This window comes from Pristiophorus japonicus, chromosome 2, assembly GCF_044704955.1.
Source record: "Pristiophorus japonicus isolate sPriJap1 chromosome 2, sPriJap1.hap1, whole genome shotgun sequence".
In the NCBI taxonomy this organism is placed as follows: domain Eukaryota; kingdom Metazoa; phylum Chordata; class Chondrichthyes; family Pristiophoridae; genus Pristiophorus; species Pristiophorus japonicus.
In genome coordinates, this window is record NC_091978.1 from 371064232 (window position 1) to 371135877 (window position 71646).

At 51.1% G+C, this 71646-nt stretch overlaps 1 protein-coding gene across 2 annotated transcripts; it reads left to right on the forward strand.

Moving 5' to 3' along the window:
• Positions 1-16999: 16999 nt before the first annotated feature.
• On the forward strand, positions 17000-45024 carry LOC139250738 (prostate androgen-regulated mucin-like protein 1 homolog). Of its 2 annotated transcripts, XM_070873109.1 has the most exons (4): positions 17000-17820; positions 35669-36889; positions 42797-42875; positions 44816-45024. In XM_070873109.1, exons 1-4 carry the CDS (start codon positions 17778-17780, stop codon positions 44898-44900), a joined length of 1428 nt encoding a protein of 475 aa, XP_070729210.1. In that variant the 5' UTR covers positions 17000-17777; the 3' UTR covers positions 44901-45024. The 2 variants fall into 2 exon arrangements, with proteins under 2 accessions (XP_070729210.1, XP_070729213.1); XM_070873112.1 differs by lacking the exon at positions 42797-42875.
• Positions 45025-71646: the final 26622 nt, after the last annotated feature.

Genomic DNA, 71646 nt, shown 5'->3' on the forward strand with positions numbered 1-71646 from the left:
ATATCTCCTTATGTGGCTCAGTGTCAAATTGTGTCTGATAATCGCTCCTGTGAAGCACCGCGGGGCGTTTTGCTACATTAAAGGCGCTATATAAAGAGTGCTGACACTGAAGGTCTGATCCTGACGAAGATTAATTTGGTAACCAGGCTGTGTGTTGCTATGACAATGGTCATGAAACGCTAACTTTTCCTCTGGACTTTCAACTTTGACAATATGGTCCTGTTTTGTAAGAACTGATAAGATTTTGTATCTTAACTATTGGAACAGATGAGTAACAACATCTTGGGGAGGCTGGGAGGCTGGGGGGTGGGGCTGGGGGGGTGGGGGGTGGGGCTGGGGGGGTAGGGGGTGGGGCTGGGGGGTGGGGGTGGGGCTGGGGGGTGGGGGTGGGGCTGGGGGGGTGGGGGGTGGGGCTGGGGGGTGGGGGGTGGGGCTGGGGGGGTTGGGGGTGGGGCTGGGGGGGTAGGGGGTGGGGCTGGGGGGTGGGGGTGGGGCTGGGGGGGTGGGGGGTGGGGCTGGGGGGTGGGGGGTGGGGCTGGGGGGGTGGGGGGTGGGGCTGGGGGGTTGGGGTCTCCTCCAGGTGTTGGGTCCCTTTATTTGCTCACACAAAGATCCTAAACCGTGTTGTGGGTGTGGGATCCGCCCGTCGATGTACCGGCCTTTACCAATATGGCATCCCGGCGTACATACGGCTCGCAACGCGCGCGCGCTTCCTGCCCGCCATATTGCAGACTTAGGCAGCCGTTTAGCGCCTGAAAAACGGGTGTTGGGAGTCCGAGTTTCTCAGCCACTGTCTCAGGCATCGTGTTGTGAGAACAAAATGCTCTAAAGGGCTGCATTTTTGGCTTGTTGCCGCCCCTGTTAGCACCCAGAGGGCGGCAATGGCGGTGGTAAGCTGTTCCGGGCGGGTAGCCAGTTTCCAGCGCCCTGCCGGGGGTTTTTTGGGGCCAGTTTCGGCTGAGTGCGCGGAACATTACCACCCGGGAGAGACGAGCCGGTGTGCAATGCGCCCCGGTTGGGACAATATTTGTCTCCTGCCTGATCCGTAACGCCCCGTAGCGCCCCGTAGCGCCCCGCAGCGCCCTGCAGCGCCCCCTGCTGGGACCGCCTGTGAAAGCGGGCGGCCCGAGCTGTAGCGGCCACAGTGAGGTCAGTAACGTCCACCTCCGGTCAGCGTGATTGGTTTTTATTGCGATTTATGTTGTGGTGGCGTGAGATATTTATCGGGAATGTTTTTGGCGTTTCCCCCCCGCCCCCAGGTCTCTCTCAGACCGCTCCGAGGCCGGCTGTTTAGCTCGGGGATTGTCCCATGCTCAGCCGGCCTAGCGCCCTGAGAGAGGTGTGTAACGCCTCCCCTAGCGCCCCGACCCACACTCAGGGCCCAGCCGACCAATTTTGCCGAATGAGGCGCAAACTGTTCCCCGGGCGCAAACTTTACCGCCCCGCCATTACCGACCCGAAACGAGCAAAGCCGAAAATCCCGCCCCGTGACTTGAGCCCATTATTAACATCCCACATCCCGAATGAAACTCACCTAACTCATTGCTGGCAGTATTGCAGACGGCTGTGGAGATTCACCAGCCAGTCTCCTGCAGCTCTCAGCGAAGTGCTAGCAGAGATTGCAGGGGAATTATCCTGACTGTTTGACCAACGTTAACAGACATGCTTGGCGGAGTTTAGGGAGATATTATCCGCTCTGGCCCCGGCCAGATTAATGACATCTTTCAGTATTTCCAGACTTGCTGGGGCTACAACATTTAAAGAAAGGATATTGTCTCTTACGATTCGATTATGATGACACAACACTCTCACTATATCTCACTGCATGACCCTCTGGAGAGAATTGCCTTCTCCCTTCATACACTCAAACTAATTACTGCCTGTTCATCAAAACCTGCTGCTAATTACACAAACTGGGGTTGTATTCCCTGGGATTTAGAAGGTTAAGGGGTGATCTGATCGAAGTTTTCGGGATATTAAGGGGAACAGAGAGGGTCGATAGAGAGAGACTATTCCTGCTGGTTGGGGAGTCTGGGACTAGGGACAGAGTCTAAACATTAGAGCCAGACCTTTCAAGAGTGAAGTTAGTAAACACTTTTACACACAGAGGGTGGGAGAGGTTTGGAACTTTCTTCTGCAAACGGCAATTGATGCTGGGTCAGTTGTTCATTTTAAAATTAGAGATTGAGGTTATTTTTTAATATTTATTCACACGATGTGGGTGTCGCTGGCAAGGCCGGCATTTATTGCCCATCCCTAATTGCCCCTTGAGAAGGTGGTGGTGAGCCGCCTTCTTGGATATAACTGAGTGTCAAGCTGGGCCATTTCAGAGGGCAGTTAAGAGTAAACCACATTGCTGTGAGTCTGGAGTCACGTATCAGCCCAGACTGGGTAAGGATGGCAGATTTCCTTCCCTAAAGGGGCATCAGTGACCCAGATGGGTTTTTACGACAATCCGGTAGTTACATGGTCACCATTACTGACACTGGCTTTTTATTCCAGATTTATTTAATTTACTGAATTTAAATTCCCCAGCTGCCGTGGGGGGGTTTGAACTCGGGGTCTGTGGATCATTAGTCCGGGCTCGAGATTACTGGTCCAGTCACATAACCACTGTGTTACCGTACCCTGTCCAAAGGCACTGAGGGTTATGGAACCAAGGGGTAGATGGAGTTAAGATACAGATCAGCCACAATCTCACTGAATAATGGAACGGGCTCGAGGGGCCGAATGGCCTCCTCCTGTTCCTGTGTTCCTAATTCCCTCATCAACTCCACACCCCAAATATAACACCCCACACTTTAGAGAGACGAAGAAGTGTAAAACATGCAAATGTACACGATTGACACACACATTTGTGGGGAAATGGAGTTTTGGCCTTTAATTCCCCACACTTGTTTTGTTTCTTGAAATGTTTGTTTCCCAGAAAGCTGCAGCCGAGACCACATGTTCGGGCCCTGCAGTGCGGCTGTCTGACTCATGAGTATGTGTCAGTGTCAGCCGTGGCTCAGTGGGCCTCTGAGTCAGAAGGTTGTGGGTTCAAATCTCACTCCAGAGAATTGCACACAAATAAAAATGCAGGCTGACACTCCCAATGCAGTGCTGAGGGAGCGCCGCACTGTCGGAGGGGCAGTACTGAGGGAGCTCCGCACTGTCGGGGGGGCAGTACTGAGGGAGTGCTGCACTGTCGGAGGGGCAGTGCTGAGGGAGCGCCGCACTGTCGGAGGGGCAGTACTGAGGGAGCACCGCACTGTCGGAGGGACAGTACTGAGGGAGCGCCGCACTGTCGGAGGGACAGTACTGAAGGAGCGCCGCACTGTCGGATGGTCAGTACTGAGGGAGCACCGCACTGTCGGAGGGGCAGTACTGAGGGAGCGCTGCACTGTCGGAGGGGCAGTACTGAGGGAGTGCTGCACTGTCGGAGGGTCAGTACTGAGGGAGCGCCGCACTGTCGGAGGGGCAGTACTGAGGGAGCGCCGCACTGTCGGAGGGGCAGTACTGAGGGAGCGCCGCACTGTCGGAGGGGCAGTGCTGAGGGAGTGCTGCATTGTCGGAGGGGCCGTCTTTTGGATGAAAATTTAAACCAAGGCCCTGTCTGCCCTCTCAATTGGATGTAAAAGATCCCATAGCATTAATCCGAAGAAGAGCAGGGGAGTTATCCCCGGTGTGCTGGGCCCAATATTTATCGCTCAATCAACGTAACAAAAACAGATTATCTGGTCAGTATCACATTGCAGTGTGTGGGAGCTTGCTGTGCACAAATCGGCTGCTGCGTTTCTCACATTACAACAGTGACTACACTTCAAAAGTACTTCATTGGCTGTAAAGTGCTTTGGGACATCCGGCGGTCGTGAAAGGCGCTATATAAATGCAAGTCTGTCTTTCTTTCTTTTTTCAAACATATCTTTCTGACGAAGGGTCATCGACCTGAAACGTTAACTCTGTTTCTCTCTCCACAGAAGATGTCTGACCCGCTGAGTATTTCCAGTATTTTCTGTTTTTAATTTCATATCTTCGAAGGATTATTGTAAATTAGTTTGACAACAAACTAGACCAGAGAGGGTTAAGGGGAGATTCAATCGGTGTACAAAATGATGAAGGATTTTTTGTTCGAGTGGATTGGGAGGAATTGTTTCCCGTGGCAGGAGGGTTGGTAACCAGAGGGACACGGATTGACGATAATCGGCGATGGAACCACAGGGGGAGATGGGGAGAAAGTTTTTACGCAGCGAGTTGTTGTGATCGGGAACGCGCTGCCTGAAAGGGCGGTGGGAGCAGATTCAATCGTAACTTTCAAACCGGGAATTGGATAAATACTTGAAAAGGACAATTAGCCGGGCTGTGGGGAAAGAGCGGGGGGGAGTGGGACTGATTGGATCGCTCTGTCACAGAGCCGGCACAGTCTGTATGATTCTATGATTCCGACATTTAGAGGATTTCTTTTCACTTTAATTTTTCATGCAACAATATTCTAGAATCACAGAACGGTTACAGCGCAGAAGGAGGCCATTCAGCCCGTCGAGCCTGTGCCGGCTCTCTGCAAGAGCACCTCAGCCAGTCCCACTCCCCCGCCCTTTCCCCGGAGCCCTGCAAAATGTTTTTGTTCAGGGACTTATCCAACTCCCTTTTGAAAGCCACGATTGAGTCTGCCTCCACCACCCTCTCAGGCAGCACATTCCAGATCCTAACCACTCGCTGCGTAACAAAACTCTACTCGGAACTCCTTCACGGCAAATGAGCCAAAGGGCCAAAGGTGGGCAGAGGAAACGTTACAAGGACCACCCTCAAAGCCTCCCTGATAAAGTGCAACATCCCCACCGACACCTGGGGGAGGTGGCACCTGTACACGCCGGACAGGTTGCACCTCAACAGAGCCAGGACCAGTATCCTCGCATCGGGGGGTTGCTAGTGTTGGTGGGGAGGATTTAAACTAGCTTGGCAGGGGGATGGGAACTGGAGAATAGATTCAGTGGGGAGAGAAGCAAAGCTGGAATTGGGCAGCAGAAAAGTATGGCCGAAGACCGCCCTAAGTGGAGGAAGTGCATCCGGGAGGGCGCTGAGCACCTCGAGTCTCGTCGCCGAGAGCATGCAGAAAACAAGCGCAGGCAGCGGAAGGAGCATGCGGCAAACCTGTCCCACCCTCCCCTTCCCTCAACCACTGTCTGTCCCACCTGTGACAGGGACTGTGGTTCCTGTATTGGACTGTTCAGTCACCTAAGGACTCATTTTAAGAGTGGAAGCAAGTCTTCCTCGATTCCGAGGGACTGCCTATGATGATGATGAACAATACTGAGACGCTTTTTCTTTCCAAGTCTTACTCTTGGCATTTTCATAACCTGTTCATCGGTGCGGCCATCAGTCTGGAAGCTGATTGCGAGCAGATATGGCGATAATTTTCAGATCTTCCTGCAACTTTGTTTGGTCCTAAATGACGAAGATTAAAAGAAGCATTTCTCTGTTTTGTGTTTTGAAGGGACCCTCTGGTGCTCAGTGAGCGTGTACTCAATGAGCAGACATTTAACTTTTCCTTATCTGCTCCACTGGGTTCATTTTGCAAAAATAAAGTTTACCATGTTTGCAAAAATATACCCAGACCTTAAGCTATTCATTCTCGTATTCCTCAAAGTTACGGTGGCCAAATTATACGTAGCTGTATTTATTATGTAACCCTTTCGCTCCCCTTTATAGGGTGTGGGCCAAGGGATGTCAACAGCCCTTTGGTCCCTTATCATCGAAATAGTTGATCGTGAGCAGTTCTGGGCCCACACCTTAGGGAGAATATATTGGCCTTGGAGGGAGTGCAGTGTGGGTTTACCAGAATGATACCCAGCACTCCAAGGGTTAAGTTACGAGGGGAGATTACACAAACTGGGGTTGTATTCCCTGGGATTTAGAAGGTTAAGGGTTGATCTGATCGAGGTTTTCGGGATATTAAGGGGAACAGAGAGGGTCGATAGAGAGAGACTATTCCCGCTGGTTGGGGAGTCTGGGACTAGGGACAGAGTCTAAACAATTAGAGCCAGACCTTTCAGGAGTGAAGTTAGGGAACACTTCTACACACAGAGAGTGTGGAAAAGGTAGTTGAAATCCCCCACTATTACAGCTCTTTCGTTTTTGCACTTTGCAGCAGTGTGCCGACATATTTGCTCTTCTATCTCCCTCTGACTGTTTGGGGGTCTATAGTTCACTCCTAGTATTGTGATTGCCCCTTTTTTTTCTTCAATTCAACCCATATGGCCTAATTTGATGACCCCTCTATTATATCATCCCTTCTCACAGCTGTATCTGTTTCTTTAATTAATACTGCGACCCCCTATTCATTTTTACCCCCCTCTCTATCCTGTCTGAAAACCCTGTAACCAGGAATGTTGAGCTGCCATACCTGCCCCTCTTTCAGCCATGTCTCAGTAATAGCGATAATATCGTACTCCCAAGTGTCAATCTGTGCTCTAAGCTCGTCTGCCTTGTTCCCTATACTCCTCGCATTGAAGTATATACCATTTAGTGGTGCCAAACTCCCCTGTTGTCTATTTTCCAGCCCTTGTTTCCTCTGTCTTCCAAATTTACTTTCTACCCTTCTGCTGCCCAATTCCAGCTTTGCTTCTCTCCTTACTGAATCTATTCTCCGGTTCCCATCGCCCTGCCAAGCTAGTTTAAACCCTCCCCAGCAGCATTAGCCAACCCCACCGTGAGGATACTGGTCCCGGCTCTGTGGAGGTGCAACCCGTCCGGCTTGTACAGGTCCCACCTCCCCCAGAAACAGTCCCAGTGACTCAGGAATCTAAAGCCCTCCCTCCTGCACCATCTCTCCAGCCGCGCATCCATTGGCTCTATCCTTCTATTTCTGTTCACACTCGCGGCACCGGCAGTAGAGGTTCTGCTTTTTTAATCTCTCTCCTAGCTCCCTAAACTCTGCCTGCAGGACCTCATCCCTCTTCCGACCTATATCATTGGTCCCGATATGTACCACGACCTCTGGCTATTCACCCTCTCCACGCAGAATGCCCTGCAGCCGCTGGGTGACATCCTTGACCCTGACACTAGGGAGCCAACATACCATCCTGAAGTCATCCTGAATGTCTGCGGCCGCAGAAACGCCTGTCTGTTCCCTTGACGAGTAAATCCCCTAGCACTATAGCTCTTCCATTCTTCTTCCTCCCCCCCTGTGCAGCTGAGCCACCCGTGGTGCCGTGGACTTGGCTCTGGCTGCACCCCCAACAGCACCGTCGCCCCCACCGGTACTTAGTCAAGCGGCAATAGTTTCCAAAGTTATTAGTTGGAAAAAAGAAGTCAGTATCCCGGTTTGTCAAACATAGAAACATAGAAACATAGAAAATAGGTGCAGGAGTAGGCCATTCGGCCCTTCTAGCCTGCACCGCCATTCAATGAGTTCATGGCTGAACATTCAACTTCAGTACCCCATTCCTGCTTTCTCGCCATACCCCTTGATCCCCCGAGTAGTAAGGACCTCATCTAACTCCTTTTTGAATATATTTAGTGAATTGGCCTCAACAACTTTCTGTGGTAGAGAATTCCACAGGTTCACCACTCTCTGGGTGAAGAAGTTCCTCCGCATCTCGGTCCTAAATGGCTTACCCCTTATCCTTAGACTGTGACCTCTGGTTCTGGACTTCCCCAACATTGGGAACATTCTTCCTGCATCTAACCTGTCTAACCCCGTCAGAATTTTATACGTTTCTATGAGGTCCCCTCTCATTCTTCTGAACTCCAGTGAATACAAGCCCAGTTGATCCAGTCTTTCTTGATAGGTCAGTCCCGCCATCCCGGGAATCAGTCTGGTGAACCTTCGCTGCACTCCCTCAATAGCAAGAATGTCCTTCCTCAGGTTAGGAGACCAAAACTGTACACAATACTCCAGGTGTGGCCTCACCAATGCCCTGTACAACTGTAGCAACACCTCCCTGCCCCTGTACTCAAATCCCCTCGCTATGAAGGCCAACATGCCATTTGCTTTCTTAACCGCCTGCTGCACCTGCATGCCAACCTTCAATGACTGATGTACCATGATACCCAGGTCTCTTTGCACCTCCCCTTTTCCTAATCTGTCACCATTCAGATAATAGTCTGTCTCTCTGTTTTTACCAGTGATATGATTGGCCGAGCCTTGCATGCGCTCCTGATATTGTGACAGGCACAACAAGGCCACAGGAACAATGAGTCATGAAGGTTCTAAGGGATGGAAATTCCAATCAGAGAAGTTGATGTACCAGATGCTTCATGTGGCCACACTACATTCCTGTGTGTGCTATATCTAGCTGGGCGGCACTCAATTTCAACTTAACATTAGTGTAATAATTGAACAACCGGAATGCAGTATGTGTGTGCTAAGTGTTCAATTACGAAATTCAATGACAAGGAATTTCTGCCCCTACATAGCGTGAGGCAAAACCCAATCTGAAGCTTGGTTTCAGTAAGTTACCTTCATCGTCGCTGGGTCACAATCCTGGAACTCCCTCCCTAACAGCACTGTGGGAGCACCTTCACCACACGGACTGCAGCGGTTCAAGAAGGCGGCTCACCACCACCTTCTCAAGGGGCAGTTAGGGATGGGCAATAAATGCTGGCCTTGCCAGCGACGCCCACATCCCAGGAATGAATGAAAGAAAAACACATTCATCTCGAGTCCTTGGTATATTTCAAATCTTGTTGAAGTTTTGTTAAACACTGCACATTGTGTGTTATTCCATATTTATGGACATAACTGCGCACATTCAGAGGCTGAACTCCAGGACATAGTCGATGTATTCACTGAGGTGTACGAAAGCATGGGCCTTACGCTAAACATCTGTAAGACAAAGGTCCTCCACCAGCCTGACCTCGCTGCACAGCACTGCCCCCCAGTCATCAAGATCCACGGCGCGGCCCTGGACAACGTGGACCATTTCCCATACCTCGGGAGCCTCCTATCAACAAGAGCAGGCATTGACGACGCGATCCAACATCCCCTCCGCTGCACCAGTGCAGCCTTCGGCCACCTGAGGAAAAGAGTGTTCGAAGACCAGGCCCTCAAATCTCCCCACCGAGCTCATGGTCTACAGGGCTGTAGTAATACCCGCCCTCCTGTATGGCTCAGAGACATGGACCATGTACAGTAGACACCTCAAGTCGCTGGAGAAATACCACCAGCGATGTTTCCGCAAGATCCTACAAATCCCCTGGGAGGACAGACGCACCAACATCAGCGTCCTCGACCAGGCCAACATCCCCAGCATTGAAGCACTGACCACACTCGATCAGCTCCGCTGGGCAGGCCACATTGTCCGCATGCCAGACACGAGACTCCCAAAGCAAGTGCTCTACTCGGAGCTCCTTCACGGCAAATCAGCCAAAGGTGGACAGCGGAAATGGTACAGGGACACTCTCAAAGCCTCCCTGATAAAGTGCAACATCCCCACTGACATCTGGGAGTCACTGGCCAAAGACCGCCCTAAGTGGAGGAAGTGCATCCGGGAGGGCGCTGAGCACCTCGAGTCTCGTCGCCGAGAGCATGCAGAAATCAAGCGCAGGCAGCGGAAGGAGCGTGCGGCAAACCAGTCCCACCCTCCCCTTCCCTCAACGACTATCTGTCCCACCTGTGACAGAGTCTGAGGCTCTCGTATTGGACTGTTCAGCCACCTAAGAACTCACTTCAGAAGTGGACGCAAGTCTTCCTCGATTCCGAGGGACTGCCTATGATGATTCCATATATGTTTTGTGATACATAAGAGTATAAGAACTAGGAGTTGGCCATTCGGCCCCTCGAGCCTGCTCCGCCATTCAATAAGACCATGGCTGATCTTTGACCTCAACTCCACTTTCCCGCCCGATCCCCATATCCCTCGAATCCCCATGAATCCAAAAATCTATCGATCTCAGCCTTGAATATACTCAACGACTGAGACTCCACAGCCCTCTGGGGCAGAGAATTCCAAAGATTCACCACCCTCTGAGTGAAGAAATTCCTCCTCATCTCAGTCCTAAATGGTCGACCCCTTATCCTGAGACTGTGACCCCTGGTTCTAGACTCCCCAGCCCGGGGGAAACATCCTCTCAGCATCGACCCTGTCAATCCCCCTCAGAATCTTGTATGTTTCAATGTGATCACCTCTCATTCTTCTAAACTCCAGAGAATTTAGGCCCATTCTGCTCAATCTCTCCTCATAGGACAGATCTCTCATCCCAGGATTCAATCTGGTGAACCTTTGTTGCATCCCCTCAAATTTCACATTTTTAGATTGCTAATAATGTTTTTCTTAGGATTTTGACATGACCATCTTATAATATGAAATGGGTATTTGTTAAAATTGAACAAACTTTCCAGCCTAGGAATTGATGCTGGTGACGTTTCTGGTAGGAATTGAACTGGCGATCTAGATGGATAGAATCATAGAACGGTTACAGCACGGAAGGAGGCCATTCGGCCCGTCAAGCCCGTGCCGGCTACACGAGCACCTCAGCCAGCCCCACTCTCCGCCCTTTCCCCTTAGCCCTGCAAAATGTTTTCCTTCAGGAACTTATCCAACTCCCTTTTGAAAGCCACGATTGAGTCTGCCTCCACCACCCTCTCAGGCAGCGCATTCCCGATCCTAACCACTCGCTGCGTGATGCGGGGCTTTTAATCTCTGCTATAATTAAAGGGTTAAGAATGGCTCTCGGGACTAAGACGAGCTAATAGGCTTATGCGGTGGTCAGCGCTCCAAGTTGCTGAACGGGCAGTTGAGCTCATGTTAGGAATAACGTGTTGACTTTGCAATGACCAACGAATGTAAGCTGTGTGACCTGAAGATTGAACCGAGGAGGACAGGAAAGCAGAACAACGGGGCAGAAGTGGAATGTTAACAAGATACCATCTGGCCTGAGCAAGGGGTCATAGTAGCAGCAACAGATCGCGGTCACATCAGTCGTACGCTTCTCCGGTAATGGAGGCCAGACCTTAATGTTACGCGAGCTGGGCATAAAACTTAGGCCAGTGATTGTGTAACGGGAAAGAGAACTAACCAATCAGCAACTGTGCAGGCTGGCTTTGGGCCAATTAAACAGCGTAGGGGGATCGTACACCAGGCTGACATGCATCATTAAGTGTATAAAAGATTGCTTGGAACGTGTCATCGGTGAAGCCTGGCGACAGACAAAGTGTGGCCGGTCTCCCCACCGGGGCAATTAAAGACTACTTGAATCTTCGAATGCAGGCCTGATGTTGAAAGTTTATTTTAAATACTCCACTACACTGCGTAAAAAAGTTTTTCCTCATGTCATAAGTATTGTGTCTGTAAGTACTCCAGTAATGACTCCACGAGGTAAGGTATTGCACTTGAACTGTTGTGACTGTGGTCCATTTATTGCAGCTCCTGAGTGAGGGAAAGTAAGGTGAGCTCCCTTTTATACCTGGTTACTTGTCGTGTAAAGGTGACCCCTAGGTCTCCACCAGTTGTACCCTCTTGTGGTACAGGCATAGTGTATTCAGTGGTCTTATGTAACTGTACATTGAGTGTACAGGGTATATACATACACAACAATAAGAACATAAGAACATAAGAAATAGGAGCAGAAGTCGGCCATTTGGCCCCTCGAGCCTGCTCCGCCATTCAATAAGATCATGGCTGATCTGATCATGGACTCAGCTCCACTTCCCCGCCCGCTCCACATAACCCTTCACTCTCTTATTGCTCAAAAATCTGTCTATCTCCACCTTAAATTTATTCAATGACCCAGCCTCCACAGCTCTGTGGGGCCGAGAATTCCACAGATTTTCAACCCTCTGAGAGAAGAAATTCCTCCTCATCTCAGTTTTAAATGGGCGGCCCCTTATTCTGAGACTATGTCCCCTAGTTTTAGTTTCCCCCGAGTGGAAACATCCTCTCTGCATCCACCTTGTCGAGCCCCCTCATTATCTTATGTTTCGATAAGATCACCTCTCATTCTTCTGAACTCCAATGTGTGTCACCTTTGGTTCTTCTGTTAATCACCTTAAATCTGTGTCCTCTGGTTCTCGACCCTTCGCCAATGGGAACAGTTTCTCTCTATCTCTACTCTGTCCAGACCCCTCGTGATTTTGATTTTTGTGGTTCTCTGTGTCTATTTCCATCCAGCAGTTCCGATCAGTGGCACCCAGCCCTAGAATGACACTGGCAGCAGTTTACACAACAGAGGTAACGTCTCACATTCTGTCAGTTAATGGATGTAGAGAGAGGCGTGTATGGGAACCTGAAAGTAATCAGGAGGGTGAAGAAAAGGACAGGAGAGTTCGTGAAAGAAACCTGATTGACATATTGTGGATGTTGGATAAAGTTGATTCTGGGGAGTATTTTTAGAAACTCTGCTGTTTTGCCTTTGTTACCTTGAGACTTGACTATTCAACGCACTCTTGGCTGGCCTCCCACATTCTACCCTACATAAACTAGAGGTGATCCAAAACTCGGCTGACCCGTGTCCTAACTCGCACCGAGTCCCGCTCACCCATCACCCCCTGTGCCCTGTGTCCTAACTCGCACCGAGTCCCGCTCACCCATCACCCCCTGTGCCCTGTGTCCTAACTTGCACCGAATCCCGCTCACCCATCACCCCCTGTGCTCGCTGTCCCGTGTCCTAACTTGCAGCAAGTCCCGCTCACCCATCACCCCCTGTGCTCACTGCCCCGTGTCCTAACTTGCACCGAGTTCCGCTCACCCATCACCCCCTGTGCTCACTGCCCCGTGTCCTAACTTGCACCGAGTTCCGCTCACCCATCACCCCCTGTGCTCACTGCCCCGTGTCCTAACTTGCACCGTGTCCCGCTCACCCATCACCCCCTGTGCTCGCTGTCCCGTGTCCTAACTTGCAGCAAGTCCCGCTCACCCATCACCCCCTGTGCTCGCTGCCCCCAAGTCCTAACTCACACCGAGTCCCGCTCACCCATCACCCCCTGTGCTCACTGCCCCGTGTCCTAACTCGCACCGAGTCCCATTCACCCATCACCCCCTGTGCTCATTGCCCTGTGTCCTAACCCACACCTGGTCCCGCTCAACCATCACCCTCTGTGCTTGCTGCCCCGTGTTTTTTGAGGATGTTTCCAGTAAAGTGGACAAAGGAGAACCAGTTGATGTGGTATATTTGGACTTTCAGAAAGCTTTCGACAAGGTCCCACACAAGAGATTAATGTGCAAAGTTAAAGCGCATGGGATTGGGGGTAGTGTGCTGACGTGGATTGAGAACTGGTTGTCAGACAGGAAGCAAAGAGTAGGAGTAAATGGGTACTTTTCAGAATGGCAGACAGTGACTAGTGGGGTACCGCAAGGTTCTGTGCTGGGGCCCCAGCTGTTTACATTGTACATTAATGATTTAGACGAGGGGATTAAATGTAGTATCTCCAAATTTGCGGATGACACTAAGTTGGGTGAAAGTGTGAGCTGCAAGGAGGATGCTATGAGGCTGCAGAGTGACTTGGATAGGTTAGGTGAGTGGGCAAATGCATGGCAGATGAAGTATAATGTGGATAAATGTGAGGTTATCCACTTTGGTGGTAAAAACAGAGAGACAAACTATTATCTGAATGGTGACAGATTAGGAAAAGGGGAGGTGCAACGAGACCTGGGTGTCATGGTACATCAGTATTGAAGGTTGGCATGCAGGTACAGCAGGCGGTTAAGAAAGCAAATGGCATGTTGGCCTTCATAGCGAGGGGATTTGAGTACAGGGGCAGGGAGGTGTTGCTACAGTTGTACAGGGCCTTGGTGAGGCCACACCTGGAGTATTGTGTACAGTTTTGGTCTCCTAACTTGAGGAAGGACATTCTTGCTATTGAGGGAGTGCAGCGAAGGTTCACCAGACTGATTCCCGGGATGGTGGGACTGATATATCAAGAAAGACTGGATCAACTGGGCTTGTATTCACTGGAGTTCAGAAGAATGAGAGGGGACCTCATAGAAACGTTTAAAATTCTGACGGGTTTAGACAGGTTAGATGCAGGAAGAATGTTCCCAATGTTGGGGAAGTCCAGAACCAGGGGTCACAGTCTAAGGATAAGGGGTAAGCCATTTAGGACCGAGATGAGGAGAGACTTCTTCACCCAGAGAGTGGTGAACCTGTGGAATTCTCTACCACAGAAAGTAGTTGAGGCCAATTCACTAAATATATTCAAAAGGGAGTTAGATGAAGTCCTTACTACTCGGGGGATCAAGGGGTATGGCGAGAAAGCAGGAAGGGGGTACTGAAGTTGCATGTTCAGCCATGAACTCATTGAATGGCAGTGCAGGCTAGAAGGGCTGAATGGCCTGCTCCTGCACCTATTTTCTATGTTTCTATGTTTCTATATTTCTGGCTGAAGGAGGTTGCAAATGCTTCAGCCTTGTCTTTTGCACTAGAGAGGGTACAGAGGAGATCTACAAGGATGTTGCCAGGACTGGAGAATTTTGGCTATGAGGAAAAATTGGATAGGCTGGATTTGTTTTCTTTGGAACAGAGGGGAGATTTACTTGAAGTGTATGAAATTATGAGGGGCGTATATAGAGTGGATAGGAATGACCCGATTCCCTTTGTGTCAACCGTGGCTCAGTGGGAATCACCCTCGCCTTTGAGTCAAAAGGTCATGGGTTCAAGTCCCGCTCCTGGGACTGGAGCACAAAAATCTAGGCTGACATTCCCAGTGCAGTGCTGAGGGAGTGCTGCACTGTCGGAGGGGCAGTGCTGAGGGAGTGCTGCACTGTCGGAAGGGCAGTACTGAGGGAGCGCTGCACTGTCGGAGGGGCAGTACTGAGGGAGCGCCGCACTGTCGGAGGGGCAGTACTGAGGGAGCGCTGCACTGTCGGAGGGACAGTACTGAGGGAGCGCTGCACTGTCGGAGGGGCATTACTGAGGGAGTGCTGCACTGTCGGAGGGGCGGTACTGGGGGAGCGCTGCACTGTCGGAGGGGCGGTACTGAGGGAGCGCCGCACTGTCGGAGGGGCAGTACTGAGGGAGCACTGCACTGTCAGAGATGCCATCTTTTGGACGAGACGTTAAACCGAGGCCCCGTCTGCTCTCTCAGGTGGATGGAAAAGATCCCACGGCACTATTTTGAAGAAGAGCAGGGGAATTATCCCCAGTTCCTGGGGCCCGATATTTATCCCTCAATCAACATAACAAAAAACAGATTATCTGGTCATTATCATATTGCTGTGTGTGGGAGCTTGCTGTGCGCAAATTAGCTGCCGCGTTTCCCACATTACAACAGCGACTACACTCCAAAAGTACTTCATTGGCTGTAAAGCCCTTTGGGACGTCCGGTGGTTGTGAAAGACGCTATAGAAATGCAAATCTTTTTCTTTTAGCAGAGAGGTCAATAACCAGGGGGCATAGATTTAAAGTAATTGGTAGAAGGATTAAGGGGATTTGAGGGGAAATGTCTTCACCCAGAGGGTGGTGGGGGTCTGGAACTCACTGCCTGAAAGGGTGGTAGAGGCAGAAACCCTCACCACATTTAAAAAGTACCTGGATGTGCACCTGAAGTGCCGTAACCTACAGGGCTACGGACCCAGAGCTGGAAAGTGGGATTAGGCTGGGTAGCTCTTTGTCGGCCGGCACGGACACGATGGGCCGAATGGCCTCCTTCTGTGCTGTAAATTTCTCTGATTCTCTGATTCTAAATTGCTGTAAAGTATTTGTGATTAATTCCATGGTTCCTTTAACTGTGTTACAAATGATTCCAAATTGTCAAAGTGAGATTGTGACACCGAGAGTCGATTTTCAGAGATGCTGTTATTGGGAACGCAGGGGAGTGTGTGTGAGGGGGTGGGGGCAGGGGCAGACAGACTCTCCCGCTGGGGTGGGGGCAGGGGACACACTCTCCCCCTGGGGTGGGGGCAGGGACACACTCTCCCCCTGGGGCAGGGACAGACACACTCTCCCCCTGGGGTGGGGGCAGGAACACACTCTCCCCCTGGGGTGGGGGCAGGGACAGACAGACTCTCCCCCTGGGGTGGGGGTAGGGACACACTCTCCCCCTGGGGTGGGGGCAGGGACAGACAGACTCTCCCCCTGGGGCAGGGACAGACACACTCTCCCCCTGGGGCGGGGGCAGGGACACACTCTCCCCCTGGGGTGGGGGCAGGGACATACTCTCCCCCTGGGGTGGGGGCAGGGACACACTCTCCCCCTGGGGTGGGGGCAGGGACAGACAGACTCTCCCCCTGGGGCAGGGACAGACACACTCTCCCCCTGGGGCAGGGACAGACACACTCTCCCCCTGGGGTGGGGGCAGGGACAGACACACTCTCCCCCTGGGGTGGGGGCAGGGACACACTCTCCCCCTGGGGTGGGGGCAGGAACAGACACACTCTCCCCCTGGGGCAGGGACAGACACACTCTCCCCCTGGGGTGGGGGCAGGGGCAGACACACTCTCCCCCTGGGGCAGGGACAGACACACTCTCCCCCTGGGGTGGGGGCAGGAACACACTCTCCCCCTGGGGTGGGGGCAGGGACAGACAGACTCTCCCCCTGGGGTGGGGGTAGGGACACACTCTCCCCCTGGGGTGGGGGCAGGAACAGACACACTCTCCCCCTGGGGCAGGGACAGACACACTCTCCCCCTGGGGCAGGGACAGACAGACTCTCCCCCTGGGGTGGGGGCAGGGACAGACATACTCTCCCCCTGGGGCAGGGACAGACACACTCTCCCCCTGGGGTGGGGGCAGGGACAGACATACTCTCCCCCTGGGGCAGGGACAGACACACTCTCCCCCTGGGGCAGGGACAGACATACTCTCCCCCTGGGGCAGGGACAGACAGACTCTCCCCCTGGGGTGGGGGCAGGGACAGACATACTCTCCCCCTGGGGCAGGGACAGACACACTCTCCCCCTGGGGTGGGGGCAGGGACAGACACACTCTCCCCCTGGGGCAGGGACAGACACACTCTCCCCCTGGGGCAGGGACAGACACACTCTCCCCCTGGGGTGGGGGGAGCCAGGCTGGGGGTGGAAGAGGCGTCACTGCCCATAACCGGCAGCGAGAGGGCGGAGAGAGAGAGAGAGAGAGAGCCCGCAGCACCGGCACAGAGCGCTGCTCCCGCTCCGCTCCGGGATCACAGGACACCGGGATCACGCCGCTCCGGGATCGCACCGCTCGATCAGAGTGCTCCGGGATCACTCCGCTCCGGGATCGCAGGACACCGGGATCACACCGTCCCGGGATTACAGAGAGCGTTGGTCCCGTCAGACCGGGATCCCACCGCACCGGGATCACAGAGACTACTGATCCCAGCACATCAGGATCGCAGCACTCCGGGATCACAGGACAGAGCACTGATCCCATCGGAACGGGATCACACCGTTCCGGGATCACACCGCACAGCACTCCGGGATCACACCGCTCGATCACACTGCTCCGGGATCACAGGACACCAGGATCACAGAGTCGACTGATCCCTGCACATCAGGATCCCAGCACTTCGGGATCACAGAGAGTACTGATCCCACCGGACCAGGATCATACTGCAGCGGGATCACAAGGCACCAGGATCACTGAGACTACTAATCCCAGCAGACCAGGACCAGACCGGGATCCCAGCAGACCAGGACCAGACCGGGATCCCAGCAGACCAGGACCAGACCGGGATTCCACCAGACCGGGATCCCAGCAGACCAGGACCAGACCGGGATCCCAGCAGAGCGGCACAGTCCCGCCGCGGATCCCACTGGGGATTGCAGGAAGAGGGGACACTCCGGATTGTATCGGGACTCTGACACCTAGCGGCTCTCCTCTCTCCCCGGGCATCGACACTCCGCCCCGGGATCTGGGCTCCCCGCCCGCCCGCTCCCGCAGCGATGCTCCGCAAACTGGCTCTGATGGCACTGCTGCTGACCGCAGGTGAGTCGATGCAAGGAGTCATTGGGCATCTGGCCAAAGTCAGCCCGTCTCTGAACACCCACCCATTCAACCGCAAATCAAGTGAGTCTTCCAGTGCAGGTGGGCATGGAGGTATCTGGATGGATAGGGTGTGTGTAAAAGGATATGGGGCTATCTGGATGAATAGTGGGGGAGTAACTGGATGGATACGGGAGTATCGAGGTGGATATGGGGATGTGTAGATGGATATTGGGGTATATAGCAGAATATGGGGGTATCCAGGTGGATATGGGGGTGTGTAGATGGATATGAGGTCTCTGGCTGGATGGTGGGAGGCGGGGTATCTGGATGGATATGGTAGTATCTAGGTGGATATGGGGTATAGAGATAGATATGGGGGGTATCTGGATGGATAGGGGGTGTGTAGATGGAAGGAAAGGGAAGTAAGCTGTAATCTCCTCCAGCCCTACAACCCTCTGTGATCTCTGCCTCCTCCAATTCATGCACATCTCCCGATTTCCATTGCTCCACCATTGGTGGCCGTACCTTCTGTTGCCTGGGCCCCAAGCTCTGGAACTCCCTCCCTAAACCTCTCCGCCTCTCTTTCCTTTTTTAAGACCCTCCTTAAAACCTCCCTCTTTGACCAAGCATTTGATCCCCTGTCCCTAATATCTCCTTATGTAGCTCGCTGTCAAATTTTGTCTGATAATCACTCCTGTGAAGGACCTTGGACACTAAAGGCGCTATACAAATGCAAGTTGCTGTCTTTAACAGCCTGACTCCAAAGGAGATGCACTTTAACGTCCTGCAAGATCAGAGTGATGAGTTTGTGTTCGGCTGGGTGGTTGAACTCAGGCAATAAAACGTGACAGCAATGATAAACTAACAGTAACAGAGCATTACCATATGAGCACATGATAGCTGTGAGCGTTAAGGTTAAGGAGGTGGCAGATACATCAGTTGACGTCTCGCCATAAACAGGTCAAGTTAAAAGGCTAAATAAAACAAACAAAAGAAAGACTTGCATTTATATAGCGCCTTTCACGACCACCGGATGTCCCAAAGCACTTTACAGCCAATGAAGTATTTTTTCGAGTGTAGTCACTGTTGTAATGTGGGAAACGCGGCAGCCAATCAGCGCACAGCAAGCTCCCACACACACCAATGTGATAATGACCCGATAATCTGTTTTAGTAATGTTGATTGAGGGATAAATATTGGCCCCAGGACACTGGGGTAACTCCCCTGCTCTTCTTTGAAATAGTAGCACGGGATCTTTTACATCCAACTGAGAGGGCAGACGGAGGCTCGGTTTAACATTTCATCTGAAAGACGGCACCTCCGACAGTGCGGCGCTCCCTCAGTACTGCCCCCCCGACAGTGCAACACTCCCTCAGTACTGCACCTCCAACAGTGCAGCGCTCCCTCAGTACTGCCCCTCCGACAGTGTAGCGCTCCTTCAGTACTGCCCCTCTGACAGTGCAGCGCTCCCTCAGTACTGTCCCTCCGACAGTTCAGCAGTCCCTCAGTACTGACCCTCCGACAGTGCGGTGCTCCCTCAGTACTGTCCCTCCGACAGTTCTGCACTCCCTCAGTACTGCCCCTCCAACAGTGCGGCGCTCCGTCAGTACTGCCCCTCCAACAGTGCGGCGCTCCCTCAGTACTGCCCCTCCGACAGTGCGGCGCTCCCTCAGCACTGCCCCTCCGACAGTGCGGCGCTCCCTCAGTACTGCCCCTCCAACAGTGCGGCCCTCCCTCAGCACTGCCCCTCCGACAGTGCGGCGCTCCTTCAACACTGCCCCTCCGACAGTGCGGCACTCCCTCAGCACTGCCCCTCCGACAGTGCGGCGCTCCCTCAGCACTGCCCCTCCGACAGTGTGGCACTCCCTCAGCACTGCCCCTCCGACAGTGCGGCACTCCCTCAGTACTGCCCCTCCGACAGTGCGGCGCTCCCTCAGTACTGCCCCTCCGACAGTGCGGTGCTCCCTCAGCACTGCCCCTCCGACAGTGAGGTGCTCCCTCAGTACTGCCCCTCCGACAGTGCGGTGCTCCCTCAGCACTGCCCCTCCGACAGTGCGGCGCTCCCTCTGTACTGCCCCTCCGACAGTGCGGTGCTCCCTCAGCACTGCCCCTCCGACAGTGAGGTGCTCCCTCAGTACTGCCCCTCCGACAGTGCGGTGCTCCCTCAGCACTGCCCCTCCGACAGTGCGGCGCTCCCTCTGTACTGCCCCTCCGACAGTGCGGCGCTCCCTCAGTACTGCCCCTCCAACAGTGCGGCCCTCCCTCAGCACTGCCCCTCCGACAGTGCGGCGCTCCTTCAACACTGCCCCTCCGACAGTGCGGCACTCCCTCAGCACTGCCCCTCCGACAGTGCGGCGCTCCCTCAGCACTGCCCCTCCGACAGTGTGGCACTCCCTCAGCACTGCCCCTCCGACAGTGCGGCACTCCCTCAGTACTGCCCCTCTGACAGTGCGGCCCTCCCTCAGCAGTGCCCCTCCGACAGTGCGGCACTCCCTCAGTACTGCCCCTCCGACAGCGCGGCACTCCCTCAGTACTGCCCCTCCGACAGTGCGGCGCTCCCTCTGTACTGCCCCTCCGACAGTGCGGTGCTCCCTCAGCACTGCCCCTCCAACAGTGCGACGTACCCTCAGTATTGCACTGGGAGTGTCAGCCTAGATTTTTTTGTGCTCAAGTCCCTGGTACCCACAAGCTTCTGGCTCAGAGGCGAGGGTGCTGCCCACTGAGCCACGGCACAGATACTGCGGATGCTGAAATGTGAAAGACTTGCATTTATATAGCGCCTTTCACGACCACCGGACGTCTCAAAGCGCTTTACAGCCAATGAAGTACAATGACAAACAGATAATGCTGGTAACACACAGTGGTTCAGGCAGTATCTGTGCAGAGAGAAACAGAGTTAAGCTTGCAGGTCGGAATGGGTTAAGAGTCGAATGGATTCATATTTCGATCACCATCGAGTTTGTAACTTGTGGCGGGTTTTAGATTTGACAGTTGGGGGTCTCGGATATCGATCACAGCACCTGTTTGTGGAAGGATGGTGACTGCGGGCGATGGGATATATGAGTGTTACAGATGCTCTTATCCATATTGCCCACTCGAAACTACACCCAAATGTTGCACCGTTTTATCTGTATCTTGCCAGACTGTGTCTTCACACACACACTGCACAAAGGGAGAATCTGCCTTTCATGACCTCAAACAGCCCAAAGGACTTTACAGCCAATTGAATTCTTTTTCAAGTATGGTCACTGTTGTAATGTGGGAAACGCGGCAAGCAATTTGCGCACAGCAAGCTCCCACAAACAGCACTGTGATAATGACCAGATCATCGGTTGGCTGAGATATAAATATTGGCCAGGACACCGGGGATGACTCCCCAGCTCTTCAACACAGTGCCGCAGTATCTTTTACATCCACCTGAGGGACCATTCGGGGCTTCCGTTTAATGTCTTATCCGAAAGACGGCACCTCCGACAGTGCGGCGCTCCCTCAGTACTGCCCCTCCAACAGTGCGGCGCTCCCTCAGTACCGCCCCTCCGACAGTGCGGCGCTCCCTCAGTACTGCCCCTCCGACAGTGCGGTGCTCTCTCAGTACTGCCCCTCCGACAGTGCGGCGCTCCCTCAGTACTGCCCCTCCGACAGTGCGGCACTCCCTCAGCACTGCCCCTCCGACAGTGCGGCGCTCCCTCAGTACTGGCCCTCCAACAGTGCGGCACTCCCTCAGTACTGCCCCTCCGACAGTGCGGTGCTCCCTCAGTACGGCCCCTCCGACAGTGCGGCGCTTCCTCAGTACTGCCCCTCCAACAGTGCGGCGCTCCCTCAGTACTGCGCCTCCGACAGTGCGGCACTCCCTCAGTACTGCCCCTCCGACAGTGCGGTGCTCCCTCAATACTGCTCTTCCGACAGTGCGGCACTCCCTCAGTACTGCCCCTCCAACAGTGCGGCGCTCCCTCAGTACGGCCCCTCCAACAGTGCGGCGCTCCCTCAGTACTGCCCCTCCAACAGTGCGGCGCTCCCTCAGTACTGCGCCTCCGACAGTGCGGCACTCCCTCAGTACTGCCCCTCCAACAGTGCGGCACTCCCTCAGTACTGCCCCTCCCACAGTGCATCACTCCCTCAGAACTGCCCCTCCGACAGTGTGGCATCAATGAACTGGTCAGGTGGACAGAACAGTGCCAAATGAAATTGAATCTGGAGAAGTGTGAGGTAATGCATTTGGGGAGGGCTAACAAGGCAAGGGAATACACATTAAATGGTAGGACACTGAAGTGTAGAGTAACAGAGGGACCTGGGAGTGCATGCCCACAGATCCCTGAAGGTAGCAGGCCAGGTAGATAAGGTGGTTAAGAAGGCATACGGAATGCTTTCCTTTATTAACCGAGGCATAGAATACAAGAGCAGGGGGGTTATGCTTGAACTGTATAAAACACTGGTTAGGCCACAGCTGGAGTACTGCGTGCAGTTCTGGTCACCACATTACAGGAAGGACGTGATTGCACTGGAGAGGGTACAGAGGAGATTTACAAGGATGTTGCCAGGAGTGGAGAATCTTAGGAATGAGGAAAGATTGGATAGGCTGGTATTGTTGGAACAGAGGAGGCTGAGGGGAGATCTGATTGAGGTGTATAAAATTATGAGGGGCCTGGATAGAGTGAATAGGAAGGACCTATTTCCCTCAGCAGACAGGTCAACAACCAGGGGGCACAAATGTAAAGTAAGTGGGGGAGGTTTAGAGGGGATTTGAGGGGAAATGTCTTCACCCAGAGAGTGGTGGGGGTCTGGAACTCACTGCCTGAAAGGGTGGTAGAGGCAGAAACCCTCACCACATTTAAAAAGTACCTGGATGTGCACCTGAAGTGTCGTAACCTACAGGGCTACAGACCCAGAGCTGGAAAGTGGGATTAGGCTGGGTAGCTCTTGGTCGGCCGGCGCGGACACAATGGGCCGAATGGCCTCCTTCCGTGCTGCAAACTTCTGTGATTCTATGAAAGAGAGGTGGAGAGGTTGAGGGAGGGAGTTCCAGAGCTTGCGCCCCAGGCAGCTGAAGGCACAGCAACTGATGGTTGAGCGATGGAAATCGGGTATGTGATAGAGGGCAGAATTAGAGGAGCGCAGAGATCTCGGGGGGTTGTGCGGCTGAAGGAGATTATAGAGATAGGGAGGGGCGAGGGCCATGGAGGGATTTGATAGCGACGATGAAGGTTTTAAAATTGAGGCGTTGCCGGACCGGGAGCCAATGTAGGTCAGCGAGCACAGTGGGTGATGGGTGAGCGGGACTTGGTGCGAGTTAGGACACGGGGCAGTGAGCACAGGGGGTGATGGGTGAGCGGGACTGGGTGTGAGTTAGGACACGGGGCAGCGAGCGCAGTAGGTGATGGGTGAGCGGGACTCGGTGCGAGTTAGGACACGGGGCAGCGAGCACAGGGGGTGATGGGTGAGCGGGACTCGGTGTGAGTTAGGACACGGGGCAGCGAGCACAGAGGGTGATGGGTGAGCGGGACTCGGTGCGAGTTCGGGCACGGGTCAGCGAGCACAGGGGGTGATGGGTGAGCGGGACTCGGTGTGAGTTAGGACACGGGGCAGCGAGCAGAGGGGGTGATGGGTGAGCGAGACTTGGTGCGAGTTAGGACACAGGGCAGCGAGCACAGTGGGTGATGGGTGAGCGGGACTCGGTGCGAGTTAGGACACGGGGCAGCGAGCACAGTGGGTGATGGGTGAGCGGGACTCGGTGTGAGTTAGGACACGGGGCAGCGAGCACAGGGGGTGATGGGTGAGCGGGACTCGGTGTGAGTTAGGACACGGGGCAGCGAGCACAGGGGGTGATGGGTGAGCGAGACTTGGTGCGAGTTAGGACACGGGGCAGCGAGCACAGTGGGTGATGGGTGAGCGGGACTCGGTGCGAGTTAGGACACGGGGCAGCGAGCACAGTGGGTGATGGGTGAGCGGGACTCGGTGTGAGTTAGGACACGGGGCAGCGAGCACAGTGGGTGATGGGTGAGCGGGACTCGGTGCGAGTTAGGACACGGGGCAGCGAGCACAGGGGGTGATGGGTGAGCGGGACTCGGTGTGAGTTAGGACACGGGGCAGCAAGCACAGGGGGTGATGGGTGAGCGGGACTCGGTGTGAGTTAGGACACGGGGCAGCGAGCACAGGGGGTGATGGGTGAGCGAGACTTGGTGCGAGTTAGGACACGGGGCAGCGAGCACAGTGGGTGATGGGTGAGCGGGACTCGGTGCGAGTTAGGACACGGGGCAGCGAGCACAGTGGGTGATGGGTGAGCGGGACTCGGTGTGAGTTAGGACACGGGGCAGCGAGCACAGTGGGTGATGGGTGAGTGGGACTCAGGGCGAGTTAGGACACGGGGCAGCGAGCACAGTGGGTGATGGGTGAGCGGGACTCGGTGTGAGTTAGGACACGGGGCAGCGAGCACAGTGGGTGATGGGTGAGCGGGACGGTGCGAGTTAGGTCACGGGTCTGCGTGACTCTGCATTTATGGTTGTGGTTATAAGCTATGGCGGGGTGGGGTGAATGTCCGTGCCATTTCACCCGATTTTCCACCGTAACCACGGAAAAGCTTCTGAAATCCTGCGGAAATGGCGTAAATGCCGACTGAAGCTAAAACAGGCAAGCGGGAGAATCCCTATGGAAATTCACCCACTGAACATTTGCTGCTGAATACTGAATGAAAATGAATTATCCAAAGAGTTTGAATTGTGATTTCATATAAAAGGGAGTGGATTTTGACAAACTCACTCCAAATTGTTTTGGAGGGGCGAGGCAGATTACTTATTCAAATGCCATGCAGTGGACGAAATAATTCACATAAACCAGAGCATGAATCAAATTAATGACCTTCACTCTGTGTCAGTCATTGCACCACAGAGCAGTATAACTGCCACATGGGAAATTCATCACTCCACCATCGGTGGCCGGGCCTTCTGTTGCCTGGGCCCCAAGCTCTGGAACTCCCTCACTAAACCTCTCCGCCTCTCTCCCTCTCTCTCCTCCTTTAAGACACTCCTTAAAACCTACCTCTTTTGACCAAACTTTTGGTCACCTGTCCTTATATCTCTTCTGTCTGACAACGCTGCTGTGAAACTCCTTGGGACGTTTTACCACATTAAAGGCGCTATATAAATTCAAGTTGTTGTTATTGGTGATAGTGTGGAGGTTACTTGACTGATGGTTTCTATTGTGATCCTCAGAATCATGTTAGTGGAATTATTGTTAGTTAAACACAAATTTACCCTGAATAGTATACTTTAGTCGTTAATCCTGGTACGAAATATCTACGCTGACACTCCAGTGCAGTGCTGAAGGAGCGCCGCACTGTCGGAGGGGCAGTACTGAGGGAGCGCCGCACTGTCGGAGGGGCAGTGCTGAGGAAGTGCCGCACTGTCGGAGGGGCAGTGCTGAGGGAGCGCTGCACTGTCGGAGGGGCAGTACTGAGGGAGTGCCGCACTGTCGGAGGGGTAGTACTGAGGGAGCGCCGCACTGTCGGAGGGACAACACTGAGGGAGCGCCGCACTGTCGGAGGGGCAGTACTGAGGGAGCGCCGCACTGTCGGAGGGGCAGTACTGAGGGAGCGCCGCATTGTCGGAGGGGCAGTACTGAGGGAGCGCCACACTGTCATAGGGACAGTACTGAGGGAGCGCCGCACTCTCGGAGGGACAGTACTGTGGGAGCGCCACACTGTCGGAGGGGCAGTACTGAGGGAGCGCCGCACTGTCGGAGAGGCGGTACTGAGGGAGCGCTGCACTGTCGGAGGGGCAGTACTGAGGGAGCGCCACACTGTCGGAGAGGCTGCACTGTCGGAGGGGCAATACTGAGGGAGTGCTGCATTGTCGGAGGGGCAGTACTGAGGGAGGGCTGCACTGTCGGAGGGGCAGTACTGAGGGAGGGCTGCACTGTCGGAGGGGCAGTGCTGAGGGAGTGCCGCACTGTCGGAGGGGCAGTGCTGAGGGAGTGCCGCACTGTCGGAGCGGCAGTGCTGAGGGAGCACTGCACTGTCGGAGGTATCGTCTTTCGGGTGAGACGTTAAACCGAGGCCCCGTCTGCCCTCTGAAGTGGACATAAAAGATCCCACGGCACTATTTTGAAGAAGAGCAGGGGAGTTATCCCTAGTGTCCTGGGGCCAATATTTATCCCTCAATCAACATAGCAAAAAAAAATGATCTGGTCATTATCACATCACTGTGTGTGGGAGCTTGCTGTGTGCAAATTGGCTGCTACGTTTCCCACATTACAACAGTGACTACATTTCAAAAAGTTCCTCATTGGCTGGAAAGCGCTTTGAGACGTCTGGTGGTCGTGAAAGGCGCTATATAAATGCAAGTCTTTCCTTCTTTCTGGTAATTATTTCAGTACGTAGATTTGCTGACTAGCACTGTCAGTATTAATACATTGTGTTTATCTGTTGGTAACGACCCTCCACACTTTGTTACCTCATGGGGAAATGGTTCCCATGCCAACGTTATATTAGTTGGACTTCCTGAACCTAAATCAGAAATGGACTTTCTCTTTCTCTGATCCTTTGAAGTGAATGGACTTCCTCATTCCTGGTACCTAGCAAGCAATAAATTACTATCATAAAACAACATTAGCATTTATACAGCACCTAATCGCATCGCAAAGCACTTTGCAGGCAAGGAATTGCTTTGAGGTGCATGAGATGTTCTGTAGGCAAACCAGGCAACTATGTTACAGAGAATGTACAGCAGAGGAAGGGGCCATTCAACCCAACTGGTCTGTACAGGGACCACCAATATCGCACAAACAGCCGGTGGGATGAGTAATCAGTTCATCTGTTTTTTTGTGCCCCATGGTATTGTCTGAGGAAGAATTGTTACCCAGGATAGCTCCTGGCTGGAATTTCTGTTGTCTATAGCCTGAGTTAGCGCCCAGAGCTTAGCGACAGGGCGAGCAGCTTTTAACGGAAAATTCGATACAGGTTTTTTAGCGGGTTTGCAAACGAGTAGCGCCCGGCTGCTAACGCTCGCTCCAATCAAGACGTCAGTCCTGGTGCAACGCCCCGGCCGCCAACAACAACGTCTGGAGAAACAGTGGGTCCAGGCTTGCAGGGTCGGTAACTGGTGGTGCTTAAAGGGGCTGAGGAAGCGTTTCCCTCGGAGGTCACAGTCGGTGCAACGTTTACACACAGCACGGTGCGGGAGCCTCCCAGTGCGCAGCGGCAGACAGGCGTAACAACGCGGGTTGGAAACCAAGTGATTTTGAAACTCGCCACGCCTTTAAAACTCGGCTTTACTCAGCAATCGCAATCGGAGCTCTGCGCATGCGCAATGTGTCGGTTAAATTTAGCACCAGTATTTTCGTTAGTGCCCCCTGCAGGTCAAGTGCGTAACGGCTGATTTTGTGCCACCTTCAGCTCCTCGCCTGATTCCGACAAATTTCTGGGCGGGAGGCGCAAACTCTTTCAAGGCGCTAAAGTTACCGCTCCGCCCGAGTTACCGCCCCAACTGAGGCGCGGCTGAATTTCACCCCGCCTATCCTTTATTTAAATATACTGAAGGATATACTTGCCTTGGAGGCGGTGCAACGAAGATTGGTCCCTGGGGTGAGAGGGTTGTTCTATGAGGAGAGATTGAGTAGAATGGGCCGATATTCTCTGGAGTTTAGAAGAATGAGAGGGGATCTCATTGAAACATACCAGATTCTGAGGGGGATTGACAGGGTAGATGCAGGGAGGGTGTTTCCCCCGGGCTGGGGAGTCTAGAACCAGGGGTCACAGTCTCAGGATAAGGGCTCGGCCATTTAGGACTGAGATGAGGAGGAATTTCTTCACTCAGAGGGTGGTGAATCTTTGGAATTCCCTGCCCCAGAGGGCTGTGGAGGCTCAGTCGTTGAGTATATTCAAGGCTGAGATCGATAGATTTTTGGACTCTGGCAGAATCAAGGGATATGGGGATCGGGCGGGAATGTGGAGTTGAGGTCGAAGATCAGCCGTGATCTTATTGAACGGTGGAGCAGACTTGAGGGGCCATGTGGCCGACTCCTGCTCCTAATTCTTATTTTCTTAAATAGTGCCTTCACTTGAGCCACCGGAACAGTCAGACTGATCCTTGGTTTAATATCTCATCCAAAGGACAGCACCTCCAGCAGGACAGAGAAAGGAAAAAAGACTTACATTTCTATAGCGCTGTGCACAACCTCAGGATGTCCCAAAGAGCTTCACAGCCAACTAAGTAATTGCGAAGTATTTTTCTATAACGGCCAATTTGCGGGCAACAAAGTCCCACGTCTACTTTATCGAACCCTTTCATAACCGTGAAGCCCTCTATCAGATCACCTCTCCGTCTTCCCTTCTCTATAGAGTCCCAGATTCTAAGACGTCCCAAAGCGCTTTACAGCCAATGAAGTACTTTTTGGAGCGTGGTCACTGTTGTAATGTGGGAAACGCGGCAGGCAATTTGCGCACAGCAAGCTCCCACACGCAACACTGTGATCATGACCCAGATCATCTGCGATCAGGGCACCAGCGATAACTCCCCTGCTCCTCTGAGAAATAGTGGCCATGGGATCTTTTATGTCCACCCGAGAGGGCCGATGGGGGTTCTCAGTTTTTCCGAAAGAAATCATTTTGGATTATGAGCTTACATCCTTGGCGTGGATTTCAAATCTTTCAACCGGCTGGTTCAGAGTGAGCGTGTGATCAACTCGCGCATAGATTCATGCATAGCACAGGCTCCAGCTCGTAACACTAGACTAAGAATGAGTTTCAGTTCTTGAAAAGTTTCTAATGATTTGCAGGGATTAGAAACTGAAACTGAAAAGTTGCTCTCATTGTGCAAAGGATTGCTTGAGCTCGAAGGGCAGAGAATAATCTGGCAGGCTCACTTATGTCTGGGGGAGAAATTGTCCTTTTATATAGCCCCATTAGCGCCTCCGGGGAGCACTATTGCGGCGCAACGAGGTTATTGCCAGGGGAAGGGGTGGATAACGCCTCCGAGGGGCACTATTGGGACGCAGCGAGGTTATCGCCAGGGCGAAGTGATCGATAACGCCTCCGGGGGTACTGTTGGGGTGCAGCGAGGTTATCGCCAGGGGGAAGGGGTCGATAACGCCTCCGGGGGTACTATTGGGGCGCAGCGAGGTTATCGCCAGGGGGAAGGGGTCGATAACGCCTCCGGGGGTACTGTTGGGGTGCAGCGAGGTTATCGCCAGGGGGAAGGGGTCGATAACGCCTCCGGGGATACTGTTGGGGTGCAGCGAGGTTATCGCCAGGGGGAAGGGGTCGATAACGCCTCCGGGGGTACTGTTGGGGTGCAGTGAGGTTATCGCCAGGGGGAAGGGGTCGATAACGCCTCCGGGGGTACTGTTGGGGTGCAGTGAGGTTATCGCCAGGGGGAAGGGGTCGATAACGCCTCCGGGGCTACTGTTGGGGTGCAGCGAGGTTATCGCCAGGGGGAAGGGGTCGATAACGCCTCCGGGGGTACTATTGGGGCGCAGCGAGGTTATCGCTGGTGGGGGGTGGGGGAAGCGGTCGATAGCTCCTCCTGGGAATTTGCCCCGGAGGTTTGGTGGTGGTGGGGGGGGGGCATTGTGCTATAGGCGCCCCGCGATTTGCGCCCCGGGCTGGCGCACGCACGTCATCGCCCCGCGGGAGCGAGGTTGGCGCGCAGCGATGCCGCCGACTGTTTTGCAGGTCGCGGCGCTGTGGACGGCGGGGGCGGGAATGCGCCTTGCACTGCGGCCGCCATCTTTGTTTTTTTTCTCGGCTGGCCTTTACAGTTGGCGCGGCAATGGCGGCCGCTGTGGCCCGGCCGAAACCCTCCCTCGTGGCCCAGTGGGCGCCACGGAAATTGGCTCCAGAGTTGTGCAGTGGCTCTCCCCGTTTGGAGAAGTGGCGGCTCGATGGCCCGACTTCTGCTCTAATTCCTTATGTTCTTGCGAGAGACGAGCAAGGTGACAAATCTTTAACTGGAAGGGGATGGTACGTGGCCAGAGAGAAGCGTAGCACTGTTAGTACAGCTTTTGACACAAGTAGAGTTGTTTGCGGAAGAAGTACATGGCTCCGGTTGGGGTGGAGTGTAGAATGTTTCAGTATAAGGGATGTCACAGTTGTGTGAGGCGGACTGGTTGGGCTGGGTGCTCTTTGCCTTTCCGCCATTGTTCATAGGTTTATATGTAACCTTCAGGGCTGCTGACCGAGGGCCGTGCGGCTCATTGTCGGCCGGGGCAGGACACGATGGGCCGCAATGGCCTCCTTCTGCGCTGTAAATTTCTATGTTTCTAAGTAGATTAACCTGGAGAATAGCGTGGACAGGTTGACATAAAGGTCAAGTCACATAGGAACAGGAGGAGCCCATTCAGCCCCTCGAACCTGTTCCGCCATTCAATGAGATCGCGGCTGTTTAATAACCAACAAAAACCTATCAATGTCAGTTTTGAAATTTTCAATTGCCCCTCCCCCAGCCCCAGCAGCGTTTTGGGGGAGAGAGTTCCAGATTCCCAGCATCCTTTGTGTGAAGAAGTGCTCCCTGACATCACCCTGAACGGCCGGGCTCTAATTTTAAGGTGACACCCCCTTGTTCTGGACTCCCCCCACCAGAGGGAATAGTTTCTCTCGATCGACCCCATCAACTCCTTTAATCATCGTAAACACCTCGATTAGATCACCCCTTAATCTTCTACACTCGAGGGAACACAGCCCAGTCTGTGCCACCTGTCCTCGGGGTTTAACCCTTTAAGGCCGGGTCATCATCATCATCATAGGCCGTCCCTCGAGTCGAGGATGACTTGCTTCCACATCAAAAAGTTCACAGGTGTTTCAATGAATGACCTAATATTCCAGGTCCAAATTAAATCCTGAAGGGTGGAAGATGCCTGTGGGTGGATTTTTTTAACGTGGGGTGACCGTTGCACACCAGCCACCACACGGGGCTTGACAGAGCCAGGTCTTGGTCCAGTGACAAGGGTTAACCAGGACGACTGGAGACCAGCTCTGCTGCACGGACCCAGTGCGCTCACATATCGCAGTGTGGGCTGGGCCCGTGCTGCCCCTGGGCCCTCGCCTCTCCTGGGACCCAAACTCGCGCCTCTCCTGGGCCCCGATCACGTCCCTCTACAATCTCTCGCCGCTCCTTCGTCCCGACCTCGCCGCTCCTGCTGTACCTGCCCACACTCCAATCACAGACCTGGATCTTGGTGATGTCCCTCTTCACTGCCGTTGCTCTCCTGCTCCAGCACGTGCTGCTCCCTGGAGTAGGATGCCGCCACGCCCGGGGTATGATTCTGGTGAATCTGCGTTGCCCCCCCTCCGAGGCCGATATACCCTCCCCGAGGGGCAGGGCCCAGGACTGGACGCAGTGACTCCGGCCAGGGTCTGAGCAGAGCTTTGTACAGCTGTAAAGAGAAATCTCACCCCTTTATATTCTCTATTGATCATCCCTGTCTGGCGTAAAAATAAAAAAGGGAAGGTGGCACAGCCGTGGCTATCTAGGGAAATCAGGGATAGTATTAAAGCCAAGGAAGTGGCATACAAATTGGCCAGAAATAGCAGCGAACCTGGGGACTGGGAGAAATTTAGAACTCAGCAGAGGAGGACAAAGGGTTTGATTAGGGCAGGGAAAATGGAGTATGAGAAGAAGCTTGCAGGGAACATTAAGACAGACTGCAAAAGTTTCTATAGATATGTAAAGAGAAAAAGGTTAGTAAAGACAAACGTAGGTCCCCTGCAGTCAGAATCAGGGGAAGTCATAACAGGGAACAAAGAAATGGCAGACCAACTGAACAAGTACTTTGGTTCGGTATTCACTAAGGAGGACACAAACAACCTTCCGGTTATAAAAGGGGTCAGAGGGTCTAGTAAGAAGGAGGAACTGAGGGAAATCCTTATTAGTAGGGAAATTGTGTTGGGGAAATTGATGGGATTGAAGGCCGATAAATCCCCAGGGCCTGATGGACTGCATCTCAGTGTATTTAAGGAGGTGGCCTTGGAAATAGCGGATGCATTGACAGTCATTTTCCAACATTCCATAGATTCTGGATCAGTTCCTATGGAGTGGAGGATAGCTAATGTAACCCCACTTTTTAAAAAAGGAGGGAGAGAGAAAACAGGGAATTATAGACTGGTCAGCCTGACATCAGTAGTGGGTAAAATGATGGAATCAATTATTAAGGATGTCATAACAGCGCATTTGGAAAGAGGTGACATGATAGGTCCAAGTCAGCATGGATTTGTGAAAGGGAAATCATGCTTGACAAATCTTCTGGAATTTTTTGAGGATGTTTCCAGTAGAGTGGACAAGGGAGAACCAGTTGATGTGGTGTATTTGGACTTTCAGAAGGCTTTCGACAAGGTCCCACACAAGAGATTAATGTGCAAAGTTAAAGCACATGGGATTGGGGGTAGTGTGCTGACGTGGATTGAGAACTGGTTGTCAGACAAGAAGCAAAGAGTAGGAGTAAATGGGTACTTTTCAGAATGGCAGGCAGTGACTAGTGGGGTACCGCAAGGTTCTGTGCTGGGGCCCCAGCTGTTTACATTGTACATTAATGATTTAGACGAGGGGATTAAATGTAGTATCTCCAAATTTGCGGATGACACTAAGTTGGGTGGCAGTGTGAGCTGCGAGGAGGATGCTATGAGGCTGCAGAGTGACTTGGATAGGTTAGGTGAGTGGGCAAATGCATGGCAGATGAAGTATAATGTGGATAAATGTGAGGTTGTCCACTTTGGTGGTAAAAACAGAGAGACAGACTATTATCTGAATGGTGACAGATTAGGAAAAGGGGAGGTGCAACGAGACCTGGGTGTCATGGTACATCAGTCATTGAAGGTTGGCATGCAGGTACAGCAGGCGGTTAAGAAAGCAAATGGCATGTTGGCCTTCATAGCGAGTGGATTTGAGTACAGGGGTAGGGAAGTGTTACTACAGTTGTACAGGGCCTTGGTGAGGCCACACATGGAGTATTGTGTACAGTTTTGGTCTCCTAACTTGAGGAAGGACATTCTTGCTATTGAGGGAGTGCAGCGAAGGTTCACCAGACTGATTCCCGGGATGGCGGGACTGACATATCAAGACTGGATCAACTGGGCTTGTATTCACTGGAGTTCAGAAGAATGAGAGGGGATCTCATAGAAACATTTAAAATTCTGATGGGTTTAGACAGGTTAGATGCAGGAAGAATGTTCCCAATGTTGGGGAAGTCCAGAACCAGGGGTCACAGTCTAAGGATAAGGTGTAAGCCATTTAGGACCGAGATGAGGAGAAACTTCTTCACCCAGAGAGTGGTGAACCTGTGGAATTCTCTACCACAGAACGTTGTTGAGGTCAATTCACTAAATATATTCAAAAAGGAGTTAGATGAAGTCCTTACTACTAGGGGGATCAAGGGGTATGGTGAGAAAGCAGGAATGGAGTACTGAAGTTGCATGTTCAGCCATGAACTCATTGAATGGCGGTGCAGGCTCGAAGGGCCGAATGGCCTACTCCTGCACCTATTTTCTATGTTTCTATGTTTCTATGATCGGGCAAGTGAGCTAAAGCGTGTATGAGATACAGAAGGTTGCGAAGGGGCCATGCATTTCCCAACAAGCTAGCTTTCAGCCATGTTTAACTTCTAACATATCAGTTCCAGTTGAATTGTGCTGCTTTTTTTTTAGGCATGTGAGCCTGCCTAAGTCACCTGTGTTTGGGAATGATCAAACAGGCGTTAAGTGAAGGATACTTGGAAAGTGTGATTCCAATCCCAATGGAATGCTTGGCAAGGCTGATACATGGCCGCCCTGTTGAAGGATTTTAAGATAATTTTTCCACAAAAGGATTTAGATTAATATAAGGAATTGAATGCTTTATCTGAGCAATGTATATTCTCATAAGTTTAAAAGAGAGCACCTAGACAAAAGGTGGTTATTATGGCAAATGGAAGTTGTTCTTCCAAAGAATAGAAATAAAAACATTTATATAGCACCTTTCACGACCTCAGGATGTCCCAATATGCTTTACAGCCAATGAAGTACTTTTGGAGTGCGGTCACTGTTATAATGTAGGAAACACCAATTTGCGCACAGCAAGCTCTGATGTGGGGAAGGGTGGACTGTTGTTTATTTTGTATCATTATGCAACGATAAGATAGCCTTGGAGAGCTGTTGCAAAAGTACATGTGTGAAAGACGTGAATACCTAGTTCAAGCAACGTGTGGGCACATTGCTAGATACACAGCAACAAATGCCGTAGTGCAATAAAATATGTGGGTTTTGTATTTGAAGTTGAAAAATAAGTTTGGTGAATTTGGAAGGAGGGTGAATTGAGTTTAGTTATACAGGCAAAGAGACACTGCAATAAAATTAGTGAATTTGATTTAACTTGCGTTATTGGAATATTGACAACAGTGACTACACTCAAAAAGCACTTCATTGGCTGCAAAGCGCTGTGTGACGTCCAGTGGTCGTGAAAGGCCCAAATAAAGGCAGGTCTTTCTTGATCTCTTATCAGCTCCACTGGGCAGGCCACATCGCTCGCATGCCAGACACGAGACTCCCAAAGCAAGCGCTCTACTTGGAACTCCTTCACGGCAAACGAGCCAAAGGTGGGCAGAGGAAACGTTACAAGGACATCCTCAAAGCCTCCCTGATAAAATGCAACATCCCCACCGACACCTGGGGGTCCCTGGCCAAAGGCTGCCCTAAGTAGAGGAAGTGCATCCGGGAGGGCGCTGAGCACCTCGAGTCTCGTCGCCGAGAGCGTGCAGAAACCAAGCGCAGGCAGCGGAAGGAGCGTGCGGCAAACCAGTCCCACCCACCCCTTCCCTCAACGACTATCTGTCCCACCTGTGACAGGGACTGTGGTTCCCGTATTGGACTGTTCAGTCACCTCAGGACTCATTCTAAGAGTGGAAGCAAGTCTTCCTCGATTCCGAGGGACTGTCTATGATTTCTCGCTTTGTGATAGCTCTTTCATTGCTTGCTTCAGAGACTCAGCTTTCTGATAGTTGCAGTCCAGCGTACACTTTACGAGTCGTGTAGCTACATCTGTGGCGTGCTGAATCCCAGGCGATCTAGCTCACAAAGTCCGAGCAACTCGGCGCTACTGACCCCCATATTTCTTATTCGCTGATTTGCCCCGTTTGAGTGTTGTGTGTCGGGTTGTTCCCAGTGCCGTCGTCTCATTGGTGGATGAGTCAAAAATAGGAATGCTTCAACTGATTACCATGCACAACTTGATATACATGCGTGGAATATGGAAGTGTCGATTTAAACTTTATATACACGGCCCCTTGAGTCCCCTCCAGGGTCCGTGTGCCGTGTTCGTTCATAGTTAGCTTTACCTGCACCTCAAGGTATGCCTTACACATGGGCGCTACATTACCGATAGAATGATGGAATAACAGCACAGGAGAAGGCCATTGGGCCTATTGTGCCTGTGCCGGCTCAGTGACAGAGCGATCCAATCAGTCCCACTCCTTCCCGCTCCTTCCCCACAGCTCTGAAATTTTCTCCCCCTTCCAGTATTTATCCAATTCCCGGTTTGAAAGTTACTATTGAATCTGCTCCCACCGCCCTTTCAGGCAGCGCGTTCCCGATCACAACAACTCGCTGCGTAAAAACATTCTCCCCATCTCCCCCTCTGGTTCTCTGCCACTGGAAACAGTTTTTCTCGATCTACTCTATCAAAAGTCCTCATAATTTTGAACTCTTCGATTAAATCTCCCCTTAACCTTCTCGGCTCCAAGGAGAACAATCCCACTTTCTCCAGTCTATCCACACAACTGAAGTCCCTCATCCCCTGATAGCATTCCAGTAAATCTCCTCTGCACCCTCTCCGAGGATGAAAGATTGTTTTCCAAGCTCTTTCTGTTCAACAACTTTATTTTGTTTACATTTCAGAATTAAGCGTGATCATGTCAGCTGGAGAAAATACAACAGAAACAATGTCCGTTAAAAATGGATCAAGAACTATTTCAGAAGGAAGTCCGTTGACTACTATTCAGCCTACCACCCAAACTTCATCCCCAACCAACACAATACTGAGCACCACAGATCCAACCATGGCCACCACAGTCAATTCTGGAGCCACTTTATCGGCAAGCACCAAAGCTATGTCTCCTGTTACAGAGAGTTTGACAGGATCGACAGTCTCAATCACCACTAACCAATTCTCACCAGTGATGACCACCACAAGTGTCACAGTGGAACCGACAGGATCTAAAACAAGTGCACCGCAACAGGCTTCATCTGCGAGCCAATCCACAGACGTTACAAGTGTGTCACTGTCAAGCTCAACTTTGGGCCAGTCCACAGGCGATAGCAATACACCAGTGTCCACAGCCCAATCCACAAGTGATAGCAGTACACCAGTGTCAATTTCAACCATAGCCCAGTCCACAGGTTTTACAAGTGTACCAGCGTCCTCCTCAACCGCAGCCCAGTCCACAGGTATTACAAGTGTACCAGCATCCTCCTCAACCGCAGCTCAGTCCACAGGTATTACAAGTGCACCAGCATCCTCCTCAACCGCAGCCCAGTCCAAAGGTATTACAAGTGCACCAGCGTCCTCCTCAACCGCAGCTCAGTCCACAGGTATTACAAGTGTACCAGGATCCTCCTCAACCGCAGCTCAGTCCACAGGTATTATAAGTGCACCAGCATCCTCCTCAACCACAGCTCAGTCCACAGGTATTACAAGTGCACCAGCGTCCTCCTCAACCACAGCCCAGTCCACAGGTATTACAAGTGCACCAGCGTCCTCCTCAACCGCAGCTCAGTCCACAGGTGATAGCAGTACATCAATTGCCACCTCAACCACAGCCCAGTCCACAGGTAATACGAATATACCACAGACATCCATCGCTGCAAATCAATCAACATTTGTTCAGAGCATTCCCAGTGCAGCATCCTCTGCTACTCATACGGAAGGTGGGACCACCGCTTCAACAATCACTCCCACCACAAATATCGGCACCTCTTTGACTTCGGGGTCAACGGTCACACCACCAGCGTCACACCAACCGAATTCAACAATCCCGGGGCAGACATCGAAATCTGCAGCCCCTTCAACCCAGGAAATCATCATGAATACTGAGCAATCCGCAAACAGTTTGAGTGCAGGTGAGTGAGTACATCCACTCCTCTTCAATTCTTCAATACAGTCCACTCCTCTTCAATTCCTCACTACAATCCACTCCTCTTCAATTCTTCAATACAGTCCACTCCTCTTCAATTCCTCACTACAATCCACTCCTCTTCAATTCTTCAATACAGTCCACTCCTCTTCAATTCCTCACTACAGTCCACTCCTCTTCAATTCTTCAATACAGTCCACTCCTCTTCAATTCCTCACTACAATCCACTCCTCTTCAATTCTTCAATACAGTCCACTCCTCTTCAATTCCTCACTACAATCCACTCCTCTTCAATTCCTCACTACAGTCCACTCCTCTTCAATTCTTCACTACAGTCCACTCCTCTTCAATTCTTCAATACAGTCCACTCCTCTTCAATTCCTCACTACAATCCACTCCTCTTCAATTCCTCACTACAATCCACTCCTCTTCAATTCCTCACTACAGTCCACTCCTCTTCAATTCCTCACTACAGTCCACTCCTCTTCAATTCCTCACTACAGTTCACTCCTCTTCAATTCCTCACTACAATCCACTCCTCTTCAATTCTTCAATACAGTCCACTCCTCTTCAATTCCTCACTACAGTCCACTCCTCTTCAATTCCTCACTACAATCCACTCCTCTTCAATTCCTCACTACAGTCCACTCCTCTTCAATTCCTCACTACAGTCCACTCCTCTTCAATTCCTCACTACAGTCCACTCCTCTTCAATTCCTCACTACAATCCACTCCTCTTCAATTCCTCACTACAATCCACTCCTCTTCAATTCCTCACTGCAATCCACTCCTCTTCAATTCCTCACTACAGTCCACTCCTCTTCAATTCCTCAATACAATCCACTCCTCTTCAATTCCTCACTACAGTCCACTCCTCTTCAATTCTTCAATACAGTCCACTCCTCTTCAATTCCTCACTACAGTCCACTCCTCTTCAATTCCTCACTACAATCCACTCCTCTTCAATTCCTCACTACAGTCCACTCCTCTTCAATTCCTCACTACAGTCCACTCCTCTTCAATTCCTCACTACAATCCACTCCCCTTCAATTCCTCACTACAGTCCACTCCTCTTCAATTCCTCACTACAGTCCACTCCTCTTCAATTCCTCACTACAGTCCACTCCTCTTCAATTCCTCACTACAATCCACTCCTCTTCAATTCCTCATCGACATAAAGGGATGCTTGTGTAAGTTTTAGCTTAATCTTTTTTGTATCAAAAAGCAATGTTGATGATGTATTACAATCAGACTTTCTGCAACCTCTAGCTTACTGCTGTATATAAACTTAGATAGAATGTACAGCACAGACATTGTCCATTCAGCCAGTGTTTATACACCACACCAGCCCCCTCCCACCCCTCTCCATCTCACCCCATCACCATATCCTTCTATTCCTTTCTCCCTCATGTGTTTATCCAGCTTCCCCTTAAATACATCAATACTATTCACCTCAACCCCTCCCTGTGGCAGCGAGTTCCACATTCTCACCACTCTCTGGGTAAAGAAGTTTCTCCTGAATTCCCCATTGGGTTTATTAGTGACTGTCTGATATTGATGGCCTCTAGTTCTGGTCTCCCCCACAGGGGGAAACATCTTCTCTATGCCTACCCTATCAAACTCCTTCATAATGTTAAAGACTTTGATCAGGTCACTCCTCAGCCTTCTCCTTTCTAGAGAAACGAGCCTGTTTAATCTTTCCTGATAGGAACATAGGAACAGGAGAAGGCCACTCAGCCCCTCGAGCCTGCTCTGTCATTCAATGAGATCATGGCTGGCCTGGGACCTAACTCCATATACCCGCCTTTGGCTCATATCCCTTAATACCTTTGGTTAGAAAAAATCTATCAATCTCGGATTTAAAATTCACAACTGACCCAGCATCGATTGCCGTTTGCGGAAGAGAGTTCCAAACCTCTCCCACCCTGTGTGTGTAGAAGTGTTTCCTAATTTCACTCCTGAAAGGTCTGGCTCTAATGTTTAGACTCTGTCCCTAGTCCCAGACTCCCCAACCAGCGGGAATAGTCTCTCTCTATCTACCCTCTCTGTTCCCCTTAATATTCTGAAAGCTTCGATCAGATCACCCCTTAACCTTCTAAATCCCAGGGAATACAACCCCAGTTTGTGTAATCTCCCCTCGTAACTTAACCCTTGGAGTGCCGGGTATCACTCTGGTAAACCCACGCTGCACTCCCTCCAAGGCCAATATATCCTCCCTCAGGTGTGGGCCCCAGAACTGCTCACAGTGCTCCAGGTGTGGGCCCAGAACTGCTCACAGTGCTCCAGGTGTTGGGCCAGAACTGCTCCCAGTGCTCCAGGTGTGGGCCCAGAACTGCTCACAGTGCTCCAGGTGTTGGGCCAGAACTGCTCCCAGTGCTCCAGGTGTGGGCCCAGAACTGCTCACAGTGCTCCAGGTGTGGGCCCAGAACTGCTCACAGTGCTCCAGGTGTTGGGCCAGAACTGCTCACAGTGCTCCAGGTGTGGGCCCAGAACTGCTCACAGTGCTCCAGGTGTTGGGCCAGAACTGCTCACAGTGCTCCAGGTGTGGGCCCAGAACTGCTCACAGTGCTCCAGGTGTGGGCCCAGAACTGCTCACAGTGCTCCAGGTGTGGGCCCAGAACTGCTCACAGTGCTCCAGGTGTGGGCCCAGAACTGCTCACAGTGCTCCAGGTGTGGGCCCAGAACTGCTCACAGTGCTCCAGGTGTGGGCCCAGAACTGCTCACAGTGCTCCAGGTGTGGGCCCAGAACTGCTCACAGTGCTCCAGGTGTGGGCCCAGAACTGCTCACAGTGCTCCAGGTGTGGGCTAACCAGGGTTTGTACAGCTGCAGCATAACCTCTACCCCCTTGTATTCTAGTCCTCTGGATATAAAGGCCAGCACTCCATTCGCGTTTTGGATTATTTTCTGCACCTGTTTGTGATATTTTAATGATCTATGTACCGAGATGTATCCCCTCAGTTCGAATATCATTCTTTTTTACATCTTCTCCAGGACCTCCGTACCTTTTTTTTAAATAATCTGGAGGTCTGCCTGCACTCTGGAATTCCCTCTCATACCCTAATTTTGAAAATGAAAGCCTGTTCACGCCCCCCCCCCCCCACCCCACCTCCCCCCACCCCGAGTACTTTACACAGCGTGTTAGCATCTCAATGATTGCAATCACAATGACTCCAATTGAATATTGGGAAGACCAAAGCCATTGTTTTCAGTTCCCGCCACAAACTCCGTTCCCTAGTCACTGACTCCATCCCTCTCCCCAACTTCTGTCTGAGGCTGAACCAAACTGTTTGCAACCTTGGTGTCATATTTGACCCTGAAATGAGCTTTCGACCACATATCCGCAGCATAACTAAGACGGCCTATTTCCACCTCCGTAACATCGCCTGTCTCCGCCCTTGACTCAGCTCATCTGCTGCTGAAACCCTCATCCGTGCCTTTGTTACCTCCAGAGTTGACTATTCCAACGCACTCCTGGCTGGCCTCCCACATTCTACTCTACGTAAACTAGAGGTGATCCAAATCTCGGCTGCCCCTTGTCCTAACTCGCACCAAGTCCCGCTCACCCATCACCCCCTGTGCTCACTGCTCCGTGTCCTAACTCGCACCGAGTCCCACTCACCCATCACCCCCTGTGCTCGCTGACCTACATTGGCTCCCGGTTAAGCAACGCATCGATTTCAAAATTCTCATCGTTATTTACAAATCCTTCCATGGCCTCGCCCCTCCCTATCTCTGTAATCTCCTCCAGCCCCGTCAAGATGTCTGTGTTCCTCTAATTCTGCCCTGCTGAGCATCCCTGATTATAATCGCTCCACCATCGGTGGTCGTGCCTTCAGCTGCCTGGGCCCCAAGCTCTGGAACTCCCTCCCTGAACCTCTCCGCCTCTCTACCTCTCTTTCCTCCTTCAAGACACTCCTTAAAACTCCCTCTTTGACCGTCACCTGTGCTAATTTCTTCCTGTGTGGCTTGGTGTCAAATGTTTTACCTCATAACACTCCTGTGAAGCGTCTTGGGATGTTTCACTATGTTAATGGAGCTATATAAATACAAGTTGTTGTTGTTGTATTACAAGCATTTCCAATGATTCTCTATTCTTAAGTAGATGATGAGCAATTTTTCAACATATTTGTCTTTTTTTATTCAACCTTATTTAAGAACATAAGAACATAAGAAATAGGAGCAGGAATAGGTCATTTGGCCCCTCGAACATGTTCCGCTATTCAATAAGATCATGGCTGATCTGATCATGGACTCAGCTCCAGCATGGATAGAGGATTGGCTAACTAACAGAAAACAGAGAGTCGGGTTAAATGGTTCATTCTCTGGTTGGCAACCAGTAACTAGTGGGGTGCCGCAGGGATCAGTGCTGGGACCCCAACTATTTACAATCTATATTAACGACTTGGAAGAAGGGACTGAGTGTAACGTAGCCAAGTTTGCCGACGATACAAAGATGGGAGGAAAAGCAATGTGTGAGGAGGACACAAAAAATCTGCAAAAGGACATAGATAGGATAAGTGAGTGGGCAAAAATTTGGCAGATGGAGTATAATGTTGCAAAGTGTGAGGTCATGCATTTTGGCAGAAAAAAAATCAAAGAGCAAGTTATTATTTAAATGGAGAAAGATTGCAAAGTGCCGCAGTACAGCAGGACCTGGGGGTACTTGTGCATGAAACACAAAAGGTTAGTATGCAGGTACAGCGAGTGATCAGGAAAGCCAATGGTATCTTGGCCTTTATTGCAAAGGGGATGGAGTATAAAAGCAGGGAAGTCTTGCTACAGTTATACAGGGTATTGGTGAGGCCACACCTGGAATACTGCGTACTGTTTTGGTTTCCATATTTACAAAAGAATATACTTGCTTTGGAGGCAGTTCAGAGAAGGTTCACTCGGTTGATTCCGGGGATGAGGGGGTTGACTTATGAGGAAAGGTTGAGTAGATTGGGCCTCTACTCATTGGAATTGAGAAGAATGAGAGGTGATCTTATCGAAACGTATAAGATTATGAGGGGGTTTGACAAGGTGGATGCAGAGAGGATGTTTCCATTGATAGGGGAGACTAGAACTAGGGGGCATGATCCTAGAATAAGGGGCCGCCCATTTAAAACAGAGATGAGGAGAAATTTCTCTCAGAGGGTTGTAAATCTGTGGAATTCACTGCCTCAGAGAGCTGTGAAGGCTGGGACATTGAATAAATTTAAGACAGAAATAGACAGTTTCTTAAACGATAAGGGGATATGGGGTTATGGGGAGCGGGCGGGGAAGTGGAGCTGAGTCCATGATCGGATCAGCCATGATCGTATTAAATGGCGGAGTAGGCTCGAGGGGCCGAATGGCCTACTCCTGCTCCTATTTCTTATGTTCTTATGTTCCTTGCCCATTACCCTTTACTCTCTTATCGCTCAAAAATCTGTCTATCTTCACCTTAAATATATTCAACGACCCAGCCATAACAGCTCTCTGGGGCAGAGAATTCCATAAATTTACAACCCTCTGAGAGAAGAAATTTCTCCTTATCTCAGTTTTAAATGGGCGGCCCCTTATTCTGAGACTATGTCCCCTAGTTTTAGTTTCCCCTATGAGTGGAAATATCCTCTCTGCATCCACCTTGTCAAGCCCCCTCATTATCTTAAGATCACCTCTCATTTCGATAAGATCACCTCTCATTCTTCTGAGCTCCAATGTGTAGAGACCCAACCTACTTAACCTATCTTCATAAGACAACCCCCTCATCTCCGGAATCAACCTAGTGAACCTTCTCTGAACTGCCTCCAATGCAAGTATATCCTTCCTTAAATACGGAGACTAAAACTGTACGCAGTACTCCAGGTGTGGCCTCACCAATACCCTGTACAGTTGCCCCATGGTCACACTTTTTGTTTCCATCATCAGGAAGTGTGGCTGCCATCTCGGTGGTGGTGATTATCGCAGTGTTGGTGCTGTTTGGAGGAGTTGCGTACTTTAAGTTACGGTAAGAGCTGCATGGATCCTGTCTGTTACGCAAAACCCTTTCAATTGCAGTTGCTGGCCTGTTAATAGTTTGTTAACGCCCCTAGCTTTTGGGTTATTACACTTTGACACTGTGCTCTCAGGGGGTAGAGTAGCACAGTGAGTATGTTGCTGTGCCACTAATCCAGAGACTGGGACGAATGATCTGGAGACACAAGTTCAAATCCCACCACTGCAGCTGGGGAATTTAAATTCAATTAATTAAACAAATCTGGAATTAACATGCCAGTATCAGTAATGGTGACTATGTAACTCCTGGATTGTTGTAAAAATCCAACTGGTTCACGAATGTCCTTTAGGGAAGGAAATCTGCCACCTTTAACCGGTCTGGCTGATATGTGACTCCAGACCCACAGCACTGTGGGGTTGGCTCATAACTGCCCCCTGAAATGGCCCAACGAGCCACTCAGTTACATTCAAAAAGGCGGCTCACCACCACCTTCTTGAGGGCAATTAGGGATGGACAATAAATGCCAGCCTTGCCAGCAACACCCACATCCCAGGAACACATTTTTTTAAACGTTCTTGGTGTAATATGCACCTGTGAGTATGGTCAGAGGTTTGTAGATCTGTTGCCCAAGGGAGCCATCAGCCGGTCCAGGCAGCGGGCGGTCGAGGGGGTCGTTCAGCCCGACTGCCTGCCTCTCTCCCGCGGTTACATCCGGGCCAGGGTGTCCCTGGAGACGGAGCACGCGGTGTCCACCGGTACGCTCGCGGCCTTCCGCGAGAGGTGGGCGCCGGAGGGACTGGAGTGCATCATCACCCCCGGCAACCAAATTTTAATTTGATTTTATATGTTTTAAAGTTTAATTGGTTTATTGTGCCGGGTTTTAGTGCCCCCTCCCCTTTTAGCCAGGGGGCACTTGTATAATTTGTGGTTTTAGTGCCGAAAAAAAACACCAAAAAAACCCACAAAAAAAACCCCAAAAAGCAAAAAAAAAGGGCACTTGAAAACTGTTTGGCGTGTCCCCCCCTTTAATAAGGGGGCACTTGATTTAATGTTTATTTTTGTTTTCTACAAAAAGAGTTGTAGAGCTGTTGCTCAAGGGGGCCATCAGCCGGTCCAGGCAGCGGGCGGTCGAGGGGGTCGTTCAGCCCGACTGCCTGCCTCTCTTCCGCGGCTAAGTTCGCACCCAGGGTGTCCCTGGAGATGGAGCACGCGGTGTCCACCGGTACGCTCGCGGCCTTCCGCGAGAGGTGGGCGCCGGAGGGACTGGAGTGCATCATCACCCCCGGGAACCACATTTTTATTTGACCGTAGTTTTTCAAAAGTTTAATTTGTTAATTTGTAGGTTCTAGGGCCTCTTTAATAAGTGGGGGCACTTGACATAAAGTTTTACATTAAAATAGTTGTAGAGCTGTTGCATTGTGAGTGGCTTAGCCAGTCTCGCAATGTTCGCAAGACTCAATAAAACCCCAGCCAGTTGGGTTCGGGGGATCCACGATGGGGCAGGTGGTTGTGAGCCTGGTGGATGAACTGGTAATGTGTAGTGTGATTGTTAAACCGTTGTTAATAAACCAACTAGTTCTTCATAGCAATGTGTTGCTATGAATTCTTAAGCAAAGAACCCATGAAGCAAATACATTACAGTTGGCTTCAGCATTGACCAGACTGGGGTTGTTCTCCTTAGAGCAGGGAACATTAAGGGGAGAATTAAGAGAGGTGTTTAAATTCATGACGGGGTTTTGACAGAGTGGTTAGAGAGGAACCGTTTCCAATGGCAGGAGGGTTGGTCAACAGAGAGACGCTGAAGGATAGACTCATTATTCAATGATGCAAAATGGCTGAGAATTGTTTTCATTTCTTTGGCTCATTAATTTGAAATGTGCTCCTGAGATAATCTTAGAATATCTGACAACTCACAAATTCTCGTCTCAAAAATGATCTTCCATTTGTTGTAGGAATTCTTCATACGGACGCTTGCTGGATGACCAGGACTATGGGTCATGGGAGAATTACAATAACCCTTTGTATGATGATTCTTAAGAAGACAATAACGGTTAAAGATTCCTCACTGCAGGCTCGGAGGGCTTGTTCACACTGGACCATTAGTTGAAGTTTATTGAAGTGATTTTGTATTTTTTTCAAAACATGGCCAACTTTAATCAAATGCATTGTATTTCTTCACATTTTTCTTTTACTCTTGGCTTCAATTTGTGTTCCTGCTGACCCAGACTCCCCCTATTATGAGGACTGCACACCTGTGTTGGCAGATTACGGTGTTTCCCATTGCATGACTGAGAGACGCCATGGATGGTTAGACTAACACACCAACATTAGCGTCCTCGACCAGGCCAACATCCCCAGCATCGAAGCACTGACCACACTCGATCAGCTCCGCTGGGCGGGCCACATTGTCCGCATGCCAGACATGAGACTCCCAAAGCAAGCACTCTACTCGGAACTCCTTCACGGCAAGTGAGCCCCAAGTGGGCAGAGGAAACGTTACAAGGACCACCCTCAAAGCCTCCCTGATAAAGTGCAACATCCCCACTGACACCTGGGAGTCCCTGGCCAAAGACCGCCCTAAGTGGAGGAAGTGTATCTGGGAGGGCGCTGAGCACCTCGAGTCTCGTCGCCGAGAGCATGCAGAAACCAAGCGCGGGCAGCGGAAGGAGCGTGCGGCAAACCAGTCCCACCCTCCCCTTCCCTCAACGACTATCTGCCCCACCTGTGACAGGGACTGTGGCTCTCGTATTGGACTGTTCAGCCACCTAAGGACTCATTCTAAGAGTCTTCCTCGATTCCAAGGGACTGCCTATGATGATAACGGAAACCTGCAGGCTATTCCAAGTGAAGGGTGAGAGCATTGGGGCCTTTCTTGTCGTTCCAGCTATTCTCTTGCATTAAATTCCACCAAAACGGGGAGATTTTAACCTGACACACTGCACAGAAACCCGGCGGGCGGGCGGGCGGTTAAAACCGCTCCTCGGCTCTTTACCTGTCCGAAAACCGCCCACGATCGCAACATCTGCGATCTTAACCTGCTCTCCAGAGCAGACAGCAAGGACACATGCCCGGACCCAATGGGGTCCTTCTTCACACGGGCATGTCGCGGCCCGATGACATCATTGAGACCCGACTGTCATTTTAACTCGGTCCGGAGTTAAAATCGGGGCCGTGTAGAGAAATATGATTTAACTGTCTGGCCTGTTTGAAGCATTGCCCTCGTGAAAGTGAGGCTTAATCTTTAGTCCTGAAGTTAATAGAAACATAGAAACATAGAAAATAGGTGCAGGAGCAGGCCATTCAGCCCTTCTAGCCTGCACCGCCATTCAATGAGTTCATGGCTGAACATGAAACTTCAGTACCCCCTTCCTGCTTTCACGCCATACCCCTTGATCCCCCGAGTAGTAAGGACTTCATCTAACTCCCTTTTGAATATATTTAGTGAATTGGCCTCAACTACTTTCTGTGGTAGAGAATTCCACAGGTTCACCACTCTCTGGGTGAAGAAATTTCTCCTCATCTCGGTCCTCAATGGCTTACCCCTTATCCTTAGACTGTGAGCCCTGGTTCTGGACTTCCATATTGGTGATCAAGTCAGAAATTCCAAGAAATATGCCCTAACTCCCGAGTCTCAGGTGCAATCCCTTTTGGAGTTCTAGTTTTGTATCACGGGACTATCCAGGTGCCAGGAGGTCAACTTTCAAAGTGTGATTTTGGAACAGTTCCGGTACAAGCCCTGAGCTTTGACGGAGAGGAACGAGAGACGGAGATAGAACTGTAACACTAGGGCACCTCCACCGCTCCCCCAAACACCGATTCTCCGACCAGCACTTACTGCCAGCGTGGACTCACCCGCCTCACAAAATGATCCCTTCTAAACATTTTAGCATCATTGGGCTATTGCTTCCAATAGAGCTGAGAACACAACATCAAAATAACAGACATGACTGCTGCCAACGACACAGAAGTCGTTGCACACGACAGTTCCAGTGGTTTGTTTGTTCTCGCTGGACCCCCCCCACAGATTAGTGAGCGAGAAAGGCGAGGGGAGGGGTGCCAATATCAGGCATTGTGAGTTCTGTGCCGTGACCTGAAGGTGATATTCGGATGTTGTCGGCTTGTGAGAGTTTTATTGTACTCTCACGGAGTGTGCTTATCGCTACCGCTATCTGCCACATCGTCCGTATGCCAGACACGAGACTCCCAAAGCAAGCGCTCTACTCGGAACTCCTGCACGGCAAACAAGCCAAAGGTGGGCAGAGGAAACGTTACAAGGACACCCTCAAAGCCTCCCTGATAAAGTGCAACATCCCCACCGACACCTGGGAGTCCCTGGCCAAAGACCGCCCTAAGTGGAGGAAGTGCATCCGGGAGGGCGCTGAGCACCTCGAGTCTCGTCGCCGAGAGCATGCAGAAACTAAGTGCAGGCAGCGGAAGGAGCGTGCGGCAAACCAGTCCCACCCTCCCCTTCCCTCAACCACTGTCTGTCCCACCTGTGACAGAGACTGTAATTCCTGTATTGGACTGTTCAGCCACCTGAGAACTCACTTTTGGAGTAGAAGGAAGTCTTCCTCCTAGAACTAGGGGGCATGATCTTAGAATAAGGGGCCGCCCATTTAAAACTGAGATGAGGAGAAATTTCTTCTCTCAGAGGGTTGTGAATCTGTGGAATTCGCTGCCTCAGAGAGCTGTGGAAGCTGGGACATTGAATAAATTTAAGACAGAGATAGACAGTTTCTTAACTGATAAGGGAATAAGGGGTTATGGGGAGCGGGCGGGGAAGTGGAGCTGAGTCCATGATCAGATCAGCCATGATCGTATTAAATGGCGGAGCAGGCTCGAGGGGCAGTATGGCCGACTCCTGTTCCTATTTCTTATGTTCTTATGTTCTTATGATCCTCGATTTCGAGGGACTGCCTATGACGACTGCTATCTGCTTCATGGGTTCTTTGATGAAGAATTCACAGCTACATGTTTGCTGTAAAGAACCAGCTGGTTTGTCAGCAAAGGTTTAAACAACCAAACTGAACTCGACCTGTTCATCCACCGGCTCACAATTGATCGTGGAGAACCTGAACTCGATGGACTGGGGTTTAATAGAGCCTTGTGAACTCACAGTGCGACGGCCCCACAGGCTGCTGAGCATGTTCACAGGTGCATACATTACAACTATCGGCTCCTCTGTCGGTCGTGGTGCGAACACACGGCTGGTGAACAGAATGTGGGTGCTGGATGGGAGGATTTAATCGGCCGGGAAAAGGATCGTTGAGAAAGAGAGTGGAGACAGCGTGTGGAGAGAGAGAGAGAGAGAGAGCGAGCTGAGCACTGGACACAGAGACTGGTGAGGAAAACGAGAGGGAGGGCAGAGCAGGAACACAAGGGAGAGTGGCAGCTGTGTGATTAATTCATCAGCATGAACTGCGAAACCATCCCATGCAATTTACCGAGGACATGTGACGTGATGGTGATATTAGGATGTCAGATTGAGAGCTTTATCGCACGCTCGGCGAGTGTGGTTATCGCCCTCAGCTCCTACATCTGTTGTGGTGAACGTTACTTTTTCATATTTGGACCTGACCTTTATGCGCAGAACGCTTCCGGCAGTTTCCGGTGCGTTGGCAGCAGTCATTCCATGAATTAATCTGATGAATTGTCTGAATCCCGGACGTGTCATCATAGGCCGTCCCTCGAAGCGAGGATGACTTGCTTCCACGCCAGAAAAGGGATGAGTTCACAGGTGTTTCAATGAAGGACCTGATATTCCAGATCCCGAACTACATCCTGAAGGGTGGAAGATGCCTGTGGGTGGATTTTTTTAACGTGGGGTGACCGTTGCACACCAGCCACCACACGGGCTTGACAGAGCGAGGTCTTGGTCCAGTGGCAAGGGTTAACCAGGACTACTGGAGACCTGCTCTGCTGCACGGACCCAGCGCGCTCACATATCGCAGTGTGGGCTGGGCCCGTGCTGCCCCTGGGCCCTCGCCTCTCCTGGGCCCCCGATCACGTCCCTCTACAATCTCTCGCCCCGACCTCGCCGCTCCTGCTGTACCTCGAGTGGACATGGCTGGGATGAGCTGTTGGCTTTTCTTTGTCAGGAGGGCTCCCGGACATGTAGTCAAACAATAATGGAGGTGCTGTCAAACGTTGGTTGATAATCTCTCCCGGTGAAGTGCCTTGCGAATGTTTTCACTCGGTTAAAGGCGCTGTAAAAAAGCAAGTTGCTTTAAAATACCGGGAACGGGTTAAAGGGGATCGTTTTAAAGCCTGGTCGATCATTTGGAGCAACTCCTATTGTGCACACTGGGCTGGAGGTGGTAACTTACACTTCAGTGGGATAAGGGGTTATCTTTAAACCGCTGCAACCCACGTGAATTTTAACGTGCGCATTTCAGTTTCAGTTGCCCAAAATAAAAGTCCTGATAATGTACAGCACCAACTGTGGGTGTGTGGTTGGGGAAATAAATCTGTAACTGATTGCAGCCGCTCGGATGACACGCAATTCACTGACAACGCCAAGCCGTGCAGCCAAGTGAGACGTCTGATGGAAATGGAGAGCATTGTGGAGGTTGGGGCCAATTGAGTTGAAGAGCAAAGAGATAGGGGTTGAAGTGGACACAGGCCAGTCTGTGCAGGTTGGAATGGGAAACGCAGGGCGGGATAGAAAGGCAAAAAAAAAACATTTTGTTTTCATTGTTAATTGTTCACTAAGAATTCGGCAGGAAATCTGAATGTATTTGGAACCAGGCGAATAAAGTATTGGGTTTCAGGGCAGGAGTATTTGGCTGTGAGTCCAAACCAGTTATTCTGACCGTGGTGGGTCATTATTGGGGCCCGCTTTTAGAATACAGTCCTGCAGTGAAACTATCGGGACCTCGCGGTTGAAATTAGCCGCTCGCCCGTGCCCGATTTCAGGTGGGTTACGAAGGCCGGGCACAGGAATGCCGCATGAAGACCTCTGCCGTGTTAATCTCCTCCCCACCACCTGCACCTTCCTGTGGGGCAGAGGGGCAAACACTCCCTCCGCAGCCTGAGCTGATCAAACTGGTCGATCACGTTATCGAGATAAAACTTTGAGGATGTCAGCATTATGCAAATATTTTGTCACAGGAAGTGGCTGTTCAAAGATGCATTATTCAGGCTTTAAGGGTTAGGGGACCAAGGCAGGCGGATGGAGTTAGGTCACAGATCAGCCGTGATCTCATTGAATAGCGGGACAGGCTCGAGGGGCCGAATGGCGGACTCCTGTTTCCTATAATTCCTTGTTCCTGGATGTAGGCCCCGAACTTGGTGGAAGCTAAGCCCAAAGGACCGCTGAGATCCTGACGGTACTTTGTCCGGCAATCACCGGCCGCCGACAAAAAACCGGCTTATGCCCTGAATCTGGGCGGCAGCGGGTGGCAGTTCTCAATCTCGGCGGCAAATGCGATTCTCGGCAAAGTGCCGCCGAGGATTGAGCCGGGCCCAGGGAAGGGGTGGGGGGGGGGGGGGGGGGGAAACACATAAAAATAAACATTTACGCAAAATTAAAAAAAAACACTGGAAAACCTTCCGGGGACCCGTCCACCTGAATCGCTGGAAAAAAATAAAGAGAAGCTCACTCAATGTTTTTTTGCGGGTCTTCCTACTTACCGTTGAGGTAAGACCTGCCGCCATGCAGTGGTCCTTCCCCCTGCTGCCGCTGACTCCCGCCCGTACCAAACTGGCAGCTCGACGGGCGGGAGGACGCTTATGGGCGTTGCGTGCCCGCGGACATCTGGAGCTTTGCCCGCTTTTGAGAGCAGGGTAAATTTTTGCAGAAGACGTTTATTGTTGTGGCAGTTGTGAGAGCAAAGGTTGGGTCTTGGAAACCGCAAGGTTAGTTCTCACACACTGCCGTGTATATTTAAATAATATCTATACCATAATCCCACAGCAAAAGCAATGCAAATGGGAATTGGGAAGTGGTGCTAAAGTTGCGTTAAGTATCGATGCAGAAGTTTTTATAATCACCATGGAATGATGTCACAGGACTGGCAGGAACGTACTGAAAGGGAATTAGTTTGCAAATCAAAGAAGGAATGATAAGGGAATGAATAACCCATTGTGTGGCGTAATTAACAATTTACAGCTTCTGGTATCATTCAACCAACACCTGGAAACACATAATCTGGTCATTATCACATAAATCCAGGCTGACACTCCCAGTGCAGTGCTGAGGGAGCGCCGCACTGTCGGAGGTGCTGTCTTTCAGATGAGACGTTAAACCGAGGCCCCGTCTGCCCTCTCGGGTGGACGTAAAAATCCCACGGCACTATTTTGAAGAAGAGCAGAGGAGTTATCCCCGGTGTTCTGGGGCCGTATATTTATCCCTCAATCAACATCATTAAAAAACAGATTATCTGGTCATTATCACATTGCTGTGTGTGGGAGCTTGCTGTGTGCAAATTGGCTGCTGCGTTTCCCACATTACAACAGTGACTACACTCCAAAAGTACTTCATTGGCTGTAAAGCGCTTTGAGACGTCCGGTGGTCGTGAAAGGCGCTATATAAATATATGTCTCCCTTGCTGTGCATAAATTGGCTGCCACATTTCCCATATTACAACAGTGACTACACTCCAAAATAAAAGTACTTCATTGGCCGTGAAGCACTTTGGGTCGTCCAGAGGTTGTGAAAGGCGCTATAGAAATGCAAGTCTTTTTTTTATCTATTGTGCAAAGCAGCCATTCGCAAGAAAGAAAAACTCTAAAAAGAATGTGATGCCTGATAAGATGTAAATAATATTCAAACTACCAGCGCACATTTATCGCCTCACTGGGAGTGTTGCAGCATGTGCTCGATGCCATGCTGAATTTATCATTGATGGAAATGTGTTGTCACTGGTATACATGGAGTTATTTGCACTATGTACAAAAGTCTGTAAAGGCCTCGGTTTTGGGCTGTTTTTAAGCTTGTGCTGCTGCAATGTATTTCACATTGACGCCCATTGTCGCCTGACGCTGGGAATCTAATGATTATTAGGCCGGATACCCATTAGAATGTATCTGCGTCTTACTCTCTGCCATTTTGTGAAGAATTAAACGACCGTTTCAGAGAGAAGCATGTCATGACTAAACAATCAACCATGGCTCGCGGTGCCGATGTCGCGGCTAATGTTGAAGCAGCTCATTAACTTATGGTGTAATAAACTTGCTGTCGGTTCCTCTGTGTTATCTCGAGTCCTTCCCTGGGGAGTGTGCATTTGTTAAGGAAGTTCACACTAGCCAAAGCAAAGGTGTTTCACATCATGAGCTTTTCACGGCATGAAGGGGAAGTGACAGAGAAATTATTTCTGCTGGGAGGGTATATTGGCCTTGGAGGGAGTGCAGCGTGGGTTTACCAGAGTGATACCCGGCACTCCAAGGGTTAAGTTACGAGGGGAGATTACACAAACTGGGGTTGTATTCCCTGGGATTTAGAAGGTTAAGGGGTGATCTGATCGAAGTTTTCAGGATACAGAGAGGGTAGATAGAGAGAGACTATTCCCGCTGGTTGGGGAGTCTGGGACTAGGGACAGAGTCTAAACATTAGAGCCAGACCTTTCAGGAGTGAAGTTAGGAAACATTTCTACACACAGAGGGTGGGAGAGGTTTGGAACTCTGTGTGTAGAAGTGTTCCAAACGGCAATCGATGCTGGGTCAGTTGTTAATTTTAAATCTGAGATTGATAGCTTCCTGTTAACCAAAGATATTAAGGGATATGGGCCAAAGGCGGGTATATGGAGTTAGGTCACAGGTCAGCCATTGAATGGCGGAGCAGGCTCGAGGGGCTGAATGGCCTCCTCCTGTTTCTATGAATGATACTTGTTTAGTATTTAGGGCAAGAATGAATAGAATTGTAAAGGAACCACCGCTCCCTCCCGTTCTCTCTCGGTAATGGACGGCGACAACACCAGAGACACTGGAGGTTGGGGGGGGGGGGACGGGGGGCGACTGGGGGTGGGGGGAGTGTGGGTTTGTTGGGGGTCGGGGTGTGGGCTGGTGCTGCGGGTGGGCTGAGGGTGGGAGGGATGGGTTTATTGGGGGGGGGGCTGAGGGTGGGAGGGATGGGTTTATTGGGGGGGGTGGGCTGAGGGTGGGAGGGATGGGTTTATGGGGGGGGGCTGAGGGTGGGAGGGATGGGTTTATTGGGGGGGGTGGGCTGAGGGTGGGAGGGATGGGTTTATGGGGGGGGGCTGAGGGTGGGAGGAATGGGTTTATTGGTGGGGGGGCTGAGGGTGGGAGGGATGGGTTTATTGGGGGGGGGCTGAGGGTGGGAGGGATGGGTTTATTGGGGGGGTGGGCTGAGGGTGGGAGGGATGGGTTTATTGGGGGGGGGGCTGAGGGTGGGAGGGATGGGTTTATTGGGGGGGGTGGGCTGAGGGTGGGAGGGATGGGTTTATGGGGGGGGCTGAGGGTGGGAGGGATGGGTTTATTGGGGGGGGTGGGCTGAGGGTGGGAGGGACGGGTTTATTGGGGGGGGTGGGTGGGCTGGGGGTGGGAGGGATGGGTTTATTGGGGGGGGTGGGCTGGGGGTGGGAGTGTGTGGATTTGTTGCGGGGGTGGGGTCTGTGGGTGGGGGTAGTGTGGGTTTGTTAGGGCTGAGGGTGGTGGAGTGAGGGGAGGGTGGGGGGTGGGCCAGGGGAGGGTGTGTGGGCTGGGGGGTGGGGCGAGCGTGGGTTTGTTGGAGGGGGTGGGCTGGGTGTGGGGGGGTGTGGATTTGTTTGGGGGGGGATTCTGCACCCCTGGGATCTCCCCACCTCTCTCGGCCACATTCCCGGGCCACATGATCCTTCTCTTTGCCAGATTTCCTCTCCCCCTCGGATATTCCCTATCTAGACCCATCTTTTGGGCTAGAATTTTTCCACGCTAACGTGCGTTTTGACACAGTTTCTTCATATTAAACTGATTTTTTTACCCTAAAAATAAAGTGCTTAAAATTCCATAAACCTTAAAGATGGCGTTGTCAAAATATCGCCATTGTCAGTAACGCCATACCTAAAAAACGTAGCGCCGAAGTTTGGCCGTTTGGCACCGCTGTACTCGCTTCGCAAAACACCATTTTGAAAAGCCGAGCATTGCAGCTTCAAGAACGTCGGGAAGTAAGCAGACCTACAAAAAAGGTAAGTAGGATTTTTTTTCTCAGCGATTCTGTTGTTAATGTTTTTTCAGTTTTTATTTTTGAAAATATTTTTTGGTGTTTTTTCCCCTGTATGTTTGGCGATATCGGGCTTGCGGTAAAGTTGGAGAGGGCGGCATTTTCCAACACGATTTCTCCTGCAACACCGTTTTTTAAGGACGGGTATTTTTTCGCCAAATTTATCCCATTAAAAAATGGCGACATTTTTCTTATTTTTTTTCACAAAAAATGGCGTTATTTGTCAAATAACGAGTCTGGCGAAATTCTTACCTGTCCCATTACCGTCTCCTTTTGCCTTCAACCATCACCCCTTTTGTCTCTCTAATCTCTCCTGTCTTCCACCCTATTTTCCCCATCTCTGCACTTCCTTAAATCTTGTCACATCTCTAACTTTATCCAGTCCTGCCGAAGGGTCATCGACCTGAAACGTTAACTTTGTTTCTCTCTCCACAGACGCCGCCTGACCGTACTATTTTTATTTCCAATGTTCAGCATCAGCCTGTGTATTGTTTTAGGATTGTCAGTGATATTGGTGATAGATCTGACTCGAGGTGGCAGTGAGGATCTGTCGGGTGTGCTATGTTTTGTTGGATTAGGATAATTAAGGCCCACGTTCGTTTAAATGTTCTGAACCTTCCTCGGATGTCGATGGAATTGGATATTCCAGCCGCAACAGTGAGTGGACAAGATCGTGGCAAATGGAATATAATGTGGAGACATGTGAGGTTACTTTGGTCAGAAAAATAGAAAGGCAGAGTTTTTGTTTCTATGGTGAGAGATTGGGAAACGTTGGTGTTCGGAGGGACCTGGGTGTCATTGTGCACCAATCACTGAAAGCTAACCTGCAGGTACAGCCGGCGATTAAGAGAGCAAATGGTGCGTTGGGGCCTGAAATTGGTGGGCTCAGTGTCCGCCCCGCCGAGTGTTCTAGGCGCTCTCCCCTCCGAGTGAGTTTGGTGGAGGTCTCCCACCGGCAGGGTGAGAAGATCGCTGGGGACCGCCCGCTGAAGTCCGCCGGCGTACAACGCCCACAAGAGTCCTCCCGCCCGCTGCGTCCCCAGTTTGGTCCGGGCGGTCCTCCGCTCCAGCAGGGGGCAGGACCGCCACATCGCGGCAGGTCTAACCTCAACGGTAAGTGTGAAGACCTGCAAGAAAAGGTTAGGGCACTTTCCTCTTTTTTTTTTTGCAGAGATTCAGGTGGATGGGGTCCTCTGAGGGATTTCTAGTGTTCTTTTCAACGTTTTGAAAATGTTTTATTTGATTGGTTTCCTCCTCCCTGGGCCTGACTCTATCCTCGGCAGTACTTTGCCGAGGATCACATTTGCTGCCCAGAATGGGAGCTCCCGCCCGCTGCTATCCAGGATCGATGGGTAACTCCCATTTTTTGCCACCGGGCGGTCTTTCCCAGACTTTTTTAAGAAACTTCCGCCCCAAGTACAGTCAGGATCTCAGCGGTCCTTTGGACGGTGCTAGAGCGGAACTTGGTTTCCACCATAATATGTTCTTACTATACAATATAAATCTACACGAGGCCAATACTTGAGAGAAGGTCACTCTGTGACCAGTTACCTTTATTACCAAGACCTCAAGTGATGAAGGTGGGTGGAGCTTCCCCTTTTATACCGGAAAGTCCAGGTTAGGAGTGTCTCCCACAAGTTCACCCCCCTGTGGTCAATGTTCTCAAGGTGTACAACTTAGGTCAGCTTATACATGGGTTACAATGACAGTTGAATACATGACATCACCTCCCCCCCAAAGTCTTATTGGGATCACAGGTTAAGTCTCTCTGGTGGTTTACGCTCCCTTGTAGAGCGCCTGAGTTGGGGCTCCGGTTGTTGGGCGCTGGCCTGAGTGTCTGCTGTTTGCGGTGCCTCAGGCCTGTCCGGACTGCCCACAGTGACTGGGCTCTCTCCACTTGGTTCCGGTGTTCAGTCACCTGTGGTGGAGTAAACTCTACGTTGTGTTCTTCCTCTGCTTCTTCTATGGGGTTGCTGAACCTCCTTTTTGTTTGATCCACGTGTTTGCGGCAGATTTGTCCATTGGTAAGTTTAACTACCAAAACCCTATTCCCCTCTTTGGCAATCACAGTGCCTGCAAGCCATTTGGACCCTGCAGCATAATTAAGGACAAAAACAGGGTCATTGACATCAATACATCGTGCCCTCGCATTCCTGTCATGGTAGTCACATTGTGACTGATGCCTGCTCTCAACAATTTTTTTCATAGTAGGGTGTATAAGGGATAACCGGGTTTTGAGCGTCCTTTTCATTAGCAGCTCTGTGGGTGGAACCCCTGTGAGTGAGTGTGGTCGGGATCTATTGGCCAACAGGAGGCGTGATAAGCGGCTTTGTAGGGAACCCCCTTGGATTCTGAGCATCCCCTGTTTGATTATCTGCACTGCTCATTCTGCCTGGCCGTTTGAGGCCGGCTTGAACGGTGCCGTTCTAACATGGTTAATTCCATTGCCTGCCATGAAGTCCTGGAATTCAGTGCTTGTGAAGCAAAGGCCACTGTCGCTGACCAAGACGCCCGGTAGACCATGGGCGGCGAACATTGCCCGTAGACTTTCTACCGTGGCAGAGGATGTGCTTGAATTTAAAATGGCACACTCAACCCATTTGGAGTAGGCGTCAACTACAACCAAAAACATTTTTCCCATGAAAGGACCTGCGTAGTCCACATGGATGCGTGACTAAGGCTTGGCGGGCCAGGACCAGGGGCTAAGGGTGGCTTCCCTGGGTGCGTTGCACCTGCGAACACAAAGTTCCAGGTCTGCATCTATCCCTGGCCACCAAACGTGTGACCTGGCAATTGCCTTCATCATGATAATGCCCGGGTGCTCATTGTGAAGTTCTCTGACAAACACCTCTCTGCCCCTCTGGGGCATGACTACTCGGTTTCCCCACAGTAGTCAATCGGCCTGAATTGAGAGTTCATCCTTGCACCTATGAAATGGTTTAAACTCCTCAGGACATGCCCCGTATGTGGCTGCCCAGTCCCCATTAAGGACACATTTCTTAACTAAAGACAGTAGCGGGTCTTTATTTGTCCAGACTTTAATCTGACGGGCTGTCACGGGTGAGCCTTCGCTTTCGAAAGCTTCAACAGCCATGACCATCTCAGCATCATGCTCAGTTGCCCCCTCAGTGGTGGCTAGTGGGAGCCTGCTGAGTGCATCGGTGCAGTTTTCAGTGCCCAGTCTGTGCCGAATTGTGTAGTCATAGGCGGCTAACCTCTAGTGCCCACCTCTGTATGCGGGCCGATGCATTCGCATTTATGGCCTTGTTGTCGTCCAAAAGGGACGTTAGGGGTTTGTGATCTGTCTCCAGCTCAAATTTCCTGCCAGACAGGTACTGGTGCATTTTTTTTTACTGCATATACACATGCTAGCGCTTCCTTTTCTACCATCCCGTAGTCCCTTTCTGCCTGGGACAGACTTCTGGAGGCATAAGCTACCGGCTGTAACTGACCCTTGACATTCACATGCTGCAACACACACCCGACACCATAGGACGACGCATCGCATGTTAAAAAAAGTTTCTTACACGGGTCATATAACGTTAACAGTTTGTTGGAGCATAACAAATTGCGTGCTCTATCAAAAGCCCTTTCCTGGCTGTCCCCCTAGACCCAATCGCAACCTTTGTGTAGGAGCACCTGTAGCGGCTCTAACAGCGTGCTCAATTTGGGAAGAAAGTTACAAAAATAGTTCAGGAGCCCCAGGAACGAACGCAGCTCCGTCGTGTTACAGGGTCTGGGTGCTCTCTGGATTGCTTCTGTTTTGGACGCAGTAGGTCTGATCCCATCTGCTGCTACCCTCCTCCCCAGGAATTCTACCTCTGGAGCTAGGAAGACGCACTTCGCCTTTTTCAGTCGCAGACCTACCCGGTCCAGTCTGCGTAGCACCTCCTCCAGGTTGTGGAGGTGTTCTTCAGTAACGCAACCCGTGATGAGGATGTCGTCCTGAAAAACCACCGTCCCTGGAATCGACTTGAGGAGGCTTTCCATATTTCGCTGAAAGATCGCGGCGGCCGAACGAATCCCGAACGGACATCTGTTGTACTCAAACAACCCCTTGTGTGTCGTGATGATGGTCAGCTTCTTCGACTCACTCGCCAGCTCCTGGGTCATGTAAGCTGAGGTCAGGTCCAATTTTGAAAAAAGTTTGCCACCGGATAGCATCGCAAAGAGGTCCTCCGCTCTCAGTAATGGGTACTGGCCTTGGAGTGACACCCGATTGATGGTGGCCTTGTAATCACCACATAACATGACTGACCCATCCGCCTTGAGCACCGGCACGATCGGGCTCGCCCAGTCACTGAATTCAACTGGTGAGATGATGCCTTCCCTCAGGATGTGGTCCAATTCGCATTCTATCTTTTCCCGCATCATGTACGGCACCGCTCTGGCCTTGTGGTGTACTGGCCTGGTGTGCGGGTTTATGTGAATCACTACCTTGGCCCCCATGAAAGTGCCGATGCCGGGTTGAAATAATGAGTCAAATTTGTCCAGGACCTGTGAGCATAATACTCGCTCCACAGAATAAATTGCATTAACATCGCCCCATTTCCAGTTCATGACAGCAAACCAACTCCTCCCCAGTAGTGCGGGACCGTCCCCCGGGACAATCCAGAGTGGCAACCTGTTCTCCGAATCTTTGTGGGTCACGACTACCGTGGCGCTGCCTAGCATCGGGATGATCTCCTTTGTATATATCCGTAGCTGTGCGTCAATCGGCAATAATTTTGGCCTCCTGGCCTTGGACACCCACAACCTTTCGAACTGTTTGATACTCATCAGGGACTGGCTGGCCCCCGTGTCTAGCTCCATTAATACTGGGATGCCATTAAGGAGCACTTTCATCATTATCGGTGGCATCCTGGTATGTGAACTGTATATGTGCTCCACATGAACTCACTGAACTTCAGCTTCCAGCAATTTCCCCCAGTATTCATTTGGCCTCGTAGGGTTACATTGGGCCCGTCCTCCTCGTACATCAACCTGGCTGCAGGCTTCCTGCACATACGCGCCAAGTGACCGCTGACGTTGCAGTTTCTGCAGGTATATTGGCAGTTGATCGTCTCTGACTGTCTCTGTGACTGTCCTTAAGCGCACCATTAACAGGTGTTGATGGCCCCATTACTGGCCGCATTGTCCATTGCGATGGCATGAATCGCCGTTCAGCTAGCCATTGTCTCCGTTGAATTTCCCCTTTGGGTTCGACTGCATGCTGGGGCATGTCCGATTGCCCTTGTCTGCCTCGAGAACTGTGTGCCATGTTAACAATGTTGACTCCCTGGTTGTTTGCCGCATTTGAGCCAAGATTTTTGCCATAAATCATTCTGGTCTCTTCCTCCCCTGAGATAAATGTCTGGGCTATCAGAGCCGCCGCTTCCAAGGTCAAGTCTTTGGTCTCAATCAGTTTCCTGAAAACCCCAGCGTGCCCGATGCCCTCAATAAAAAAGTCTCGCTGCATCTCCGCTCTGCATGCATCTGTGAACTTACATAGGCTCGCCAGTCACCGGAGATCTGCCACGAAGTCTGGAACACTTTGCCCTTCTTGCCGCCGGTGTGTGTAAAACCGGTGTCTCGCCATGTGCATGCTGCTCGCCGGTTTAAGGTGTTCCCCGATCAACTTACTGAGCTCTTCTAACGTTTTGTCCGCCGGCTTCTCTGGCGTTAGAAGGCCCTTCATCAGGGAGTACGTTCTGGATCCACAAACCATCTGGAGATGAGCCCTGCGTTTGTCGGCCGAATCCTGTCCCAGCCATTCCTTAGTGACAAAACTTTGCTGAAGTCTCTCAATAAAGTCGTCCCAATCATCACCAACACAGTACCTCTCGTCTGTGCTGCTAGTGGCCATGCTCGCGTGGTTTAAATCCCAGTTTCTCATCGCCAATGATATGTCCTTACTATACAGTATAAATGCACACGAGGCCCATACGTGAGAGAAGGTCATTCTGTGACCAGTTACCTTTATTACCAAGACCTCAAGTGATGAAGGTGGGTGGAGCTTCCCCTTTTATACCGGAAAGTCCAGGTTAGGAGTGTCTCCCACAAGTTCGCCCCCTGTGGTCAGTGTTCTCAAGGTGTACAACTTAGGTCAGCTTATACATGGGTTACAATGATAGTTGAACACATGACACACCAAACTCGGGCCCTCGATCTTTATTACAAGAGGATTTGAGTATTAGACTAAAGACGTCTTACTGCAATTATATCGGGCCCTGGTGAGACCACACCTGGAGTATTGTGCACAGTGTCGGTCTCCTTACCTTAGGAAGGATATACTTGCCATAGAGGGAGTGCAACGAAGGTTCACCAGACTGATTCCTGGGATGGGTGGATTGTCCTATGAGGAGAGATTGAGCAGACTAGGCCGATATTCTCTCGAGTTTAGAAGAATGAGAGGTTATTTCATTGAAACATACAAAATTCTTACAGGGCTTGACAGGGTAGATGCAGGGAGGATGTTTCCCTCGGGCTGGGGAGTCTAGAACCAGGGGTCACAGTCTCAGGATAAGGGGTCGGCCATTTAGGACTGAGATGAGGAGGAATTTCTTCACTCAGAGGGTGGTGAATCTTTGGAATTCTCTGCCCCAGAGGGCTGTGGAGGCTCAGTCGTTGAGTATATTCAAGGCTGAGATTGATAGATTTTTGGACTCTCGGGAAATCAAGGGATATGGGGATCAGGCGGGAAAGTGGAGTTGAGGTCGAAGATCAGCCATGATCTCATTGAATGGCGGAGCAGGCTCGAGGGGCCGAATGGCCGACTCCTGCTCCTGATTCTTATGTTCTAAACTGGACCGCGTTGAGCCCATTTTTCTTGGGCGCAAAACAGGGGCAGGAAGCAGCAATTTCGCGGGGCTGTGTCCCGGAGCCGAAGAGAGCAGGAAGTACGTCTGCTGCCGTGTTGGGTCGGGCAAGGTTTGGTTACTCGTGCTAGCCTCCTCAAACCGCCGTGTGTCTCGCTGCGCGAGCTGCTGAGGTGCCCAATGCCGCAGTGTTTTGCCGCGCAGCACGGACACTGGGACACGCTTCACTCAATACTGTGGGGGAAAAGTTCGGTTGGTCAGCGCTGGCCGTCCCAGAGGGTCACCGAGCGCGCAATGCCCCCGTAGTCCCGCATTTTGCAAAACTGACTCTCTCGCCTGCCGTAGCGCCCGTAGCTGAGACCGGTCGAGGGAAAGCTGTCGGTCCGGCAACAATCCCGGGGCGATATCGTCCGGAGCGCGATAAGTGCTGGAATTTCACTTTGCAAACTTTTACAGGTTGAACCTTAAGGTCCCGAGGGTTCCGGATAAGGGATTTTGTTTCCGGACGGGGTGTGGTCACGTTAAACTGGATGGTACAGGTACCGAGCACGGGGATATCGGGGCTGGCTGGCTTGGGGCTGGGAGTGCGGCAAAGCGATCATGGGAGGGTGGATCGCGGGGTCAGACAGCGATTGCGGATGTCGGAAGCGAGGAACGACTTCAATTTGTTCATGGCGGAGTTCTGCGCATGTGCCACCCGGTGGTTCTGGACGAGGGGTGGTTCCGGATAAGGGAGTTCTGGATAAGAGGTGGTCAACCTGTATGTATTTGTTGCAGTCGTGTGAAAGTTTGGGTGAAGTTTATTGAAATTTTCAGCGGGGTTTTTTTTTCCATCTTCAGGCGCTAGGATGCCGGCATCGCAGCGGCAAGAAAATGGAGCCAGCCTCCTGCGCTCTCGCTCCGTTAGTGCCTGAAGAGGAGTGCGGGACCTTTCCCATAGTGCTCCACTCCCCTGTGGGGGGGCGAAACAACTCAATATCGTGATTTGAGGCGGTAGACATCGCCCAGCGCTAAAGGTAGAGACCAGGTGCCATCATCGCCTCATAGCGGGCCGTACCAAATTTCTAGCCCTTTGACTTCTTCTGCCGTCCTTGTTGAAGGTGCTGTTCGCGGCCGCCAACAGAACAACCAATGGTTAGGGTGAAAGTGTGGCGGTGAGTGGTATCCGTGCAGGAATGGACTGGCTTCCCATTCAGCCCCTCCAGCCTGTCCCGCCATCCAATGAGATCGTGGCGGATCGGCTCGTTAACTCCCTTTGGTTCCGCAATTCCGTTCTGTTAAATTTAAAATTTTCATCCTTGTTTCCGAATCCCTGCATGGCCTCTCAAACTACACCTCATTGTCAGGGTCCAAACAGATGATGTAAAACAATTAAACATGATCAGAGCAGCCGCGATCTCCGTGAGTGGCGGAACAGGCTCGAGGGACTGAATGGCCTCCTCCTGTTCCTGTGTTCCTCGCCATTACTGTTGTGTATGTAAATAAACAGACTGACTGAAACAGGAGGAGTGTAACTGTGTCCCTTATAGCAACTCCCAAAATCAGCATGCTCACAGCAGGCGTGAATAGCCCCTGCAGGGTCCTAATGCCTATCTGGTGAGGGTTCGTGTAGCCAACAGAGTATGAACACAACATAATCGAGGTATTCGGGGGTCATATCTGTCCCGATATACAACATGGACACAACATTGGAGAACTTTTCCTTTTATGTCACAAAGGGACGAAGCCTCATGGCTATTGACCTTTTTGACAAGCTTGGGTTCAAAGTTTCCCTCAATCCTCCCGTTTGGAGTGACAACAAAATTCTGCCATCGCCCCCGCGTTGACCCTTCCATCAAACCAGTTACACAGCGACTTCGCTATCTTGGTTTGGGACGCCATTTTGGGGAGTTGCTATAAAGGACACAGTTAATTACACTTCTCCTGTGTCAGTTAGTGTGTTTATTTACGTGCACAACATAATTTGGCGACGAGAATAAATCAAATTAACCTCCCTACCCCCCCTCCTGCCTTTCGTCTCCACATCCGGGGACCCTCCAATTCCATGGTCGAGATGGATAAAAAGTTTTTCTACGTACATCATGGTGAGTGGGTTAGACGGTGACAACGTAATGCTAGCTTGCCGCCGTGTAATATTTATCCACTGCCTCGTCACCGAAGGCCAATGCATCTTTGGCCAAATCGAAGACACGGAGCCCTACGACAAAGCGGTAAGCGCCCTAGAGAAATATTTTGGGCCAAAGAAAAGTATCATGATGGAGAGATACAAATTTCATCAAAGGAGGCAAGGGAACGATGAACCAATCAAACAGTACATCATTTCATTAACTGAACTGGCCGCTACGTGCAACTTTGGAGCATCACCAAGGAAATGATCAGGGATCAAATTATTGAGAAAACAACTAATTTGGCCATCCAAATCGAGTCAGCGCTTTCCGATTCAAAAGCGATCAGATCCCCTGCTACCCCTGTGCAGCAGACTGCAGCTACAGCCCATGTGCAAGGCATTCGTCCAAAGCGGAAATCACAGCAGGGCTAGTTATAAGCCACCCACTACGGATCTAACTTCCACTGCTTTAACTGTGGGGACAAATCACATTCAGCAAAGAGCCCGGCACGTGGGAAGAATGCTCTGCATGTGGTAAAATGAACCATTTTGCTCGTGTCTGTCGCTCATCGCAGCACATTCGACATGTGGACAACCCCAATAGTGAAGAACCCAGTATGGTTTACACCGTTAGTGACATTTCCCACATCGGATCGGGCAAATTCACGGACTGTGAGGTAAACATTGACGGCATGCCCTGCTGCCTCCTCATTGACCCTGGAGCCAAAGTCTCCATATTGAGCGAGGCTGTGAACAAAACCCACCTCACGCACTCTCAACTGCAGCCCGCAACTTCCACTCTACATGCGTACTCCTGTTTCAGTTAGTCTGGTTATTTATGTACACAATTACCATGACTGAATTTCAGCTCTAGTATTCAATATCACTCCCCCAATAAATTCCCATGCTTGAATTCCTTTAGCCTAATATCTCATCCACATCCAGGGTTTAAGAACAACACCAACTACAACCTGTATTTATATAGCCCCTTTAGCATAGTAAAACATCCCAAGGCGCTTCATAGGAGAGCTATAAGACAAAAATTTGACACCGAGCCACCAAAGAAGGAATGATGGCAGATGACCAAAGCTGGGTCAAAGAGGTGGGTTTTAAGGAGCGTCTTAAAGGAGGAAAAAGAGATAGAGAGGCGGAGAGGTTTAGGGAGGGAGTTCCAGAGCTTGGGGCCCAGGCAGCTGAAGGCACGGCCACCGATGGTGGAGCGATTATAATCGGGGGATGCTCAAGAGGGCAGAATTAGAGGAGCGCAGAGATCTCGGGGGGGTTGTGGGGCTGGAGGAGATAAGAAGTCAGCCATTCGGCCCCTCGAGCCTGCTCCGCCATTCATTGAGATCACGGCTGATCTTCGACCTCAACTCCACTTTCCCGCCCGATCCCCCTATCCCTCGATTTCCCCCGAGAGTCCAAAAAGACCACTTTGAATTCCTACTTTCAGGAAGAATGCTTATCAACAGCTGCGGGAAACCTCGTCGGGTTGCTTTGGCGACACTCCAGATTTGTCCGGCAATTAATGATTCATTGTGAGCAACTCAGAAGAAAAATCTCAGGGGCATTAAAATAAAACTTTTCCTTTTTTTTTCTATTTTCTTCGAACACAAAGTGGAAAAAATGGGCTGTTTGACCAGGTCAGGGGAGGGATGGTTGGAGGTTATGGGAGCGTCCTACCAGAGCTGGTAACCCTAAAACCGAGGCACACTGTTTGCAGCAGTGGGTGCTATATAGGAGATCACTACTGTTCCAAAGAGGCAAAGTGCTTATTGCCGAGCAGGTGACATCGTGAGATCTTCAGAGCACTGTGTTTCCACAACAAGATTCCCAGCACTGAGGTGTTGTTGATTCAGATGTTGTATAGTGCCTTCACCTGTTTACACAACCTTGGCCAGAAGTTCGCCTGACAACTTTACAGAGGCAACCAGATCTCTAACGAAGCTGCTAAGATTTCCCCCACTCCCAGTCTGATTCTGTGGGAGTCAACCAGTAAGTTCCAATGTCCACACGGGCCACATTGTCCGCACGTCCGACACGAGACCCCCAAAGCAAGCTCGGAACTCCTACACCGCCCTAAGTGGAGGAAGTGCATCTGGGAGGGCGCTGAGCACCTCGAGTCTCGTCGCCGAGAGCATGCAGAAACCAAGCGCAGGCAGCGGAAGGAGCGTGCGGCAAACCAGACTCCCCACCCACCCTTTCCTTCCACCACTGTCTGTCCCACCTGTGACAGGGACTGTGGTTCCTGTATTGGACTGTTCAGCCACCTGAGATATCACTTTTAGAGTGGAAGCGAGTCTTCCTCGATTTCGAGGGACTGCCTGTGATGATCACTTGGCTGGGTACAGTTGGGGCATGGATGGGTTTAGAGTGAGGGGGTGGGGGGTGGGGAGTTAGTTTATCCGCATCAGCCCTGTTATTGAGGAGGGGGGCAGGATGGGCATCTTCGTGAATATCCATAAAAATGCTCCCGACCATTGTCTTAACTTCCGCCCCCCCCCCCTCCCCTGCATTGATCTGGTCCACCCCTTTAAGGGTCTCCCAGTTGGTTTGGCTCCATGGGCGAACTGCAAGAGGCCCGATCGCCCCCTCCCCCCAATGAACGAGCTGCCTATCGGCCCTTGCTTAGCACTCCCAGCTCAGCTCTTCAATTTGCAAAATGTGAAGGGCTGATTTAATTGAGCTGTTGAGGCTGAGGGTCAATTGAAAATTTCAAAACGGAGATTGATAGATTTTTGCTGGGCGAGGATATTGAGGGTTACGGAACCAAGGCGGGTTGATGGGGTTAACGTACAGATCAGTCGTGATCTGATTGAATGGCGGAACAGGCTCGAGGGGTTGAATGGCCTCCCCCTGTTCCCTCGAGTGTAGAAGATTAAGGGGCGATCTAATCGAGGTGTTTACGATGATTAAAGGAGTTGATGGGGTCGATCGAGAGAAACTATTCCCTCTGGTGGGGGGAGTCCAGAACAAGGGGGCGTCACCTTAAAATTAGAGCCAGGCCGTTCAGGGTGATGTCAGGGAGCACTTCTTCACACAAAGGGTGCTGGGAATCTGGAACTCTCTCCCCCAAAACGCTGCTGGGGGGGCAATTGGAAATGTCAAAAGTGAGGTTGATGGGTTTTTGTTGGGTATTAAAGATTACGGAACCAAGGCGGGTAGATGGAGTTTAGATACAGATCAGCCGCGATCTCATTGAATGGCGGGACAAGCTCGAGGGGCCTCAGTTCCTGTGTAAAGGGAACTTTTCCCATGGGAATACTCATTACTGTACTGCTCCTGCGCACAACGCACCCAGGCTTTGATTGTTGATGCTGATAGCTTTGTCTGTTTGTGAGTTCAACTGTCAAACCATTTCCTTACCATCAGCAAAAGCAACATACCTGCGCACGTCCATACACGCACAACAACAACAACTTGTATTTATATAGCGCCTTTAATGTAGTGAAACGTCCCAAGGCGCTTCACAGGAGGATTAATCAATAAAAATTTGACACCGAGCCGCACAAATAGAAATTAGGGCAGGTGACCAAAAGCTTGATCAAAGGGGTAGGTTTTAAGGAGCGTCTTGAAGGAGGAAAGAGAGATGGAGAGGTTTAGGGAGGGAGTTCCAGAGCTTGGGGCCCAGGCAACAGAAGGCACGGCCACCGATGGTGGAGCGATTATAATCCGGGATGCTCAGGAGGGCAGAATTAGAGGAGTGCAGACATCTCGGGGGTTGTGGGGCTGGAGGAGATTACAGAGATAGAGACAAACATGAACAGACACAGAGACAAGCATAACGATACACGCACAAAGATGCAATTAATACGTGTTCAAATCACTCCATGGCCTCACCCCTCCTATCTCTGTAATATCGAGGCTTCCACGGCAACACCTCCCAAACCCGCGACCTCTACCGCCTAGAAGGACAAGGGCAGCAGGCGCATGGGAACACCACCACCTCCACGTTCCCCTCCCAGTCACACACCATCCTGACTTGGAAATATATCGGCCGTTCCTTCATCGTCGCTGGGTAACAATCCTGGAACTCCCTCCCTAACAGCACTGTGGGAGCACCTTCACCACACGGACTGCAGCAGTTCAAGAAGGCGGCTCACCACCACCTTCTCAAGGGGCAGTTAGGGATGGGCAATAAATACCGGCCTTGCCAGCGACGCCCACATTCCAGGAACGAATCAAAAATAAACGATACCAATCAGCTGGCAGGTGCTTGTTGGCCTCCCTGAGACCACCTTGACATGCAATCGGCACTGGGTCAGAGTCTGTGCGGCATTTAAATCCGGATGGCCAACAATCCACTTCTCCTGTTAACGCTTGTTATCTTGGCAGTTCTAAGCCAAAAGTTACGGGATGGAATTTACGAGTAAAATAACAGTGAGGCTAATGGCACTCGTGGTTATTGATCTGCAAACGTCGTAGCGACTTCAGGCGCGGGGGCCGTGCAGATCAACACGGGAATCCAAAAGCTCCGCCATAATCTTTGTGAAAACGGTGTCTCACTGTCTGGCCTCCCATGGAAATGCATTGAACGGCGCGACATTGCTGCATTAGCCCGATAGATAGGAACTGAACTCGCCACAGAAAGTTAAATCATGTCCAGTTCAGTCTAAGTGCCCTTTTAACAACGTGATAATTGTTAATTACCCTGTAATGCCAATTAACCTCTCTGGCCCTGAAACTTAACAATTGAAAATGTGGACTCTCATTCCTTCAGGTGTCAATTGTTGTGGGAGATTTATTTTTTAAACAATTAAAAAATATATACTTTTCCTTTCTGTCTCTCTCCTAATCTCATCTTTCTTTCCCTCTCTTTATTCCACTTCTATACCTGAATTGACATTGAATTTGAACTGATACTTCCTGGTTTAGACTCTGCGCTGCTCATTAAAGATTCTTCAATCTGATTAGTTAGGGAGCTGGACAGATCCTTGCCCTGTTCACTCCAGTCCCAGATGCCGTGTAGAGGGCGCTGTGCTTTTTTTATCTCCCGCTTACAGCAACTTGCCTTGCAAAGTCTCATGAGAAGAACATGAGTATGACAAAGATCAGGGTAACAGATTGGAGTGCAAGATAAAGGAGAATACAATGAGATTAGGAGAGAAGTCAAAAAACAAACAATATGAAGGTTAAAATTGCCCATGATTATTGCCGTTCCTTTTTTACCAAGACTCCATTATTTCTTGATTTATACTCCGTCCAACAGTGTAGCTACTGTTAGGGGGCCTATAAACTACGCCCACCAGCGATTTTTTCCGCTTATTATTCCTTATCTCCACCCAAACTAATTCAACATCTTGATCCTCTGAGCCAATATCATTTCTCACTACTGCACTGATCCCATCCTTTATTAACAGAGCTACCCCACCTCTTTTTCCTTTCTGTCTGTTCTTCCGAATTGTCAAAACCCCTGAATATTTAGTTCCCAGTCCTGATCACCTTGCAACCACGTCTCTGTAATGGCTATTAGATCATACCCCTTTGTATCTATTTGTGCCGTCAACTCATCTATTTTGTTATGAATGCTGCGTACATTCAGATAAAGAACTTTTAAATTTGTTTTTTTTACCATTTTTTCCTGCTTTGACCCCACTTTCTGATTCACCATTATGTTTATACACTCTGTCCCTTCCCGGCACACTCTAGTTTTCAATTCCCCCCATGCTACCCTGCTCTATTGCCTTCTCCTTATTCTTTGACTTTTTACATTTTCGCTCACCTGAAATCTCCCACCCCACTAATTAGTTCCAAAGGAATTTACAGCCAATGAAGTACTTTTTGAAGTAAAGTTACTGTTGTAATGTAATTCACGTGTCTGCTGTGGCTCAGTGGGCAGTACACTCACTTCTGAGTCAGAAGGTTGTGGGTTCAAGTCCCACTCCAGGGACTTGAGCACAAAAATAAATCTAGGCTGACACTCCCAGTACCATGCGGAGGGAGTGCCGCACTGTTGGAGGGGCAGTACTGAGGGAGTGCCGCACTGTCGGAGGGGTAGTACTGAGGGAGTGCCGCACTGTCGGAGGAGTGGTACTGAGGGAGGGCCGCACTGTCGGAGGGGCGGTACTGAGGGAACGCTGCACTGTCGGAGGGGTGGTACTGAGAGAGCGCTGCACTATCCGAGGGACAGTACTGAGGGAGCGCCGCACTGTCGGAGGAGCAGTACTGAGGGAGCGCCGCACTGTCGGAGGGGCAGTACTGAGGGAGCGCCGCATTGTCCGAGGGACAGTACTGAGGGAGCGCCGCACTGTCGGAGGAGCAGTACTGAGGGAGCGCCGCACTGTCGGAGGGGCAGTACTGAGGGAGCGCCGCATTGTCCGAGGGACAGTGCTGAGGGAGCGCCACACTGTCGGAGGAGCAGTACTGAGGGAGCGCCGCACTGTCGGAGGGGCAGTGCTGAGGGAGCGCCACACTGTCGGAGGAGCAGTACTGAGGGAGCGCCGCACTGTCGGAGGGGCAGTACTGAGGGAGCGCCGCACTGTCGGAGGAGCAGTACTGAGGGAGTGCCACACTGTCGGAGGGGCAGTGCTGAGGGAGTGCCGCACTGTCAGGGTGTCGTCTTTCCGATGAGACGTTAAACCGAGGCCCCATTTGCTCTCTCGGGTGGATGTAAAAGATCCCACGGCACTATTTCGAAGAAGAGCAGGGGAGTTATCCCGTTTCCTTGGGCAATATTTATCCCCCAATCAACATAACAAAAGAAAAGATTTTCTGGTCATTATCACATTGCTGTTTGTGGGAGCTTGCTGTGCGCAAATTGGCTGCCACCAATTTGTGCACAGCAAAGTCCCACAAAACCTCTGACTCAGAGGCAACCCACCGAACCATGGCTGACATTCTATTCAAACATATATGATTGTCAGAAGCCGTCAAGGGAGTACAACACCTTTTGCTTAACACAATCCTTTGTTCTGTTCCACTTAAATAAGCATAACTGGGCGAGCATGATAAAATCAGGGACTAAAGTGGATCTTGATGAAATGTAACCTCATTATCACACTGTATCCCAGCAGCATGCACCGATATCGGGTAAATAATTCTCAAAATGTTATTCATGTAGGATTGTTTTAGCCCCAGATCACTAAGCAACAGTTAATAAAACACTGGTTACTGGAGAAAAAGCCGAAAAGCGATGATTAATGAGCGATTTTATCAGACCCAGGTTTTATAATTAGCCATGGGGAGATCTGTTATGTTATTTTTCCTGAATCTTGCAAGCTCTGCTTTTCTTTTGTGTGCTGTGTGTAGGATCATATAGCACAGGAGGTGGCCATTGGGCCCATCGAGCCTGTGCCGGCTCTGTGACAGAGAGATCTAATCAGTCCCACTCCCCCCGCTCTTTCCCCATAACTCATTTTTTCTCCTTCAATTATTTCTCCAATTCCCCTTTTGAATGTTGTAATGTAAGCACCAGTGAGTATGCTCACAGGTTTGTAGAACTGTTGCATTGTGAGTGGCTTAGCCAGTCACGTGATGTTCACAAGACTCAATAAAACCCCAGCCAGTTGGGTTCGGGGGATCCACGATGAGGCAGGTGGTTGTGATCCTGGTGGATGACCTGGTAATGTGTCGTATGATTGTTAAACCTTTGCTAATAAACCAACTAGTTCTTCATAGCAATGTGTTGTTATGAATTGTTCAGCACAGAACCCATGAAGCAAATACTTTACAAAAGTTACTATTGAATCCGCTCCCACCGCCCTTTCAGCCAGCCGTTCCCGATCACAACAACTCACTGCGTAAAATAAATTCTCCTCTGTGCATCTGTTCACTCATCACCACTGTGCTCGCTGACCTATATTACTCATCCTTGTTTTCAAAACCCTCCCTATCTCTGTAACCTCCTCCAGTCCTACACCCTCCGAGATCACTGCGCTCCTCCAATTCTGGCCTCTTGTCCCCAATTTCCTTCGCTCCACCATCGGTGGCCGTGCCCTCTGTTGCCTGGGCCCCAAGCTCTGGAACTCTCTCCCTAAACCTCTCCCCTTCTCTATCTCTCTTTCCTCCTTCAAGACGCTCCTTAAAACAGATCTCTTTGACCAAGCTTTTGGTCACCTGCCCCAATATCTCCTTGTGTGGCTCGGTGTCAAATTATATTTGATAATCGCTCCTGTGAAGCACCTTGGGACTTTTTAACTACATTAAAGATGCTATATAAATGCAAGTTGTTGTTACGTAAGGGAAGTGAGTTTTACACACAGATCATAGATCTACACTCCATTAGAGTTGAGGAGAATTTTAACCTCCAAAAACAGTGAGACATTAAAATGTGAGTAAATCTCAAACCCGATCCCAACCCCTTCGAACCTGCTCACGTCCCAGGGGAATGGGCGACCAATCCACTCCCAGGAATTGGGTCACTCACCTAATCTTTTAATGAGGCCGTGAGCGCCAGATTGTACCCTGGCCTGGTAGGTTTCCCTCAGCACGACTCCTCCGACAGTGCGGCGCTCCCTCAGTACTGCCCCTCCGACAGTGCGGCACTCCCTCAGCACGACCCCTCCGACAGTGCGGCGCTCCCTCAGTACTGCCCCTCCGACAGTGCGGCGCTCCCTCAGTACTGTCCCTCCGACAGTGCGGCGCTCCCTCAGTACTGCCCCTCCGACAGTGCGGCGCTCCCTCAGTACTGTCCCTCCGACAGTGCGGCGCTCCCTCAGTACTGTCCCTCCGACAGTGCGGCGCTCCCTCAGTACTGTCCCTCCGACAGTGCGGCGCTCCCTC

What these genes read in the sequence shown, in the direction of transcription:
- LOC139250738 (XM_070873109.1), top strand. Translation starts at nt 17,778, where the DNA reads ATGCTCCGCAAACTGGCTCTGATGGCACTGCTGCTGACCGCAG. An exon ending in GGCACTGCTGCTGACCGCAG is followed by an intron (nt 17,821 to 35,668) that starts GTGAGTCGATGC and finishes TTTACATTTCAG; the next exon opens with AATTAAGCGTGATCATGTCA. An exon ending in CGCAAACAGTTTGAGTGCAG is followed by an intron (nt 36,890 to 42,796) that starts GTGAGTGAGTAC and finishes TTCCATCATCAG; the next exon opens with GAAGTGTGGCTGCCATCTCG.